General features: G+C 34.4%; 4 protein-coding genes across 4 annotated transcripts; 1 reads left to right on the top strand and 3 right to left on the bottom strand.

The window, feature by feature from the left end:
• Positions 1-7,234: 7,234 nt before the first annotated feature.
• Positions 7,235-26,629, bottom strand: LOC132627321 (exocyst complex component SEC5A-like). The gene is made up of 21 exons (XM_060342592.1): positions 26,027-26,629; positions 24,736-24,887; positions 24,553-24,647; positions 23,292-23,486; positions 23,073-23,200; positions 22,790-22,948; positions 20,679-20,783; positions 20,025-20,099; positions 16,593-16,730; positions 16,316-16,507; positions 15,841-15,984; positions 14,525-14,651; positions 14,242-14,452; positions 10,680-10,795; positions 10,368-10,599; positions 9,862-9,955; positions 8,829-8,906; positions 8,698-8,754; positions 8,396-8,545; positions 7,836-8,051; positions 7,235-7,690 (listed from the first exon to the last, which is right to left on the bottom strand). The coding sequence occupies exons 1-21, from the start codon at positions 26,438-26,440 to the stop codon at positions 7,469-7,471; spliced, it is 3,300 nt and encodes a 1,099-aa protein (XP_060198575.1). The 5' UTR covers positions 26,441-26,629; the 3' UTR covers positions 7,235-7,468.
• A 1,781-nt stretch (positions 26,630-28,410) lies between these two features.
• On the bottom strand, positions 28,411-33,916 carry LOC132627320 (fructose-1,6-bisphosphatase, cytosolic). Its single transcript, XM_060342591.1, has 12 exons — positions 33,493-33,916; positions 31,537-31,588; positions 31,376-31,446; positions 31,232-31,293; positions 31,086-31,152; positions 30,872-30,985; positions 30,633-30,719; positions 29,968-30,038; positions 29,819-29,884; positions 29,070-29,156; positions 28,908-28,983; positions 28,411-28,825 (listed from the first exon to the last, which is right to left on the bottom strand). The coding sequence occupies exons 1-12, from the start codon at positions 33,649-33,651 to the stop codon at positions 28,715-28,717; spliced, it is 1,023 nt and encodes a 340-aa protein (XP_060198574.1). The 5' UTR covers positions 33,652-33,916; the 3' UTR covers positions 28,411-28,714.
• A 9,102-nt stretch (positions 33,917-43,018) lies between these two features.
• Positions 43,019-51,869, top strand: LOC132627319 (uncharacterized). The gene is made up of 7 exons (XM_060342590.1): positions 43,019-44,146; positions 46,787-46,865; positions 47,572-47,723; positions 48,176-48,299; positions 48,747-48,932; positions 50,462-50,533; positions 50,697-51,869. The coding sequence occupies exons 1-7, from the start codon at positions 43,614-43,616 to the stop codon at positions 51,492-51,494; spliced, it is 1,944 nt and encodes a 647-aa protein (XP_060198573.1). The 5' UTR covers positions 43,019-43,613; the 3' UTR covers positions 51,495-51,869.
• Positions 51,870-53,060: 1,191 nt separating this feature from the next.
• Positions 53,061-59,359, bottom strand: LOC132627318 (uncharacterized). The gene is made up of 5 exons (XM_060342589.1): positions 59,129-59,359; positions 58,044-58,117; positions 57,867-57,970; positions 57,678-57,740; positions 53,061-53,645 (listed from the first exon to the last, which is right to left on the bottom strand). Exons 1-5 carry the CDS (start codon positions 59,185-59,187, stop codon positions 53,385-53,387), a joined length of 561 nt encoding a protein of 186 aa, XP_060198572.1. The 5' UTR covers positions 59,188-59,359; the 3' UTR covers positions 53,061-53,384.
• Between the last annotated feature and the right edge of the window lie 12,730 nt (positions 59,360-72,089).

Genomic DNA, 72,089 nt, shown 5'->3' with positions numbered 1-72,089 from the left:
ATCTCACTTAACTTAATAGGTTATCATAGTTTAGTATTATTTAGAATCAACTTAATTTATTTCTGCAATATTATATCTGAATATCATATTAGCCAAATCTTAAGAACATGCTCCGCAGAATTTCAAATATAATGAACTAATCTAAACTAAAGTACACAAATCTTTAGTGATATCCTGATGTATATATCATACTCTTCATGGGATATTACATGAAATTCTGAAGATTATTTTATACTCGGAGGGAGAAATTATATAAAACCTTTTCGTGAGATATCTACCAATTCATGATTTCTCAAAACCTTGCTTTAAAAATGTAATGTAAACTTGAAAGATTTATCACTTCATTATAAATAATTAGGCTTTGTTGGATCATTTCTGCCAGAACTAAGAAGATTATATGGTATAACTTGTTTTAAATTTGGGCACATCAATAGTATAGAAATAGACGATGTTTGAAGAAGGAAGGGTTTTGATGGAATTGGAGTTCAAAGATTAAGTAAATATGGATTAGTGTTGCAACTCCAATTTCTGCCAGGTGCTGCACTTTGGCACTTTAATTTGTCAATTAATTTTTTGGATAAAATTGATATCCAATTCAGTTAAGGGTGTGCACAATATGATATTATCAAATCGATTTTGAAAATTTCAATATCCGATATTTGTTATAGTTTTAAAATTATGTTTTTAAGAAGTTCGGATATCCAATTCACTAGTCACAAAAGAAAGAATCTGAAAGATATAGTAAAGATTGAAGAAGAAAAAATTATGTCAGAGATGTGCTTCTAACATTAAATTGTTTCCTTTTATATAAAGCACTCAACTCATAAAATTTCTCAAAACAAGTCCCAGTTTCTTCTTTTTTCTTTCTAATTTATTTGTTTTTGAGAGGTGGGGACTAGTTGGACGTGTGTTCCCTGCAATGCAAGGATATGATGACAAAGGGATCAATTTTCACGTAATAAAACTTTTATTCCTTTTCTTTATGTAAGTTGTAACACATAAATTCCCATTTAAATTTTCCAATTATAATTCCTGGATTTTTAGGAAAAAAGCAATTAAGTCTTCGATATAAATTCTAAATCATAAAATCATTGGGAATTAATGAAAAGAAGCTCCCTGCCTGCCATTATAGGAAACTGATTCTTAAAAATAAACCAATAGATGTAACGGGTATTTACAATGCAATATTAATGCTTCAGAAGATAAATTTTCTCTCAACCTTCCACAATATCTTTGGGTTAAAATTTATATGTAACGGGTATTTACATTAAATCAATAGACGCATGCATGTTATGCATTTGTATCTAGACTTCTGTCACTTAACCATGAATTAATTCAATTTTTTCACTACATTAAATCATTGAACTATGATAAGTTGAAATTGAGTTGGTATAAATATCGGGTGCACGTAAGTATTTACTATATATTTATACCAATCCTCGTTTTCATCCTATAAGTTTGTCCCAAAATCAGTAAACTATATACGAACATATAAGATCTTTTTTTTTATAATACGAAAAATATCAATAGAATTGCTCTTATAATTTGGGATTAATTTAAGACTCATTACTGATGATATATAGATTTTTTTATATATATATATTGAGTGTGAGAGAGGAATCAGCTTTATTCAGAAAAAGAAAAAAAAATTACAAGTGGGTAACAAGTTTAAAAGGTAAGGCCCATGAAAGTGAAAGTGCACGCCAAAGGTCGCTATTAAAGGGCCCATAAGAGTGGACCTCAAAGAAAAGCACTTAAATAAAAAAGCCCACATTCAGCAATATTTTTTGTGTAAAAATGAAATTTAAGGAGAAAATCTGTTAAATGTTGACTTTCAAATGACAAGCCACAATTGGGAAAAAAAAAAAAAAGGAAAGGAATTTGTGGGCAAATTGGCTAACGTTACTCTCACGTCCACTTTCTTTATATTTATTGGAAAAAAAAAAAAACTTGGTTTTACTCATGTCCTCTTTTATGATGTAAGACCCACAAATGGATAAGATTTTCTATATACTTTATGATTTTTTTTATTTTACTTTCTTTTTTTTCATATATATTTTCTTTTTTTAATAAATATCATAACTACCTCCTATATATGCATTAAAACTTATGATCTAGACAAAGCCAAATTTTGCTAGTGCACGGTTTTCTTACTTATGTGATGAGAAGCTTACTTAGTATTGAAATCGAGTTGGCGAAAAGTACTGAAAGTCGGCCATGCGCCTTTTCTTACTAGTCAATCAAGTAGTACAAGAACTGATAATCAGAAAATTCCACTTCTATTATTACTTATATCTTTATGTCAAAGACCAGAAGCTGGAAACGTCGTTTTTTTTTCTTCATTTTGTCGAAATTTGGGAAGTAATGAAAAACTAAAAAAAAGGGGAGGAGCTTTCTACGAAATTAAAACTAGACCTAAATAATATAAGATTGAGACGCATCTAAGTGAAACAACATGCATGAATAGTGAAAATTCATATAAAGCTAACCGTGATTACTTATTAAGAATTAAGGCGTAGTTATTGACATTCTAGTGCTAAGCTCCACAGCAAAATTCATAAAAACATGAATTATATACTTCGTTTTATTTTTATGTTTCTTAGTTTATTTGAGTACGAAGTTTAAGAAAATACGAAGGTTTTTGAATCTTATATTCTTAAATTTAAGATGTATATAATGTATCTGAATGTCCTTCGAATTTTATATCTTGAAACAAGTCATGTAAAATGTTTGGATTGAAAAGTTACTAAATATAAGAGTGACATTTTCCTTCAAATAGACTGAAAAGCAAGTAAGACACATAAGTCAAGACCTAAAGAATATATATTAGAGGAAATTAAAGTTTAGAATTAGAAAATTCCAAACACGATGTGGAAGAAGCCATGCAGCCAATCTGATTTTCGAGATAGTAACAGGTTCGAATAAAAAATTGTAACAAATAAAAAGTCAAAGTTGAATTCAAAAGTCGAAATCTTACAGTTGTCTAGCTTCAAATAGAATCAAACTTCTAAGATTAGTCATAGTTATTTCAGATCAAGTTGCAGCAGTAAATACTTTGTCCAATATTCTTCTTGCGCAAAAAATGAAATTTTATAATAGGATATTTGCATAATATTTCCGCGTAATTGGTTTTCTAATTATTTATGTGTCCTGAAGTTAAATTAGCAAGGTTGCATCATATTTTTCAGATGAGTTCGGGTCAATATATATAAAATAATATATATATAATCATCAAAAATGAGAATTGGAATTGTACGTTGTTATTCTTTTCATTTATTTAATTCTTCCCATAATTATTTCAAGACAGTGGAGATTTATTTGATAATTCCATCATCCCCTGGAAGAAATAATATTGCAACCAACTGCAATTGTGCTAAGCCCAGCGCCCCACCCCCACCCCCAACCCCCCTTCCCCCCTTCCCCCCCCCCCCCCCAAAAAAAAAAATCATGCTTACAGAAAAAATAAAAAATAAAACATCAAAAATTAAAATCTGCAACTGATTTATAACTATAGCTAAGTGCTAACAGTAAACCACCAAATATCACTTCAGATTGTAGCTAACAGTAGAATCATAGCTTCTTCTTTTTTTTCCTTTTCTTTTTTGGTTTGTACTTTTTTTTCAGTGAAATATCTCAAAATGATCGTTCACACACAACTATTGAGTACTTCTAATTAAAGCCATTTGAGTCAGGAAAAGTAGTAGTAGTTCCAAGTATTTGTTTATTAAACTGTCTCATTATTTCGATTTCAAACTTTAAATATAAAATTTAAGTCTGAAAAATAGGTTTTAGAAGTCTTTGAAGTTTTCTGAGTGAAAACTGCAATTATTTTTTCATGTCCAAGCATAACATCAATTTTCAATACCTTTTCTCGACTTAACTTAAAATAGTACTGACTTTTTTTCTTTCAAATTTTAACCAAATCATGTCCAAACGCTTACTTAGATTAAACTAGTTTTAAGTAAAACTGAATTTAAAACTCAAACAAAAATCCACTTGGTACCCCAAATTGATCCCGCTTGAATTTATTAATGCAACTGGAAACATGAATTGTAGATCTCAAATCAATCTCTTGTCCTTTTTACCAATGTTTCAAGAAATTCATTAAACTATTCACATTTTCTGCTAAAGATTAAAAAGTAATTGAGCAACTACTTGCAATTTAATAAAAATCACATTTAAGTGTTGCAAAGTACCAAAAGGAAGTCCCTGCTCTAAGAAAGTTAACTAAATTATTCTATTAAAACCTTTACTTGTCATTGTTGATTGAACTAATATGAGAAACATGTACGGAGGAATCAGTTTGTAACAATAATAGTATTAAACAGCTGGCTTCGTCTGCATTAATCATATGGATTGACAGTATATAGGTTTTTTTATACCATAAAGTAAAATTGATCTACAACAGAGCTAACTCTTCATAGAAAATTTAGTATAATAAACTGGAAATAAAATGACAATCCATTATAGCTAGTTAACTTATTGATTATTAGTATAATTTTTTTTTACATTATCAGTATCTATAACTTAAATAAAATACATATTCCTAAAGTTGAATAATATGATTGTTGATAGAATATTCAACAACGCTAGAAAAAACTCGAACATGAGTAAATAAACACATCAGATACAAGCAACTAATTTAAGCTTTCATGAAATGTGATTACATATGGTATGTGGAATATATAGTGAAGATTCATATGTCGACCCCAACTAGGTACTTTGTTGATTAGATGTGGGTAGTAGTGGCAGATGAGACCCATTTTGGAACAACCCGCTCACATTTAAACGGGTTGGGTGAATGATGTTCAACCCGTTGTAAAATGGGTTGGGTTACTAGGTAACCCAATAATAATCCAACTATACACTCACCCATGATTTTTTTTTTTCCTGCTCACTATATAGAGTAGGCATTTGGACGTGCAATTTCAAAAATTTTAAATATAAAACTTGACCCATAAGTTTATATTTTGTAAAAAAAAAGACCCATATGCTGGTAGATATTTTTAACAATTACTCCCACCAACCATTTACCAACCTCATTAACTTCTACCAACCGTTATTTATGTTCGTACCATGTAGGAGGATTATATTAAAGAGTGGTTACATTACTATTCATGTTAAATTTTCCTCTTTATTGAACTAAAGTTTGACCAATTGATGTTGTATTTTTTAGAAAGGTCTTCTAGTAGCGTATTAATTTTGTTATGAACTTATGACTTGCTCATTCGGTAAGATTGTATAAGAATTCAGAAAGTTTTGATAGTTTTCACAACTTGTGGTGTTTTTATATCTATAAGAAAAAATACAACTTAAGAAATCTAAATTGCATGTCCAAACATGATTTCATCTCATGGTTTCAAATCATGATTTCAAAACATGTCCAAATGGCTCCATAGTTTGCTTAATTTAAACGATATTTAATTTACTCTAAAATTAAGTTGAAACTTCCTTGAAGTGATGCTATCTTTTATAAACTTACCTAAAAACCTTTTTAGAGCGTATCAAACATTCTTGAAGAACAATATTAGAGTCAACTTGGTTAAGCTTTAAATACGATTAGTGAAAATGGAATTGACAAGTTATTCGGATGAAATTATTGGGAGATCATCAAATATCCATTGGATTATATGCCTTTAAGCTGAATATAAGAAGCTAAATTTTATTAACCTTAATTAACAAAATGGAATTAGTAGTGCAAATGTACAACTCTCTTATCCCATAAGGAAAAGCTTATTTGTTTTTGTAGAGGTCACGAATCCCTAGTCACCATGATTTCCCAGGAAAAATGGCAAGAAGTTAAGGTTGTCAATACATGAAAAGTTACAAAAACTGAAACTTTCATTGTATTTTTGTACAACATGAAATGTATCTTTTTTCCCATAGGGAAGCATGGTAATTTCCAGATTTATCGCATTATCTTATATTTCCTTTTATTCCCTCAGATCTTGTATAAACTATGGGTCTAACCCACACCCAACCGGTTTTTTACCCGTGTAAATATGGATGGGTTGGATTATGACCCGTTTCATAATCCGTTTTCAACCCCGGGTTTTGTCCCTCCTAAAATTTGCTTAGACTTTCAGTTTGATTAATGAGGACCCATTTACAAATTTGCATTATCCGACATTTGTTTCCTCCAATTATGGACCATCACAAGGGAGAAATTGTAGACGAAACAAAGAAATCAACCTTAGATCGATGAGATTGCAATAATGTGTAACAAAACTTCGTGGAATAAACGATAAATCTTCACTTTTATCCTAGGGATATTTAGGTAGTGAATGTTTCTTCCTATTCACAACAATAAGTTTACAGTCAAATGAACACTTTAAAAATAACCTGTTTTCTAGTGAACTGCGAAATTTAGCCTTGAGACCGCAAGTGCAACATCTTTGTCAGATCAAACGGTCCAAACCAGATACGCAATTCCATAATAACCAAATTGAAGTGAAGCACACCAGCCTGAAAGAACTACCACCAAAAATTGTTGTGGAATGTATAGATATACAGAATCCCTCCACCCTTAACCAGATGGCACGAGTTCAAGCCTTAAGTATCGGAAAGATTCGGATAGGGGGCGCTTCCCTCAGTCCCAAGTCCATTCCATCAACAATTAGGATATCAAATCAATCACTATTTCAAGGATTCAGCAAACACCACACAATGAACTCGCAAAAGTCCCGAATCCCTTTTTCATGTTAGATTGAAAAACGATACCTGAAAAGCTGAAAAAAATCGAAGAACTATTTCACAGAAGTTCTTCCTTGGAACAAACGCCACACCACACCACATGAATGAATTCCCAATGCCGATCAGCAGCTCCCCCGTTTTTTACCTCACTTTTTATCCATCACCAAGGTCGCTTCTTATCCTAATCAATAGTCTAGAGCACTGATCCCAGATGACAATCAGCTGAGAAACAGGAGACTCTTAACAACGAATTGAGCAAACTAGCAGGATACAAATACCCATTGGTGTGGTCAGACCAAACGGAAAAATTAGTTGTTTGTAGCTATATAAAAGGTGATACATACATAGACACAGTGGAGATGAATTGAGTTGTCTAGTTGTGCATTCTCAAAGTTCCAGTATTTAGTTGCCAGTTGAGTCCCAAGTTAAGGTGTCTATCCATGTATTATGCCCATATAAAATCTCTCCCCATTGTATACCCTTCAGACATATATATGGTATGGGATCGAAAGTGGAATATTATGACCAAATGCAACATAAATTTTCACTCAACAATATGTGATGAAAATTGCATAAAATCCTTGAAACTGTTCTGATGAAAAACAACTTCATCATTTCTTTCTACATACATGAATGAATTTCAAACGAGGTTGGTGATGGTTTCATTATCAGCAAAAATGATCTCTTCTAACAAAAGAATGTATGAACTGCTAAAATACAACTACTGCACAAGCATTACAATGAAAATATCTCACGGAAAAGAAATGATATTAACTTATCTACGTCTTGGCCTGGAGAAACTCGGGGAACCAACATGTTGTGATCCCCTAAAATTTCTACTAGGAGAATCCAGAGGTCCTCTAAAAGAGGCATGTGCTGCCTTTGCTGATTCTGGAACAGAATCCAGGGGAAGTGATTCCACAAAGCATGCTGTATTGAGTCTAGTCCTCTCAAGTTCAGATTGAAGTAGCTCAGAACTATACTGCTGAGCAAGCGCCTGAAAATTAAGATACAATTGGAATGCAAGTAAGAAAGGTGGAGAGAAACGTCTCAATGACACTGTCTAAACTAGACAATTTGGTGAAAGGCAGCCAGTCAAAGCAGCAAAATTGCAGGGTGGATAGAGGGCAAGTTTTACTCACAATCAGGTCATCTGGTGATACAGTCACCCCTTGATGCCGGTCATCCACAAATGCATCATCACTTCCACGTGTTGGCCGGCGGCTGTGAGTTGGAGTCTCATTAGACTCAGCAACACACTCAGTTGCTTTGTCTAAGAGCACCCCTTGTAATGTTTTCAGTGACTCCCTTGCTTCATGTGTAAAATACGGATTCAATATGGTCTCGAAGTAATCCAGCTGCACATTTAACCCCACAAAGAATCAGAAAAAATTCCAGATTCAACTTTTGGCTCACTACAGAAATAAGTGTGAACATGAAATCAAAATCTACCTACTTGTTTTAAAACCTATTGGCCAAATAAAATAGAACCTAAAGCAACCAAAAGCCCTCAAAAAGTAAATGCAAAACACCAACTTGTATTTTAACCATTATAGCAGAAGTCATCTGACAGCACAAAAGTGTGTCCTAGAAGTGCAAGTTAACTGAACATCGCAAAAGTACAGTGTCCATTTTTGGCCTTAGTATGTTGTTATTAGTTTTCATTATACACTTTATAAGACTCAGTAGACTGCCAATTCACCTCAAGCATAAGTTGGCAAAAGCCATTTGCATCTAATGCTCTAAGATTCTTGTCTTGATTTTCATGGAAAAGACTTAGGAAAGTGTCTATTAGGCCTTCAACAAGAATACCAAGCGTCCTGTCCAGTAGAGGCTTACAACCAGCGAAAACCTGTGAAGAGAAAAATCAGTATTACAAAGAATACCCAAGCAATAAGGAAAATTAAGGATTAACTAGTTCACCAAGAAACTACATTCTTAAAAGGTACAGAAAATATAGTTCTAAAGCAACAATATGCCCATAAGACATTCAGGAAATGCTACCTCCGCGTGTACAGCTACTAGAGTGTGTATCAATTCCACAGCAGCATCTCGCACGCCCTGCAAGACATAGACGGTCATTTAACATTCAAAGGTTAAAACACACTAAGTTAATGGGAAGCGTCTTTTCTCACCTTAACTGCTGGCGCAGCACCCCATTGTACTCCACCATCCAAGAAATAGTTTATAGCCGCTTCTCTAATCAAATTTGTCTGACGAATATACGCCAAAAAATAGAAATTATGGAACCTTTATTTAAGAAATATCAGTATCCTTCAGTTCAATCAATAAAGAATGTACAATAAATATCAAGCGCAAGGCATAAATGTTGCATCTTCCTCTTTTTTGAGGATATATTTACCATCCCCATGCGGGAGCAACTTATATATCATCTAACTACCTGTCTCCCAATTATATATAATTAAATGGGTATGGGTGGGGGTTAATAGCAACTTATTGGCTATTTGGTCATTGGTATGTCCCTTAATGACACCAGAGTTGTCCCCCCCCCCCCCCCCCCCCCCTTTTTTTTTTTTTAATTACTAATTTTTTATCGAGGACAAGTAGGGGAAAACCCGTATTCAAGATATACCATAATAGGATAATACAACAAAATCGGTTTTTAACAAAGTTTAGCCAATTTCTACACATGTCAGTACACGTGTGCTCCCTATTAAAAAAGAGTCCGCAGAACAAAAGGTAAACATCTTATAACCATTCTTAACCTTATCAGAAAAAGAGGACATTTCTTTTTTGAAAAAACACTTTGATAATTAAAATGAGGAATACTATTGAAATGGGATTGGAACTGCTGTAGAAGAAAATTTGGACAATAAACCTTTTGATTCTGAAAAGGCACGTGAACAAGCCATTTATATGAAAGAAGAATGCTTATTACTGTATAACCGATAATATGTGCATTTTGCAACATGTATTGTGCAAATATTACTCATTCAAGAATCTCCAAAGACGTGCCTCAATTTCTCTCCACAAAGTTCCATTTCTCTTCAGATTTTTCCAGGTAAAAGTTGGTATAACAGTTTTATGAAAACGGTAGGCATGAGATGTCTATATGATAGGTGAAGAATGGAAACAATACAACCAGATTGATGGATCTCACACAAAGTAACAGTTCTTGACACACAAGAGACCTGAACTTAGTCATACCTTTGCAAAAGCGTACTGTTCAAGGACCTTCTCTTCAAGCCCAGCAAAAGACATAATCAAATCTCGGATATCACTGTCCTCTTCATCCTTTCCCCTAAATTAGGTATAATAATGACATGATGTTAAACCAATATTTGACAGTTAAACAAAAGTTATCTAATCAAGGGAAGAAGGCCTAGGAAATGGTCAATATAGTCTTTACATTTTTCGTTTTTGATATAAGAACAAGTACTGGGTATGTTGTTGTTGTTGTTGTTGTTGTTGTTGATATAAGAACAAGAATTTTATGCAAAAAGTGCAAACTAGTAATGCCCAGTAACCAACACTTTTATGCAACTCACCTTGAATCTCATTCTGTGTGATGTTAATATAAAAAAATAGATTCCTTAAATCTATCCAGCTTACTTGCTGGATTTTCCAAATTTCTAACATAGTCTGGAGCGAGAAACCGTTGAAGTGCTTTAAACTTAATGTGAACGCTAAAGAGAAAGAGAGTAATTATGTACCTAGACTGCAGCCAAATTTGTTTGTATTTGCAGTACAATTCACGAGCAAGCTCATCTTTACAATATCCAATATTACTTAGAACCATCAGCAGCTGTAGATGCGGATCAACAATACTTCCTGGCAGGGGTTCAGATGATTTTTCTTCTAGTTCAAGATATCCATTTTGAAAGTACGGACTTTCTCTGTTCGATTTATTCAGGTTAAGCTGACCTCCAATTTGCTCCAGATGACCTAATTATCAGGGTAAACAATTTGTATCACTCCAAAGTCTTTCAGCTACTACGATGCTAAGGTATAAGATTCATACTTACCAGCAAAATTCAGCAAACAATTCAAGAAGGCTAGTCTAACAGATTCCTGGATTCCTTGAAGCTGCAAGAATAATTCTTCTGACTTCATGGCCTCATTCCGCAAAGACTCAATCATTCTGAAAATGATAAAAGGACAGCTAATGAAAAATGAAAGAACTGAACAAAAGTTGAACACACTGAAACCCTCGCCAAAAATAACAGACTTATTCTCTGACAGCCTAAAATACACTGTCAACACGGCTTAGGACAAGAAGAGTTCAACTTAGCTTACAAGAATTATTCGACCTTTTGATAGGTTCCCTTGAAACTTTTAACCAATAGGGAGGAGATGTGCTTGAAGTGAAAGGCAATTGACGTCAATAAGCATTTCATGTTACGATTATCTCTTCTTCTTTTTTTCTTTTTTTTTTTTCCAATGGCAATATAAAACATGTTACGATTATCTATTGGTAAGGTAAGGTACAACTCAAATCAGATAAAGGGACCCTTACATGGCATGAACATAGATATGACTGTTAGACACTGAGGAAACACAAAATCCGTATATTATTTTCCATTTGATATTGTTTTTTATGCTATGCACACAATCAATTCCAGAGGTAGACAGCAAAAAAGCAGAAAGTTCCAAACTTCGTCCTCCAATGTCCAGACACTTTGAAAGAAAATGACAGGGATACTTTCTTGGACTGCTCATTGACTCCTTGTGTAATTAAGGAAGCGTAGCTCCCTTACATCTTTGCACCTCCTTATCATATAGTGCTGCTACCATCTATACTTACCAAAAACAGGTCCAGACTGAAACAGGAAATGTGGTGGGACATACAAGCTCCCCATGCAGGTTAACCAGTGTTATCAAAAGCGAAAAGCGCAAAAAAGCTCTAAGGTCAGCTGGGGCTTTAAGCGCAAAGCGCAAATAAAGCATGGGCTTTAATGAAAAAAAGCGCAATGGTACAAATATATATATATATATATATGTGTTTAATCCAAGATTAATTATAATAAGCATGACTAACAAATATATGGACAAAGAAATTGTAAAAATATTACGATAAAGTGAAATATCAATCATCTAGTGTCACCTCCTCAAGCGAGGCTCATTGGCAAGGAAAAGTATGTCTTAGAGTCTTGATGACAACACTGAAGCGCACATAAAGCGAGGTGAAGCGCTCAACATGTTTTGAGCCTCGCTTCAGGGCTTAAGCGCGCTTAAAGCGCGCCTTTGATAACACTGAGGTTAACTAAGGAAAAAATAGGAAAAATGTCAAAGCTGTAACATACATATGTACTGAAAACAAGATGCTTTTCTAGCAGGATATGGTATTAGGCACAATCTTAGAACCTCTTCGAAGGGGTCCACAACCGGAAAAAAAGGGTCCACCAAATGCACAAGATTCAGGCAAAATATATTAGTATGGTTCTCAGTAAAGTGTATTACCATTTATCCACTTATTCAAATACCAGAAATGATTATGCCTTTTCTTTTCTTTTCTTTTCTTTTGGGGGATAAAGGTCTGAAATGGATGAGACATTCACCCACATAAGGATATCCACATCCCAGACAAACTCAAATGAGTCAATAGTCAATACCTAAAGCTAAAAATGTAAGGTTCCACCTGTCCTAACAAACATCGGACTTCATGTCCCTCCAAAAACAACAAAAGAAACAGTATGATGGCAATACTTACTAGAATGTTCCGACTTTGTTGAAGATAAACACTAGTTCAGCTGGTGATTCACAAAACTCCAAGAGATTCAGAAGTTAGATTAAATCATACATAACTCTCTTGAGGAGATAGATTGGAGGTGTTGGAAGAATCAACCTCTTCTTAAGAGCTTGCATTCTTCCTAAAAGGGAAGGACTCTTGGGGCCTCGGGATGCTTTTTTAGACCTCATGATCACAGGCTCATCCATCTGTATTCGATCTTTCTATCATTAAGAGCAGGCAATCACACCTCAACTCTATTCTAAAGGATTAGCAATATCCATCTCCCGCGATTTGTGCCTTCAGATGCTTCCATCTTAGCTTTTTCACATTTCAGTAGGTGACTCCTTTTCTTGCAACATCCATCCTTGCCAGAATTTGAGTAATAGCTAACATGAACACATATACAATCCTTTTCGTTTCTCCTTATACAATACTTTGTTATTCAGGTATATTGTGTTACTCACAAATTCGTATTCCCCTTCCTCATTCCTCAACATATTTCAGAAATTTCCCTTAGCCTCTTCTATTAAGCAAATGTTCCACTTAAATTAAGGGATCTACAGAGAATTTAATTACCATCACATTTGAGAAGACCTAGAAAAATCAAGGCCTTGGTATATCAGCTTAACTAACAATGTAATTTTGAAATATGTTAATGTAATTGTTTTGCAAGAATATTTTAAGGAATATTTTGTTCTCTCACACTCATTTGATGAGCTTTTCAGCTACTAAAAACTCCAAGACTTGGTCATAGCTGGAAACATAAGGTTCAAGGAAATAGCACCTTGTCGCAACTAGCCAGTGAATGGTGTACTGGGACAGAGTGTAGAACCAGTAAATTCTAAAACCTCCTTCAATTTAGTACATAATAAGTGGGTTGCAACCTCTTCTTTCTTTCTTTCTTTCTTTCTTTCTTTCTTTCTTTCTTTCCTTCTTTCTTTTTTTTTTTCCGATGAAGAAAAAAAAATAGATGGACTTAGCGAACATGGTATTATATCAGGTTGGACCAGCAGCTACGACGTAGTAGAGTCCGCTCTGTCAAGATAGACTAACACACAGTCCTCTATGATAGCATGTGGCTAAGTCCATAATTTTTGCCTCCACTTGGATTAAAAGCCCACGTTACTGAGCTCGGCTGGGTTGCGACCTCTATATGGCCGCATCTCTATCTCCTCGAGAGATCCCAGAGAAAGTAGAATTAGTCATCTTCAGCTTAAACTCTTCTTTGTGACATCTATTCTAACTAGCGGAAATTTCCTTTCTATTCAGAAAAGTAAGTTTTATAAATCATTATAACTGTAGCACAGTCTTCCTAAGGTAAGCCAGAGGTACCTTTGGCCAAGATTTAAATTTTGTAAATAAAATAAAAGTGGTATATAAATGTAATGAACCTAGACAGAATTTTGAGCATAGAAATTTGGACTTCACATGCAAAGCCACAAATGACCTTTGGTTAAGTGAGTTTTAAGGGCTTATAGCTTCTAAAGGCAACAAGAGTTTAAAAATTCCTTTATCAAGAGAATCAAGTAATGTTTTACAAAGCCGCTCAAAGGCTAAGATAGGTGCAAATTACCACTTACTTACTCTTGCTTAAGTCACGTACTCATTCTAAAGTCTCGCAACTCTAATCTGAATCACTTCCTGATGTCAAAGCTTATTATCCAATTTTTTGACAAGTAACGTCAAAACAATTTTTTTAAAAATGTAATAATAAATGTCAAAGTATCAATCATGTTACATAATGAGAAAGAACCTAGCTACCGAGGCTATTCAACTTACTGCCATATGTAGGGGGCTAATTAAAAACTCATCTTACGTACAAATATGTACAGCATGTAACAACCTCTACAACTTACGCATTGATCTGATCCATTGCAGATGTGATAATTGAACGGAAAGCCAAAGGTAGGGAAGAAATGGTATATGGAGATCTATTCCTTTGTAAAATAGATACTGGGACCCAGGATTCATCTTTTGATATCTCTTCAAGTGTAGACCGCATCCATGAACAGAGCCTCAATATGTAAACTTTTGACACCTCACATTGAAGTGTTCGCAATGCTGCAACTGTTGTGAAGGAATAAAATCTTTAGATACCTCTCATGTACGATAGTTTAAGAAACTCGTAAACTTAAGTACCAGCAATTGAAGGCGCTGATTCTTTCACTTCAAAAGCTTGACATGCTTTGGTTATCTCCTTTATGGCATCACTCATGTATGGGCCAAGAATATTTGATTCTTCAAGATCCCCAAATGCATTCTGGACCTGTGAGTGTAATTTCCATACTCAGATACATAAGGAAAGAAGCAACACAATCATAAGAGGTTACAACTCTTTCACTCCGGAAACATAGAAATCAATTGCAAAGCCTAGTTGCAAATATTTTTCTTGAATATGCCAAAACGAGATTGATAACAGAAAGACTAACTACAATTTGCTACTAATGTTAAAGAATGTGAAAGCTTAAAAAGGTACGAAGCTACGAAGACAGAACTTAAAAGAAGAGTTTAAGCAGTTGATACAAGCATACATCGTTAGACTGATGACCTGTTTGGATTCAAGGGATATCATGCTGTGGAGATAAGAATTTGCTTCCTCACCTAGAAGTTTCTGTTCTTTTGATTAGATCTATCTTTTTAATAATTAATGATATTAGGATTTTGAGTTGCACGTGAATTTATGTTTTATCAAAAGGAGAAAGGAGAACAGGGATATTTTCAGGAAAGTAATCCACAACATCTCGAATGGCAGGTGGTTATCCTTGCATTTGTGCCTATAACACGATAGAGGTGTACTGCTCGCACTGTGTAGCACTATAGAGGTGTATTGATCACATTGCGTTTCTTTGATTTTCTTACTTTCGACTTTTCATTAGGAAGACTTCCGGTCGAACTTTCTATCCTATCCACCCTATGAGTAATTTCTCCCTCAACACAGCTGTCAGAACTAAACTTAATGTCTCAATCTAATTCGACCATATCTTGGCCACATTACAAAGCACAACAGGTCGACTACAACAAATAATTGTCCACTTCTACGGTACGCAAGGAAAGCCAAATTGATAGGTCCCAGGTCCAATGAGAATTGTAATCATGAAAAGATTTGTCACAGTAATTTTACCATTTAAAGAAAGAAAGAATATGGAGTACAATTGGAGCGGTATTCATGATTAGATTTAATACCGTAATCTTACTGTCTTCAAAGAATAAAACCCCTCCCCGGAAAAGAATAAATAGAACCAAAGAAGTATATGCAGCAGGGCTCAATCCTCATTAGTTGAAAAGCAAAAATTTGGAAGTGAGCGTCGAATTCTTTTCTTTTTTGGTAAGGACAAATATGGAATGGAGACAATTTCTATAACAACCATAAATGGAAGACAACTAAGTCCACAACTACTCGAACTAAACATAACCATCTGTACATTACTCTCCTACCATCAAGATTGGACATTTACCTTGGATTCATAAGCTGATATAGTACTGCGCACCATCCCAGCAACTTCATCAAGAGAATGATTTGCGTACTTCCCATCTCCTGATTTTTCTTCACTTTTATTCGCAGAGGCATTCACATTTGAATCAGAGGATACTTGAGAAGACTACAGAACCAGAAGAAAGGGCCATTAAATCAAAGCAATTAGCAGATGGAAATAAATAACAAACATTGACAGATGAGACTGCATATTTTATACCATGGTCACCATATATGGGGGCAATGCATCTAGTAAAGGACAATAGATTTACAACCCCCAAAAATGACAAGTGCAAGGTGCAAATTTAGCTGCTTCCTTTCCGAAGACTGAACCAAGCAGAAAACATAAAAAAGCTCTCTGGCCTCATTGAATTTGTAAATTATCAGAAAATGTTTTGTTTATATCCATGGTTTTGCACTGGCCTACACAAAGTATACTGGGTAGAAACATTCCTTACCTTGGCGAATTTCCCGCTGAAAACTGCAAGAGCCACTCTCCAAAAGGCAGGTACATGATAGATAATTACAGCAGTTAACCTCCTTATATAACTTCCTCTGAGAGCATCAACCTTTTCACCAGTAAATTCCACTTGTTGTGAATCACCCGTCACATATGAGTTTTCAAGAGAATCAGCGTAATCAGCATCTGACTGATGATCATTTGGGAAAAAATTAGTACATTAGTTTGAAGTCCAGTTAATTATCAACATTTTTACGACAGGCAGTCAAGCTTACGGAATGGTTTAAATCTTGCTGAATTTGCCTCCATTTTGCATCAGATAAAGCTTTTTCACGCATCTCAGTCCGAAAATTTTCCATTCTTGCTTCATGATCCAAAGTGCATTTCTCAAGCAAACCTCGGATTCTGTGGTTCTGTCAAATGGACAACAAAGAGAACATTGCAGAATTACTTCCCATCACAAAATAAGGAAGTATTTACCGTATCATTTACCTCCACTAAGGAAAACAAAGTGCCAAATATCCTATATGCAGAAGAGAGAGGATTTCACAACCAACCATGGGTATTCTGTTTTTATTGGAATATAGCAATCATAACCCAATCTTTTTCTCTCATTGTACATATGCACGTGCAACCCCCACCCCACCCCACCCCCACACACACAAAAAAAAACCGTAAAAAAATCTTTCTAAAATTAATTAAGTTCTCTGTTGATCAAAGTAATGTAAGTGTGACGCTGCAGCATTCACAAAAATAACAAGCATACTACATTAAGAGCCCGTTTGGATTGGCTTATAAGTTGGCTTATAAGCTGTTTTCAGCTTTTTTGAGTGTTTGGCTGGCCAGCTTAAAGTCATTTTATGCTTAAAATAAGCTCAAAAAAATAATTGGACCCATTTGACTTAGTTTATCTAAAGCAGCTTATAAGCTGCAAACAGCTTTAAGCTGTAAGCCAATCCAAACGGGCTCTAATACTCCCTCCTTCCAACTTTATACAGCATTTTGGGGGATGTTCTAAAATATTCGTCTCCATTCCCCACAAAAATTATTCTATACGGCTTCTTTCTTTTCTTTTCTTTTTTTTTAAGAAGGAATTTTCACAACTTTTAAGAACTAAAATTCTCAACTCCGTATACTATTCTAATTTAAACAGTAATGTCAAATAAACTCTTTATCATTGGTTTAATATTTTCGTCCCCTCTCAATAGTCAATACTCCCTCCATTTCAAAAGGACGTCACGGTCTATATTTAGTAGTTCTTTAATTCCAACTTCTCACATGACATGTTTAGGACCACAAGATTCAAAGAACATTTTGGTACATTATACGCATCTTTTAGTTAAGACCAGAAGATTCAAAAGTCTTTCTTAAACTCCGTATCCAAGAAAACTAAGACATAAATTGACACGGAGGGAGTAATACAATATATTTTCAGAATTAGCATCTTAAACTCTGCAACAAGTTCAATTTCGCAAGATAAAATGGGACGGAAAGAGTATATAGTCAAAAATTGAAAACAAGTTAAAGGAGTTACCTCCTTTCTCTTCCTCATTCATTCTAGCATTTTGAGGAAATCCTATTTATCACAACACAGCAACTGATCTATCTCAAACAACAGGTCTCTCTCTTTTACTCATGTTTAATAATCTCTTCCCCAATCTCTCCATTTCCTTGCTGATCCAGAGATACTTTTTAGGTTTCAACTTTTCTCTATGGTCTTCCTTTTTCCAACAACCATGGTGAATGGGCCAGCTTACGCGTGCCTCGATTAATTCCAAGGGGTACGTGCTACCTCCCACAAGCACAAGTGTCAAGCAACTCTATCCACTAAGGCTTGGACATTTTCTCTATGATCTTTCTTCTGACCAGTCATGAGAAACTTAAGACAAGTTGGCTAAGATCTATTAAGACATTGTGACTAATCCAATGTTTCTGGTAGGTGGTAGATTCCATTTCGCTACAATAATGAGTTTTGTTATAATGCCCAACTTTGTTTGAGGGAAAGTAGTGTTGTCTCCTTTTATGTCCTGGGCTAGGTGGTAGATTCCATTTCGCTACAATAATGAGTTTTGTTATAATGCCCAACTTTGTTTGAGGGAAAGTAGTGTTGTCTCCTTTTATGTCCTAGGCAATCCTCACGTCATGAGTTATCTTTTGAAATTGAGTAAGGCTCAAGGTTAATTTTCTTAACATGTTATCAAGCCAAAATGCATCATTATTTTTGGTTTATCCTACATTAGGCTCCCATGTTATGTCGTCCACACTCCAGATATCCAATGGCTTGGAGAAGTGTTAAAGTCTCACATTGGTCGAGGATATCCACTATTGTCTCCTCATGTGGTCTTGGCAATGCTCACCTATTGAACTAACTTATCAGGTGGAGTTAGGTTCAGTCCGTGTTTTTTCACATGGTATCAAAGCCAAACTCATCCTTATTCTTGGTTTACTTAAATGTTAGCCCCGCGTATTATATTTATGCATGCTCCAGATATTCTAGGCCAAGCTGTGGGGGGATGAGTGTTAGGTTAAGAAAACAGATATTGGCCCTAACTAACCCCAAAAGATAACTCATGCGGCAAGGATTCTCCAAGGCTATCTAAGGGGATAACCACCTATTCCATCCCTTCGCATGCCCGAACCTAGACATCTAGAGTGTGCAAAGAACGGGTGTTAGGTTAAGAAAATGAGCATTGGTCCCAACGCAACCCCAAAAGCTAGCTCATGCGTGCGGATTGTCCAAAGACTGGGGACAACCACCTATCCCATCAACCAATATTGGACATCCTAGCACCTCCCCCTCCCCTCACAGCTTGGCCTAGACATCTAGAAAATAGAAAATACAACATGGAGGCCTAACACTGAGCAAACAAAGAATATGGATAGGTCTGACTCTAATACCATGTAAAGAAAATGAACCTTGACCCAACTAGACACCAAGCTAGCTAAGACCATATAAGAAGGCAGCAGTTGGCACCTTCTGCGATTCTAACAATCTCATTTTGCACACCCAAGATTGGACATCTGGAACGTGGATTACATACCATAAAGACAAAACGTCGTATAAACCAAGGACATGGATGGGTTTGGATCTTATACCATCTTAAGAAAATAGACCTTCAGCCTAACTCAATCAAAAACACTTGCTTTTTTTTTTTTTTATAACAGAAAAATCCCGAGGACTAGTGGCACACAGATCAAAATTAGGTAGATAATGAGCCAACACTTTTACCCTTCTCCACTTAAATATCAAGTTTTTACCCGCTGTAGAATTCAAACTCGTGACATTTGCCGAACCCACACATCACAATATTACGACCTTACTAGTAGACTAAAGCCCCGGGGTCCAATGCGAAAAGTTTGCTTATGAGGTAAGAATTGTCCAAAACCACCTAGGGAGACAACTCATATCCTCGATCAATCAACATGGACTCTAATAGGTTCAATCAGAAGTTTAGGAGACATCAAACTGAGAGTTCAATCAACGGATGGAGCATATAAACTCATAGTGGAATTGACGGTTGGTATAAAACAACTCATGAAGTAATTTCAAAAAAAAAAAAAAAAACTCATGAAGTAGTATTGTATCAAGTTAATTTGTCGATCTTTTTTTTTCTATTGTTAGTGTTATTAGGTTTTATGTTTAATTAAAAAAAAAAAAAAACTACGAACAAAAATAGGAACAGTTGATTGGACCTTAGAGTCCTCACCTGTATATTCAGATAGTGCCATACAGGATCTGATTCGGGTTCCAACTCCAACAGAAGTCTCACATTATTTTCAAGCTGCATGAAGCATTAAAAGTCAAATATGAGTAACAAGTATTTATAGGAAAATATTTTAAATTCTGCGCAGAATGATGTGAGTCAGTAAGAAGTATTTACAGTATTTACAGAATGATAGTCATCAAGAAGAACTTATATGACAATATTTTAAAGAAACTCGTATGCGGCAGTTATGCAGAACATATCATCCCATTTATTAATATGTGATCTCCATTTATCCCAAAAATAGGTAGCCCAAATGGATATGAGATAAGTAGTCAAACAGAATGGCTTCAATACTAACCGGTTACCAAAACAGAAGTGGATATCTAATAGAAAGAGGAGGGGAAGCAAAGCCAGTCGAAATGTCCAAGGACAATTCCCAAATCTACATATTGAAAGCTCAGGATACAATTTCACATTTTCAAGCATAGCAGGAGAAGAGTTTTGAGATCTTTAGCCTTTCAACAATCCAAGTGTACACAGTATTAAAGAGCAGTCCTGGTGGACTTTTAGAGAACCAAACAGTCTACAGTAATATCGCACTCACGCACAGGTCATAATCCTTTTGACTTTTTAATGTTGGTAACTATAACTTACATTTGTAAGATCAATCTGAGGATCTTCCATAGACTTGTAAAGCTTGCCTTTAAACTCTTGCATAACTCTTTCAACCTCCTCAAGTACACGCTTCAAAATTCCAACCTGAAGAAAGACAAAGAAATGCAAACAAGTACTCAATTCAGGTCAGAAACTAACCAAAAAAGGTCAAGCATCAGTCAATTATTGACCCAAACATGTCACGGAGCATATAACTATGTCAAATGGCACATGACTACAACTAAATCAAAACTACGCCATGAAAGCGTGGAATGCTGTCAGTTTTAATCAGCTTGACTAATCAGAACACAGTCAGAAGCAGAGGATGTCTAAAGCACCTAAAATCAACAACAACAACAAAAAACATACCCAATGTGATCCCACAGTAGGATCTGGGGAGGGTGGTGCACACGCAGCCTTAGCCCTACCTTGTGAAGGTAGAGAGGCTGTTTCCGATAGACCCTCAGCTCAAGAAAAAGCACCTAAAATACTTTTCCTAATAATTAAATATAAGGTGTCATTAATAAGGCATCAAGGATGCCATCGCACCTGTACATTAAATAAGTCATTAGGAAAAAAGCAAAATCTCTATTGCATAAATAGAAGAAGCTTCTGCAAAGCATTCCCAAACTACAATATATGATAGGATCCGAGCTTAATCAATTACTGGTAGCCCAAAGTACGACGACAATTAAGGGCCTGTTTGGAAAGCCACCTGGTAATTGGAATTGGTGTAATTACTAGGGTAGTAATTACACAACCTAGCAATTGCACAGTAGTGTAATTACGACGACATGTTTGTTGTAATAACGTAATTACAATGTAATTACAAGCGTGGTGTTTGGTTGCACAAGTGTAATTACACAGTTAGTTTAATATGAAAATAAAATTTTTAATTATAAAATATTTAAAAAAAAATCCTTTATAAATGATATTAAATTAATTATTTAATAACACATTGTTTCTTGAAAATATATTAATTAATAATCATATATTTGTAACCAATATTGTAAAAAATAATTGATATATAATTTTTCAAATTAATAATATTTAATTTTAATTAATTATAAAACTTAAAAGAAGACTTTTTTTGTGAGAACATCATGGATTGGATATTTGACAAAAAATATAAATATAATGCCATAACATTATTCAAATGTTTGGCACAAAAAATCCATCAAATGTAAGTGAAAAATTAAACAAAATGCAATGTGAAAGCAAATAATTTAAAATTGATAATATAACCTAAATTCAAAATCCAAAAGAAAAAATTTAACATAATACTCTTATGTCAAATTCCAACATTACATAAGTAAGTTCCAACGTAACTTAAGTAAATAATTCAAGAGCAAGGGAAAATATAAGTCTATAACCTCATTGACAACAAAATTCTACTTTAATAACGTCACTCGTTATATGCCAAGTTTGTTAATAACTCATTCTTTTCAACATTAAGAGGTATAGTTTCAAGAATTAGAATAATAACACGGTTATACTAAATGAATAAAATAAAAAAAATAAAAAAATATGAGCAATTATATGGAACCACAAGAAGTAAAGGTTGGGAATGAGAAGAAAGGAAATGAAAAATAAATAATATAAAAAGAAAAATACATTTTAAAAAATAAAAATAATTAAAAAGTAAAAAATAAAAAAGAAATTAAAATATAGAAATAATAAATAAATTAAAAATCAACATCAATTAAAATAATAGAAATAAAAAATAAAAAGAAATTAAAATAAACAAAAAAGAAACAAACTAAAAAGTAACCCTGTAATTACAGGGTGTAATTACACCCAATTCTCAACCCCCACGAGAATTGAAGAGTGTAATTACACCCTCTCAATTACACTAAATTCCCATCTAACTGTGTAATTACTTGATCAAACAAACAGATCAAACTGTGTAATTACACCCAATTCCAATTACCTGGGTGGCTTTCCAAACAGGCCCTAAACCAACTCACAAGTCCAGGAAATATAAAGGCTAACACAGAGAGACATGCGTACAAATGAACACATTAAACTCTACATACCATTCTCATGTGGAGGATAATGCATACAACACAAAGCATATGTTAAATTTACAGCATTAACTAGATAATCCATACATGAGAAGGAAGAACGATTGACTTTGCTTTCCTGTATTCCCTGACTGCCAGATCATATTCACCAGTACTAATGCTATGACGAATCGTGCTGGGCAAGTTAAATAATGTTCGGAACCTCTGCAGCATTCCTTGAACAGATCTTATCTTCTCAGCTTGAGCCTACACAGTAATGTTACACTCACAGAAGTTTTAAAAAGAAACCAATAAAAGTAAAGAACCAAACTCACAGATTCAAATTTTGATACAAGTATTCACAAAATATAAAGAACTGCACTCTACCTACTTGTCTTTCAAATAGCGGCCCAAAAGCACGATTAGCAATTGAACTGACTCCTTCGACACAATTAAATAAGTGAGAGGTTCCAGAACCTTCAGGGTCTTCCTCAATCCGTCTTAACTTTGATTCAATATCTACAACAAAAACATTGCCGGCACACTAAAACTTCCTATCATAAATGAAGGTAACACCAAAATAGCATGTCCTACCAAACACGTAGCTCACCATCAATTGTTGTTTTGCAGGATACAAAGCAATCAAAATTTTCTTTAACCAACTGTTTTTTCTGCAGGGTACGTCCTTTAAGATCAGTCTTCACAGCAAGAGCACCTGATTCTAACTCTGATGCGCTAGTGTCTTGGTGAATTCGAGAGAGAAACAACTTCGGGTCAAATTTCTCAGAGAAGTAATTCAACCTCTCTGCAAGATTAGACACAAACTTGTCAGAAAACTAGTGCAGAAAAATAGGAAAGGAACAGGTGACACAGACTGAACATTCCATTAAATATAACCAATGAGAGTAGAGACAAATATATGCCCCCGGGGCTTTGATCTAGTGGTAAGAGGCTAAGAGCACAGCGCGCTATGTGTGGGTTAGACGTACGTCACAGGTTTGAACCCCACCATAGACAAAAGCCTAGTATTTAATCAAGGGTAAAGGGACGGGCCCATCATCCACTGAGTTTTGAACCCTGCACCATCTGGCTCTCGGGGATTTCTCGGTTATCTTTCCAATAGATTGAGTTTTAATGCTTTTTCGAAGTGGTGGTTAATTAGACAGCCCATCAGGTGTTTGTTTCCGGGGGGGAGGGGATCTCTCGGTGATTTAAAAAAAAAAAGAGTAGAGAGAAAAATATACTCTAACACATTCTTCTTTTCCCGATAAACATATTGCACTAATTTATGTCTGCACTTTCCCGTGGACACAACCAGACCCCATCATCTATCGCTACTTACAGTGAAAGTTTATCACTATAAACTATAAAATAAAAAACGAGTTGCAACCTGATAACTCTTTTCAAAACATCCTACAATTAGCCTTATAGTGATGGTAGGTTCCCCATGTACCATTACAAATGTTATTCTCGAAAAGTTACCATGTGAGAATTAGGTAACTGATAAACTTAACGTTACATTGTGGACCCTTTCTTTAGTAAATAACAAGACAGAGAAGGTCAATTGTGAGCAATGTCCAAAACAAATTCATACATCAGTGCGTCAAGCAACTAAGGCCGCATATCTGTACTCAATAGTAGGAAAAAGCCCTTTGCTGTAGTCACCATTTACTCTTTAAGCTTGTCTAAGTGGTCAATCTTCATATTTACCCCCGCATCTACACATACACTTGACAGCAATGACTTTGAAGGGGCTCACCAAAATTCTTTCTCCCCTTTTCCCAGGTAGGGCTGACACAAACATGGTCCGAAGAAAATAATGAACAAGGAGAAACAAGGCAGCCTAATAAATTGGTGACAGAAGTAAATACCACGAACTTTGGGATCTAAATGATCCCTGTCGGCTATGGATGGGGAACTTGATAAGTTCTCACTGATTAACCTTAATGTTCTGTTGTCAACTATCCTGTCAATAAGAAAACAGCATCACAATTAGCACAAGCATCAAGAGAAAGCAGTCTGCGAAGCCAGATTTTAAGCAAGAGCATAAGTACCCCAATTTTAGAGGATCGACGCATTCCATGCCACGAGGAAAAGACTGCAAATTATTAAGAGCCTTTTTTGGCACTGCTGTCTTCTCCTGCTCAGGCTTTTGAATGGTTGCAACCACTCTTGCCTCCCTCATCTCACGGACCCTGCGTCTTAGCTGCAAGATTTTCAATATATGAATCTCTTTATTTAAAGCATGTTTAATAATCAATTAACATGCAGAAAGGGAAATACCACTACAGCCTCTGATTTATAACAAATTAACCAATAAAATAAAATACGCATAGCTCCTTATGATTATGTTTCATTAAGTTAAGTAATTTTACATAGAGCTGCATATTGATATGACAAGACCAGAAGAACAAAGACTAATTCCCCTATATGAACAATCCAAGTATATGTGAATTCCTAGCATTATTCGGAAGCAAAGCGAGCAATAATAGAGCAAACAGACATATATAAAAGGAACATCACTATATTTGGTAAGCAACTGTAGTGCAACAGACATGTACAAATAGGTTATCCATTGAAGCAATCTTTTTGATTGTTTGTTTAGATGATTGTTAGATATTGCATAGTATCGTATTGTTATTTAACAAAAACAATGTTTGTTTCAATTGTTACTTAAATTTTTTGTATCCTATCTTCCAATCCATAGTTATGTAACGACAAAAAGTCTCATTTTATGTAACGACCAATTTGGTGTGGTCTTATCATCACTTCATTATTATTTTTTTCTCATTTTGCCTTTGATTATTATTTAATAATCTTATTTTATCTTTCACCCGACATTTTGTATAATAACTTTAATCCGTACCCTATTTTTCTTCTATTATATGGTAAGTTTATTCTTCAAATCACTAATATGCGACATTATGTAACGACAAAAAACTACGTAATCTATCCAAACATTATATTTATCAAAACAATACAATACAATACTATACTATGCAATATGATACGTTATGAAACAATATGTAACAACCACCCAAACAAGCTGTTAAAACAAAGTTACTAATAGGTTAGGCCTTTGCGTCCCTTAGGCAATGCTTCAGTGCAAGCACCAAAGCACTAAAGTATGCACGTTTTTACCAGTTGATATGTTAATTGTTAACGAAGCATCAAGAGTAGTCAGTACTGAAAAGACCCTGGCAATATCTTCAGGAAATCTAGGAGAACTTGCTCAACATATACTATCAACCATCAGTAACAACGATGGTTGCTGAATAAACATCCATCATTTGGCAACAATGAGAAAACAACCATCAGTAATAGTACTAGCAGTAATAGTGTTACCTCAGATTCATCAACACGTTTCCAGGAATCAGGTTCACCGCCATCCCACAATCCTCCATCATCCTCAACTCTACCTACAGCCCGATTATTTCTCGACCCGAACCCGCTTCGATTATCCTTTGACGAAGAATCCTCATCACCAGATGATATACTCAGCATCTCGATTTCCGAGTCATCATCATCTTCAACAGATTTCTTTTGCTCATTATTATTACTGCTCTTCTGCATCGCAGCGGCAATACTAGGGTTTTTTCTAGCACTGCTACCGGTTTTCAAGTTTGGCGGTTGAACGAAGTTGCGAACCGGTTTAGAAGGTTGTTGAACCGGTTTAGAGTAATTGATGTTGCGTTGCGATTGTTCCTGTAATGCGATCTGTAAGAGTTCGTCTTCGTCCTCACTGTCGCTTATTGACATTTTGGAGATTTATATTTATTTATTTATATAGTTTTGAAAGATTATTAATTAAACTACTGGAGTACTATTCTAGGGGAAAATTAAATGGGAAATTTGTTGATATTTTTGGGATCTGTGGGGATTGTGATTGTGATGATTAGTTTAACTTTTTTTTTTTGGTTGGTGATTAATACAAAGAGTGAAATGTACAGGGGAAGTGGGGAAGAAGGAGGGTATAAGGAGAGAGAATCGTGTGTTTTTGTAATATTGTTGGAACTTTTACAACTTTGTTTCTTTGATTGCCACGTCATATTTTAGAAAATTCGGCTCATTCATCTACGCGTGAAATTGCTATACGTGGTGATTTTACTAAGCCCCCGTTTGGCCATAAAAATTATTCACTTTATTTTGAAAAAAAAAATCATTTTTTTCTAGAATCATCATTTAATCATGAAAATTTCGAATACAACTTCAAGTTGTATTCCAGAATATCAAAACTCAAAAAACTTATTTAAAAAAAAAAATCACTTTTTTTCACTTTTTTACAACTATATTTCACCAAAAACTATAATTTTAAAAAATATGGTCAAACACAACTCCAACTCCAAAATTCCAAAAAAAATTGAATATTTTTTATATCTATGGACAAACGGGGCCTAAGTCATAGGCTCACAGGGGAAATTTGCAATCAATAATGTCTCTCATCTTTTCTCTTCTAGTTTTGGATTTAGGAATATTTTTATTTTGATGATAGTATAACGAACGCCTCTCCTAAAAGCTTTGAGTCATATTTTGTCAAAGATTATTTAGAGTAAATAAATTTCATTTAGTTTAAAAGTATCTGAACTCTATCTGAACTCTATTGTTTGGAGGTGATTCAAACATTGGAGGTGGAAGATGCTTAGTACCTGAGCAACTCCACTTGTCTTTCATGAATATTCTTAATTCAACGCAAAGCATAATATTTTTTTTTATGTTCAGAAATTGTTATTTGTATGTTTTAACTGTAGGGATCTTAGTAGCTCAGTTAATCTCAGTTGGTTGGCTACCTGAATTTTCATTCTATTGGTGAGGGTTTGAACCCACGTTGTAATCCCTTCTCCTACCCACTATATAATACAAAAAAAAATATATGTTTTAACTCAGATTTTCCGCCATAATTAGATCACTACAATGAGGTTGAGATACCAAATATATCAAAGCTCGTTTCTTTTCTTTTCTTTTGAGTCTTTCAGTTCAATTGGCATCTACCTTCAAATTTCATGCTCACCACCAAAATAGCAAACCGAACAAGTCCACCACAATATTCTAATTATGGTTTGGTTTTTACTTTTTCAGCCTTCTCCTCCATGTCAAATTTGGGTCGAGGCGCTATTCAATGGTCTATCTTTTAAATGTTTACCGACTTCTAAACTAAATTTTACGTAATTGTTAGCAAAAAGTTAAATTCCAACAGATATCTAGCAAGCCAATCATGTATAATCATTATGTGTATTTGGTTGTTCCTGTTTTCATAAGCTTCATGATTATGCACCACACAAGTGAAGTCTTTGGTGGTCTAGATATTGAACTTTTTATTTGTTTTTTTTATGTTAACCTTCCACCTATAAAGGTTCTAAATGTTTTTATTTTCGAGAGCATAAGGTTTATATTTCTCGACATGTTAGTTTCCACCACTTGATGGCTTAATATTACTCAGTCATACTCATGTTACTTGCCAAAGTAGGTTAAGACGTCGACTTTGGCAGGAGAGATGAAAAAGAATTCTTGTTATATTAAAAGGTGCTCTTTAATCTGAACAAATTTCTAGAATGAATAATGATCCTTGAAAGAGGGAATGAGTACTTATTCCCCTTCTCTGACCTATAAATTTTGTTCAATTGGAGCAGCTAATCTTTTTTTATGACCTTTTAGTTCCATTTTCAAGAATATTCAGAGCAAGCAAACCAGTAATAGATGTTAATCTACCTATGAAAGAAAACAAGGCTATGTAAACCAGAAATCATCCCGCAGGAAAATATTGCTAGAATCTAAAGGGATGATATTACAAAAGAACTTTGGTTTAAAGGGAAATATATGTGAACAATAGTAAGGCATAACTTCTCTATTAAACCTTTATTGGTAATGAGAAGTACATACTTTGAGAAAAAAAAATAGAACAAAGCAGTAATGTGCACGTATTATCGCGTGACAGTAGCTATTGTGAACTATAACCAGCAACTTGCTCTGATTTGAGAAATAAGTTATATTCACCAGCAAGAGTAGTGAAGTGATTACAGGTTATATACCCATCCATCAGTTTTTCTCTTCAGCAGCGTAGAGATTTTTGATCTCCTCAACGTCATCATAACTACCAAGGAATATAGGAGCACGTTCGTGTATCTTCTCTGGAACTAGGTCAAGTGCCTGCATAATAACATTATTACGAGTGTCAAACTATAATTGTAAAACAAAATTTTTTAGAAAGTTATTGCTAAGGAAATCGTACACGCTGCTTCCCCGTAAATGCTTGCCCTCCTGCTTGTTCCAGCAGAAATGACATGGGAAATACTTCATAGAGAACCCTGTTTCATATAATTCATTTGCTAAGCTTTCAGAAAGTTATTCCTGAGGAAATATTTCAGTGACTCCAAAGATGTGCATAACATACCTCAGCTTCCCGTTGGGGCTTTTCTTATCTCCGGGGTACAAGAAGATACCTCCATAGAGTAATGTACGATGAACATCAGCAACCATGCTGCAAATTAGAGTCCAGATTCATCTAAGTTGATTAACAATATGTTCATTCACATTCTATACAGCATTAACGAATCCAAAAACATGGCCAGATCATTTAAAGAAAATTATGCATTTCATAATGCTACAAGCATGACTCTAAGACTCAATATCGCTTTACAATAATCCATTTAACTCTTTGCACATAACGGTCAAGATTGAAGGGATTCGTTTGATAAGAAATCCAAAAAAAATCGCCATTTAACCCTGTCTGCAGATGTAATATGAACCTTTAACATTTGAATATTACAACCAGAGTTGGCTTATAAGAGTCGTCAAGTAATGATTCCTAAAACTCTAGTTATCAGTTAAGTAAAAATGTATAGGATGCTTGATATCCTCAATTCCCCAATGTCCAAAAGAATAATAAATACAGATCCAAAAATCACATGTTTACTCTGTGGAGCTCATCTTCAACAGATTTATACATATGTAGAGTGTTTCAACTTTACAGCAAATTTCAAATTGCGTCATGCATATAACATTGCTGCCTAGTATGTCAAGAAACAGAAAATCCGGCATGATTATAAATGGATTTAGATTATAGGTAGGTGAATTGGATCATACAAGACGCCGCAACAACATAAACTGAGCAATCTAAGCATCTATAGAAATGTCAGTTACCTTCCAATATATCTCAAAGATTTTGGTGAAGAACCATCTGTGGGGTACTTGCAGCTCTGCACATATCTGAAATTAAAATAATGGTAGGACATCATGAACAAGGGAAACAACCTTAGTAGGTATTGCTTTCTAATAAGCGTCTAACGTACTTGGATGTTGGCCCATCCCAGTTCTTGGCATTTCCTTCATTTACTGAGTAGATCTTCCCTTTCTTAGGAATCTGCAAGTAAAAGCAAAACGAAAATCATGTTAACCAGAAATCTGATAGGAAATATGCCAAAGAAGTTGCCCAAAAAAGAAATCAAATAGGAAAAGCGTTGTTGGTATTTGAAGAGGTAAAATTTAAAAAATTCAGATAAGCTCCGCAATCTATAATGCAAAACAATGTGGCGAAAAACTAGATGTTTGACTTGAATCTGAGGTAAACGCAGAGCTCAAAAAGGACACAGTGCACCAGAAATGCTAAAGCAATCTTATGTTAGTACCATTTGTATTACTAACTAACGGCACTGAAAGCTGATTAGGTGTAGTTCAAAAACCATTCAAGTATTCAGCAACCCCAGAGAAGCCAGTAGACTATTTAAAACACATTTAAGATTAACAAAGATTTAAGATATCTTGATAGCATTCCTAAACTTGTCTAAAAATTGATTAGGACATTTTTCCATCCAAATTATGTCCTTTCTGAACAATATCAACTTTAAGTTCTAAGACAATCTTGAGTACTGAAGACATGATCAAGACTTTCAAGATTAAGAGTCAACAAGAAGTTTTATGTTCTTCATAAATCTAAGGAGCTTAGGAACAGTGATACCTTGATGTCAGGATGAGTTAGGATGAACTCGCCAAGAGAGGGATCAAGGGTAAAACCATTAACTCCAGATCCAGTGCTCAAAACTAGCTGCAAATAACGGATCTCGGAAAATATTATTACTTGTATTTCAAACTCATCATTGTCTTAAAAGAATTAAGATCAGAATATTAATTTGATCAAAAGAATTAAGATCAGAATATTAATTTGAGGTATATTAAACTTAAATGTGAGCCCCATACCGTACAAGAACTTCCATACATGCAATAACCAGCAGCTAACATGTTCTTCCCAGGTTGCAAGACATCATCTAGTGTTGGTTCCTGACCGTCTTTGATCATATAAATCCCAAAGATCTAGATAAATGAGATGTATTATTCATTGTGACATGAAAAAGGATATAGTAGTCGCTAGCCAGTAAGAACAATAAAAATATTGCTCAAACTACAACCATACCGTTCCAATCGAAACACCACAATCGATGTTCGAGGACCCATCCAGAGGATCAAAAACTACACAGTATCTGTTGTTAAATTGCATTAACAGATTAGCTCTCAAAACATAATGACAAATGTCAAACTACAGAGAAAGATAGCACGTACTTTCCACGCTTGGCTGGCTCCACAAATGTGGCCTCCTCGTCTTCTTCAGAAACAAGAATGCTCTACATAATTTGACATCTTTTAGATTAATATCACTATGTATTTCGAAGAGTGTAGCAATAAAATGAGTGTCTCTTGTCTTACTGTTCGGCCACTGCTAACCAGAGCCTTGATAAATACTTCATTTGAGAGCACATCCAGTTTCTTTTGATCTTCTCCCTACAATTAGAAATCAATAACACAGTAATTCCAAGGTTGAAACGGATTGAATGCTTTAACACTATAAGGGAAACATCTGAATGAACTTGCCTGAACATTAGTCTCACCAGCAAGTCCAAGGAGTTTGGCCAGACCTGCCTGGAAAGATGTGTCGACATGAAAATACATCAATATAGGAGTAAAGGGGGGAAAAAACAAGGTAGAGTACATGTGCACTAACAAAAACAGATTCATTTTAGTGAAGCTTTCTCTGCCTTCTACAGTTTGGTAACAATGAAAAATTGGTTAGAAACAGCTACTGAGCTCTATACATCAGTTACTGCAGTCAACTTAGTTTCTTGCACTATGACTTCGTTAATCTGTTTTCCCTGCTGAAATTAATACTCCAGAGAGAAGGGAGGAGGAAGATTTGATATTCCTCCACTAAATTGGGTCCTAAAAGACAAATAAATGAACCACAGAAAAGCTTAGGCTTTTCAGAATGAAGTTGATGCATATTTCCAAATTGTGTAACCAGAAATTCCAGTTCAAACAACAGAAACAAGTTAGACTCTTCTCATTTTTGTTTTAATGCCCCAGTGGAGTCAACCTGACGTATGATAATATAGCTGTTCTTGTCAAAGACATCGACTGAACCTGAAAAATCAGGTAACCATGAATGGATGATGATGGACTTTTAGTGCATTTTAATATTAAATAATATGTGTTAAAGTTCATCAATTCAATACATTTATGTTGCTGCATTCATCTGTACGTTGTGGCCATAAAGCTGGCAGAAGTCTTCCTTCTCCTCACGTTTTTGTGCCTTGCCATGCAACTTTTTTTTTCATTGGGCAGCCACAATGAGACAAAATGTTGTCTAAGTTGCTCACGTTTTTGTGGTAAAAAAAATGTGACCACTATACCTTTTCATCCATTATATAAGGATGATATTACTTACCAATTCATATATATAAAAAAAAAAAAAAAGTTACCAATCCTTAACCTGTGAGAGTAGAGAGGAAAATATATATCCTTTGGAGAATTCATAAAAAGTGAGGAAAGTAAAACATGAAAGAGTTTATTAGTTGAAGGAAGGTGTTCTTTTTTTTTTTGTGGAGCTTTGGACTCAACATCTTGTCCAGAGTTTGTTGAGTTATACGACGTGATCGGGCTGTTGTATCCTGGAGGGGACAAGCCAGAAAGATTATTGCTGGACCGGTAAATTTGCTGCAGTGGGCTTGAATCTCCTTAAAGAGAGCGAGATATCCGCGCCTCAGCCAAAGAAATTTTATTTCTTCATTTTTATTTTTTAATTATAATTGTAATCTCATTGCAATATCACCAACAGATGATAACCAAAATTAATCGGGGTAATTCCTTAGATGGTCATTTCAAGTCATGCAAATAACCTACTAAAGTCACCTATATTTTCTTTTATCACCAAAATCATCAAACTGTAGCTTTTTTACTCAAATAAATAAAAGGCACCACAAAAGCCAACGTTGGCATAAACCCATTTTTTAATGATAAGACACATTTAACCCATCCCTTATTCTTACTACCTGAGACCTGAGTCATAAAAAAGAAAAACAAAAGCGCTAATTTTTTATTGATAACTATAATATTTGGACCAATTTGTATACACCTCAACTAACGGTTACATGTTAAGTACTCCCACCAACACGGAATGGGGCCTGATAACTCTGTCCAGCAAAGCTTAAACAAATGGGAAGAAATCACTAGGGCTTTTGCCCTTCCCATTTGAACTTAAAACCTCATAATTCTCCACCCGCTTGATTGATTACTAGGCACCACCTTTTTCAACCAATTGATTGAGAAACATGCAAAAAGCGCCACCGTTTTCAACTACCACCCCAGAACCACACACACATGAAAACAAACACCACATACACTCCGAAAGATAACCACCACCTTTCTCAACAACCATGCCAAAACCACACAAACAGATAAACCTAATCAACCACCCCCAAAAGAACACACATAAAGAAAATGTATTCATACACTACAAATAAGAGGGAGGAAAAAAAAAAAAGAGGTACCTTGTTAACAGCAGTACAGACGAACTTGCATCCAAGAACAATGTGACTGAGCAAAATACTGAAATCACCACGAGATTCAGGGTGCTTAGTCTGTTCATTCAACACAAACCTCGTTATGGTCATCAAATCAGTCCGGTATGTATCCGCCGCATGATCCATCGCTCTTCTTGATTTTCCGGCAACTATATTGATACTAGTATTAGTTATATATTTCTTTCTTGAAATTTGGGCACGTTACTCAATGCTGGTATATAACTTATACGTAACTGAAGGTAAGCGTTAAGTAAAAAAGGAGAAAGAGATGGGGCTATATCTGATCTGATGTCAGAGGAAGTTTAGGATGACACGTGGAAAGCAGAGAGTGATGCATGCAATCAGTGGTTGGCACTAAGATAATGCGATCCAAATTGTCTTTTGGCTAATTTTTGGTTCTGTTCCAAAACTGAATGTTTGTGCTCTTTCTTCTATGCTTTGTTTGTTTCTATCTTCCCTCCGGCTGGTTTGGCTCTTGATCATTATCGACGTCACATATTTCGTGGATTTCAAGGACTTATCCTTATTATTTTACTACTCCCTAGATCAACCAAAAAGGATTAGATAATTATTCAAATTTATTTGTCTTATAAGTAGACTTAATGCTTAGATGGACTCTTAAACTTGACATGTTTTGTAAGATAGGCATATAAATTTATAAGGTGACCAGATAGACACTTAAACTTACTCAAAGTGTATTTTTTAAGTTTTTCAGTTGTTTTGAAAACAAAAACTATATTTTTCAAACACTCACAATTTTCATGGCCAAACAAACCCTAAATATATCACAAAATATTTTTTTTAAAATGCAAAAATAAGGCAAACGCATATACATGAGACTATAAATGTGCACTTAAACTAATAAATACTCGCTAATCGTAATTTTGCAGCTTTCAATTAACTCGGATTTTTTTTTACACTTGAATAATTAAAAAACAATAACTTTAACCAATAAAAATCCTTAAAAAAAGAAATTTCAAATTTCTTAATTTGAAATTTCTTTTTTTAAGGATTTTTATTGGTTAAAGTTATTGTTTTTTAATTATTCAAGTGTAAAAAAAAACCGAGTTAATTGAAAGCTGCAAAATTGCGATTAGCGAGTATTTATTGGTTTAAGTGCACATTTATAGTCTCATGTATATGCGTTTGCCTTATTTTTGCATTTTAAAAAAAATATTTTGTGATATATTTAGGGCTTGTTTGGCCATGAAAATTGTGAGTGTTTGAAAAATATAGTTTTTGTTTTCAAAACAACTGAAAAACTTGAAAAATACACTTTGAGTAAGTTTAAGTGTCTATCTGGTCACCTTATAAGTTTATATACTTATCTTACAAAACATACCAAGTTTAAGGGTCTATCTGGGTATTAAGTCTTACAAATATGTTATTCGAGTCAATTTATGCTCATCTAAGTATTTTTCTAGTTGCACGCTAGTTTAATTTCTATCCCTACAAATATTAGGTAACACAACCAATGAAGGGTTAGGCATGGATATAAAAAGTATTCTCTCTATCTCAATTTATGTGATACAGTTTGAATTGAAAGAGTTAAATTTTTAAATTTAACAGTATATTTGGACATAAAGAGTTTAATTTTTTTAAATAAAGTTTACATATGTAAATTAAATGAAAAGTGTTATAAATCACAATAATTAATAATTTAAAAGTCATATGAAAATCATTATGAAATTATTTGAATCCCTAAATCCGAAAGGTAACACATAAATCGGAATTGAAGGTTACTTACTTTGTCTTTTTAGCCTCTACTAGAATATGCCTCTTAATAATCCATAATTTCACAACTTCATTAGTGGTCCGTATGGAGTATTATTTTAATTAATATTTTATAAGATGTTATTTTTATATAAATCCCCATTTGTTAGAAAGAAACTATTAAACAAAAACCGTACAACTATATTTTTCTTCTAGTAAATATTTTATTGGCCATTGACTATATCAAAAGATAAACCTTTTTTTTTTTGCTACCACGTGTCGACATAGCTAGACTCCAAGAATTAGATATTGCAATACGTTTAAACTACTCTTTTTAATAGCGAGAGAAAAAAGAAGTATTAATAAGTTGAAAACTGTAACATTTTATAAATATTATTAGTATTTGTAAAGATGTTTATGAGTAATTGGTTTTAATGTGTTTAATTCTATGATTTTGAAGTTGTTTTGGCCCAATGTTAGTACTCCCTCTGTCTCAAAATATTTGTGTTTTTTTTTTTTACATGCCCCCTAAAAAATAATAATTAGAAGGTTTTTTTTAAAAAAAACTACTTTAACCTTATTTATGGCTAGCGTGCACAGTTTGCTTACATGCCGCCTTAGGCACATAAAAATAATAATTAGAAGTTTTTTTAAAAAAAAAAACTACTTTAACCTTATTTATGGCTAGCGTACACAGTTTGCTTACATGCCCGCCTTAGGCACATAAAAATAATAATTAGAAGGTTTTTTTAAAAAAAAAAACTACTTTAACCTTATTTATGGCTAGCTATCATCTCTCTACATTAAATGTTCAAATCAATTTATGTGTTAATGAACAAATTTTATACTCATAATACAATGATGAAAGTTGTTAACTATAGTAATTGCATTTTGTAAAACGTGGTGAAGTGTTTAAGATAACAAGGTTTTCCTATTGTTGGTGCTTGCACATGAGTAATAACTCCCCATAATCAAGGAGATTGTAGTATTTAAGAAAAATTCTACCAAGGGAAAAATAGGAAAACAAATTCAATTTTGCCTTGAACTCCAATTTGAGATAACTATTTTTAGTAACCACAATAAATATTGTGATACTAAAGGAGTAGAGTTTAAGAGTTGTATGATGATAAAATATCAAGTGCCTTCTCTAAATTTAGGCATTGACGAATGGAAATGGAGTTAAACATTGCTTCAGAAAGTAGGTATTGATGACAAACTGTGAAATTTAGACAGCTTATGAAAGCTCATCTAAATTGATTTAATCAATTAATTGTACTACAATGTAAAAAGAAAAGAAAAAAAAAAGATCTGGTCAACTGCGATGAATTAGTGGACAATTGCATGAAAATCGTGTTGACATTAACTGCCAGCACCACAATCCCCAAAAGTCAGTAGATACATACCATTAAGGGGACATACAATTAAGCATTCTTTGATTTCTCAAAGATTAGGATAAGTTTCTTATTGCATGGTGATGCAATGCATTGTTGGCCAGATAACGGTGCATGTTTATTTAACGTCCAAGTAAAGCTAAACATACCCTCCATTGAACACGTCCAAGAAAGTAGACTATTCTTTTTCTTCTCTTTGATTTGATGAAGGATTTAGGTAGAAAATTTTGCTTATCTAAATGATCATCTCGCTTTTACAAATATCAATCATAATCTAGCATCGGGGATCTCTTGCATTCATCTTAGAACTTTCGAGAAAAAAGATTGGGGAGGAAAACGCGCATACACTCATTGGCTAAATTCTAAGTGGCGTTTCAATTAAACCCCTAACTTTAGACGCGAAGCATATATTTATGTGAAAAAAATTAGTAAAATTATAATAAATAGTCAATATGAACCCATAACTTTAAAAATATAATGGATTCAATATAAAAAATCTTAAGACTGAACCCATGAAATTTAAAAAATGAATCCGCCTCTGCATACACTTCATGAAAAAAATTATAATTAGATTATATAATCATCATAAAATTGTCGTGTGACAAGAGATTTTTTCAATAATTTAAAGGGCATTTAGAATAGTCTGATCATCATACAAAAAGTGGGTATGTTTTTGTGACTTTTTAAGTCTCGAGATATACGTAGCAGTTCAGCACTAATATAAGACATCCGCTTAGCCCTACTAATCTTAATTACAAGTTGTAGCCAATAAGATATTATATTTGTTAAAAATTAAGACCTAGACCAAGCTCAACTTCTTCATATAAATATCTCTTTGTTGCGCTTTTATCACCACCTAAAATTTTCTGCCATTTTCGCTCATTACCGCTGCCTAGTTCTACCATCCAAACAATTTCACCTTCTCCAAAAATGCAATAGCCTTAATACGTCATCCCCTTCTTACTATAAATCTATAATAACCCACCATAAAAACTAGTACTCACCTTTTCAATTTCAGCCTCAAATTTACAAATTTGGAACCCACTTTCATCACATGTATAAACATTTTCGAAGCACCTCTTCTATATCCTCACTTGTTACAAAAAAAAAAAAAAAAAAAGTTCAATAAAAATATTTTCTGAAGCTCCACTCCATTGAATTTTCCAACCTTATATTAACGCCCTACTCCATCAACATCATTTTAATACACATGATCCTCTTTAGATTTGAGAAAAAATCATTGCAAAACGTTAAAAAAATGATTTATGAGGAACATTTTTAGCTAAAAGGAACAACAATGAGCATGTTTGTGTGAGAGAAAATAAATAGAACGTGTATTTAAGGTATCAATACGATATATACATATATTATACAGTAAATACAACATAGATGTATCAATATAATGTATATCATAATTGTACATTATTAATACAGTGTGTATACATATTATATACACATGTGTCAGTATCCAATACAACATTGACTGTAATCCTTGACACGATCTTTCGTCTGTATAATATGTGTATAATAAATATATAAAAAATGTATAATCAAAGCGTAATGTATATGCACTTATTATACACTAATTACACACTACTAATGAAGGAACACCGAAATTGAAGAAGAATCGACAGACATGACTAAAAATGAAATGTCTCCTCTCGGGCATTGACCATCTTCTTCCACCGTCTTACTCTTCTATTAAAATGTCTTCAAAAGGAAATGTCATGTAATACAAGATTTGAATATGAGGCAATCGACGAAGAACAACAACAACCACCGCTGGATTCCTTCCGGAAAACTTTAATGGGAGAGAAAAAAAATACTTTACATCTCAATTTTAAGTGACGGAAAATGAAAAAGTGACAGAAGAAAAAAAAGGAAGGTGATGGAAAGAAAGGAAGAGTCGCGGGATAGAGAAAATTTGGGGAAAGGCAGCTGAGAGAAGATGGGAACTTGAGATTTTAGGATCAGAATTTTGTCTTTTGTTTGCACGGAGATCTGAATCTGAGTGGCCCAGATCTTAAGCATTTATTCTCATTTTGATTTAAGCACATACTGGGGTCTGAATAAGTCTTAATCATTAAGATCTTGAACTATTAATCTAATTTAAAAGTATTTTTGTGTAGGTAATTTTTACCGGCGCTCTATCACAAATCACCGACCACCACTACTAACCACCTCTGCCATCATAAACACCACCACTATTATTGTCGCTAACCACCGGCGACCACCGCGAACTATCTCCCAATCACATTCACTCGCAACCACCACTGCTACCAACCACTACTGTCAGTCGCGACTATAACTATCACTTCTATCATTATAATTATATTCACTGCCACCACACCGCCATCACTATCAACCACTAACACCACAGAGGCCCATCCCTACTACCAACCACCTCCACCGTTACAACTAGCACCGCTGTCAACTACAACCAAGACATCATCAACCACCACACATTCTTCAGCCACCACTGCCAATACACCGCCAACTACTAATGTCAACCAACTCCGCTATCACAACCACCATTACCATTATCAACCGCCATAGTCGCGACTCCAACACCAACCACCTCCACCATCACTACCATAATTACTAGCCACTAACACCGCCACCACTACAAATCATCTCCACCATTACTAGCAGACATAAATGTTTCATCTCTTTTATCAAATAATGATTTCAAGTTATTATATTCATATTTTTTTTAAATATTTGGTTATTTTTTTATGTGAATTGTATATTTGTTATGCACATTCAGATGTTGAAAAACAATCTTAATCAATCAGTGTTCAGATCTAGCGACAACATACTTAATCATTCAGATGTGTATTCAAATTTAGATGTCTTAATCTTGATGAAAACAATTGAGGCAGCGTTGTTATTCCCTTTTTAAACCGTTTTCCCACATCAGCCAACCCCCCCCCCCCAAAAAAAAAAAAAAAACAATTTACGGTAAAAATCCCTATTTATTCCTTTCTTTAAATTTATTTCAACAATTTCTTCCCCGATTACTCGAATTCCTAGAAGAGTCACAATATAAAAGTGTTACACAACATCATTTTCAGAATGTTGACTCTTAGTTCTCTACTTTTTTTTCTTTCTATAATGAAAACAAAATCTAGTAAAGATTTCCATCTTGAATATTTTTTCACACATGATTTTCTCATCTTCCCTTTTGTTCTCGTTTGGCTTAATTTCTGCCACTGCGTAATTCATTTATTTTTACTTTCTTGTTTGTTATTCATAAATTCAAAGAAGGTGATTGATGTTTTATGTTCACTTTAGTTCGTCAAATTTTTAAACTAATTTCTCCAGTTTGTATTGATTATACAATTTTCTGTTGTAACATCTTTTCAGGCCAGACAAAAAAAGAATTCAAAGTTTGCAAGAATGTTTGGCTTCAAACGTCAATAGAATAAAGAAATTGAAAAGTTAGGACGATATAATCTACCTTTGAATACAAAATCATTCCTCAATGTTGGTTATCTTGACATGTAAGTGGCCCCCTTTTGCTTTCCATTTTAGATATGTAAATTTTGATTTACAAATTTGTGATCTGTCATTTTGTTTAGAAATTATTTGAATTGATTTTGTGACTAGAGTTTTGGTTGAGAAAAAATAAATTAAACCTGAATTTTGTCCGTAGGGTATCGAGATCTAGTGCCCAATGAAGGGTATAGAGATCTCGTGCCCAATAATAAATTCATTTTACGAGTTAAACTCATAATTGTTTGGGCTTTGAAAATGAATATATATATATATATATATATATATATATATATATATATATATATATATATATATATATATATATATATATATCCCAGGAACGCAAAAAGGAAGAGCGCAAATTTTTTTAAAATAAAAATATTCAAAGCTTACTTTAAATTCTTTAATTTGATATTCTTAATCATTTACTTAACAAGTATCATATTTCCTACTGATTTTCTATATCATTATGTCGAATTGAGAACATTTTAAATTTTCTTCAACCCCTTACCCCCTTATTGCTATTTAGTAATTAAACCCAAATTAAGACAATAATTGTAGCTTCATAATCTTCACCATAAGTGAAATAAGAAATGGTTTTGATAATGAAATGGAATATAGCTACTCAACTATAAACTTTCCTATAATTTATGTCGTGGCTATTAAATTATTTATGTTTTACATAATGTTCTTATCGGGCAAATTCAGTAAATTATTGGAATGTAACAGTTAAGATAAATATTTTTGCAAAAGTTCAATTGGAATTTATGACTTAGCGAATTATTGCAGAAAGCATAAAGCTATACACAACCCAAATAAAGACGAATTGTCATCTTTTCTTCGAACACTCCATTACAACACACTGGACAACACTCAATCATAAAGCTATAATATCTCATGTTTGCATCCTCAGATTTTTATCGTACCTTCTACTTTTATCTTTTTTCATGAGCTTTTCAAAATTTACTATCTTTTTCTATTCAAATTAATATTTATTGACTTAATAAGTTATTTCTTAAGGTATATCTCGCGTATTTGTCAAATAACTTAATACAAAATAGTTTTTCCAAGTGTCTGTATAGAATATTACCATAATTCATATCATGGTTATTTATCATGTTTATATTCTCGAATTTTATACAGAAGAGTCATGAAGTACTTTATGTTATTTTACACTACATCTAAGAATAAAATTATGTTGATTTTTATATTTGATAATTTGAGATTTTTAGACTATGTCTTTCATTTTTCTTAAATTATGATATAGGATAGTTTGCAGCATTGACAAATGAAAAATTATTATTATTGTACCAATACTCTTCTCTAAATTGATCAAAACCCGATCGACTTTCTTTCTGTAAATCAGGAAGTTCTCCTTGAGCAATTCAAATTTTTAAGTCTGCAAAAAAGTTTTTTGCCTCAAGTATTAGTAAAGTGTTGCAAACGAACTTAACGCTATTAGTATTTTATTAACTTAAAAATAATGCTTACGGATATAGATACATCATTTATGTTATTTATATGAATATTTCTTGGTTCCAAATTTATGTGCTTGATATATACATCAAAATCAAGGAACTGATATTTTAATATTAAAAAAAAAAAAAAACTTTGAAAAGACAATTATATCAAAGTATAACTAATTAAGGTATGTTAAAAAAATATACAAAAAGATAGATGTCGTCAAAGAGTATTGCTTTCCCCATCACCGTTTGAAGGTCTTAGATATATTTTTTGTCGCTCTTGAAAGGTCTTGGAAGGCCAGTAGGTAGTTGGGCGTTGTCTTGTTTATCCTTCCATATTAGTCGTAGTATTACACTTATAGCTTCTTGTTTTTTCGATTTCTGGTACTGTTTGTTGTTTCTTACACTTCTATTAAGCATATTATTTTGCTGTAGGCACTGTCCCTTTTTCAGAACGCTTTGTCGTGTTATCTTTAGTTCTTCATTTCGGTTATCTCTTTTCCAAATTACTTTGAAATGTTTTTCAATTACGGATATGCATACATACACATAATAAAAGTAGAATTTGAAAAGATCAGTATGAAATGTTCATACATAAATACATGTATATCTATACATAGAGTGGATTTAATTAGTTTGATTCATAGAATGAGAGAATACAAAAAGCTAATAAAAGCTGAGTTTTTAATTACTGGATATAATTTAAATCTAATCTAATAACACTCCATATAAAGAGGGTACATATTAGGTTTCTTAATGGGACATGAAAGAGGATATACGACGACATCCACTGAGGAGTTCGTAATATCAAGTGATGAGTTGGCTATAAAAGGTAGGAAAACTACCGCCAAATACAATTCGGCCATCTAGTTTATAAAATATGTATACGATATATAGATAGTATATGAAGTATACTAAATATATATTATCCTATACATACTTATACATATGATATTCGTACCTTTTTTTCAGAACGCTTTGTCATGTTATCTTTAGTATTTTGCCGTGGCCTCTTCACTTTCGTTTTCTCTTTTACAAATTGCTTTGAAATGTTTTTTTGTTGAGCTGAGGGCCAATCAAGAACAGACTCTCTGCCTCCTAAGATCGGGTAAAGTCTACTTACACACTACCCTAAACAAACCCCACTTGTGAGATTACCTTAACTATGTTGTTGTTGCTGAAGTGTCTTAGAAATATTTAATAATGCTCAATTTTGTATATTTTACTTTTTCTTTATAAAACAAACAAATATTCTTAAATATATTTCGTCTATATGACTAATCAAATTTATTTTTTACGATTTTATTGAGTATGTCAATGTATCCTTCGACCTTCTAGTTTATAAAACATGGTCAAGATATATGCTACCCATACACTTCGGCTGCGTAAAGGTAATGTATAGATATGTTAATAATATGTATAAGAACGTATATTATATGTATAGTATGTGAATATATGTATATTTCAGCATCTGCTCTTAAGAACTTCTCACTGGACGTCGTCGTATAAACTCCTTTTCCCTGTCCTATTAGGAAACCTATCTGTAGTCACTTTAGATGGAAAGTTAAATTGGATTAGATTTAAAAATTATATCTAGTAATTAAAAACCCAGCTTTTATTAGCTTTCTATATTCTCTCATTCTATGAAGCAAATTCATTAAATCCATTCTATGTTCTATGTATATATATACATGTATTTATGTATGAACATTTCATACTGATCTTTTTCAAATTCTACTTTTATGTGTATCTATGTATATCTGTAACTGAAATTCTCATTTGGGTGTGAAAACCCTAAGTTTCAAGTTTGTGAATTTCAAGAAAACCTTAGTCTTTTGCCCAAAGATCCAGTTTTTATTGCTGTTTATGGTGAATTCTTCAAATTCCAAGATCTGGGTATTGTGAATTTTGAGAAAAACTTAAACTTTTGCCCAAAGATTCAATTTTTATTACTGTTTTTGTGGGATTCTTGAAATTTTTGGATCTGGGTGTGTGAAAAAAAAAGTTGTGGGGTGTGATAAAAATGGTAGATCAAGAAGATGAGGAGTTGAAAATGGCGTTAAGGATGAGTATGCAGAAGGAGTCACCTGAGCCAAAGAGGAGTAAACCAGGAGAGGAGGTTTCTGGTGGTGGGGAGGAAGGAGGGGAGTCGCCGGAGGCGAAAAACCGGAGACTTCAGAGGGAATTAATGGCTGCTGCTGCTGAAAAGAGGATGAAGAATGTGGTGGTGAAGAAGAGTGGGGGTGGTGGGGGTGGGAGTGGGAGTGGGAGTGGGAGTGGGAGTGGGAGTGGGGTGGTGGTATGTGAGGATAAAAGTGTGAATTTGGTTAAGGGTGAGGATAAAAGTGTGAATTTGGTTAAGGGTGAGGAGAAAAATGTGAGTTTGGTTAAGGGTGAGGATAAAAATGTGAACTTGGTTAAGGGTGAGGAGAAAAATGTGAGCTTGGTGAAGGGGGAAGAGCTTTTGGTTGCAGAGGCTAATCAGTTGTTTTCAATGATCTTTGGTTGTGAAGTTACCAAAGGTATTCTTGGTCAGTGGACTAATCAGGGCATAAGGTATGGTTATATTGATGCTTTTTTATCCCCATAAATTATGTTAGTGGAGTTAGGATGATGTGTTAGTGATATAATAGCTTGAGGTAGTTTGTTTATTTGAAAATTGCATTTGATCACTTGCTATTGGCAATTGGATTTTTACTTATTCTCCTTGATGACTCGTTTTTACAGTATATTTAGTGTTCTTATGAATGTTATTATCCTGTGTAGATAACCGTTTAACAAATAGTTGTTACGGGCTATGGTATGTTTTTATATTCTTTTCAAAATTTCAAGCTTGTTAGGTGCTTAGGTACTTGTATAAAACAAAAAAGAAATAAGAATATCATTAAAAAACAAGAAAGAACACAAAAAATCGGGATTGATAGAAACTAGTAGTTATAGTAGTAAGACTTGTGATATGGATAATGTTACAATTGTAGATATATAACGTAAATGTCAAGATATTATCCGCTATGGTCCTACTCCTTTTGAGCCGCCTCAAGCCTTTTGGGTTTCACAATTTTGTCACCTTGGGCTCTAACCCAAAAGAAGCCTCAACTTTTGATTCCTGGACTCACCTTTATATGACCACTAAATTTCCCCTCCCACTATGATGTTGGCATTTGCCTAAGGCAAGTTTAACAGTGAACTTCCTATTGAGTTCATGGCCAGCGGTCCTTAGGCTGCTACACTCGTTCTTTGAGGTGCTCAACATTCTCGCTAAGATTTCCCTATCACTGTACTAGGGAAGGTACTGGCGTTGATACCACCTTTAACGGCCTAGGCCCAACTATCAAGGTATTGTCTGCTTTGGCCAATCCTTCTAGGCCATCTCAAGACTGTCGGGTCTTACGGTATTGTCCCCTTGGTCTTTAACCCAAAAGACGCTTCAATATTTGGATTTTGAACTCGCCTTTATATGGCCTCTAACTTTTCGGAGGTACCAGCTTTGATACCACTATGTAACCCCCATGGCATAGGACGACTGACGAGGGTAGGTTGAAGTGAAAGACCGTCATGCTTCTAAGCTGATAAGCTTTTGAAGGAGGAGTGCTCATGACATCTTTAGGTGAATTCTACATTGGAAGGGAGATAAAAATGAAGTGCTATATTAGACATAGTATGGGTTCATATGGTTTGCGCACTTTTTGGCTCGATGACATCGTAGCCCAAGTGACAAAAAAGTGAGGTTTGTTGGGCAAAAGCGGACAATACGTTCCATGAGCTTGGGCCCACAAATATGGTATCATAGTCAAACTCCTGCTGTTCAATGGCGGGGTAAATCTCAGCGATACGCTGAGTCCCTAAGGTTGTTGTATTCACGCCTATGACGCAGGGCGTAGCTAATGAAGGTGGGTCAAAGAGAAGGTTGGCTTCTACCGTACGCAAACCCCATTGGGAAGACCGGAAGAGAGAGAAAAGTCAAGTGCGATATAAGACAGACCACAAGTTCACATAGCACATGCGCTTTTGTGTCCGATGATGGCATAGCCTGAGGGACAAATCTGTGAGGTATGCTTGGGTTTGAATGACATGTAAGACACCATTTTACGAATCCATTTCCTAGTATTAGATTTGTACTTTTCAATGTAAAAGCAACATAGACACGACATGACGCAACTACAGCTTACCGAGGACATGACCTTAGATAGGAGGGTTTGGAGGACCCAAATTAGGGTAGAAGGCTAGTAGATAGTCTCGTTTTCCGTTCTTATTAGTAGTCGCATTATCGCAATATAATTTCTTCTGCTCAGATTTCTGCTATTATCTGTTATTTCCTGTGCTTTGATTATCCTGTGTTATCTGTGTCGCTTGCATTATTTTATTTCATATCGCTTTGACTCTCTTAACCTTATGTGACTTCTTTTTATGCTTTTATTGAGCCGAGGGTCTTTCAGAAACAGCCGTCCTACCTTGGTAGGAGTAAGGTCTGCGTACACTCTACCCTCCCCAGACCCCACGATGTGGGATTTCACTGGGTTGTTGTTGTTGTTGTTGAATGTAAAAGTAACATAATTTTGTTGTGTTCTTGAAAAACACAAGATTTGCTAATTTGCTAATTATATCCTTTTAAATGTGTTTTCCAAATTAAAATGAGATAAAAACTTCCTTGTTCTGTTAAATAGACCATTTTGAAGTGGTTAACCACATCAAACCAAATTATAGCCAAAAGCTCAAGGTTGATTTTGGTTTCAGGTTTAGGCAAGAACTGCAACAGACCATGCACACCCCTTTTGATATTGGGTATTCAATGTTGTTAGAGATGACCCATTTTTTCCTTCAAATAGTGACATCACCGACGCATATCCAAACCCCCTGTCCCTTGAAGCTGTGCCCTTTTGGTGTCCATGGTCACCATCTAATATAACTAATTGAGTGATGCTAAACTTCACTTCTCTTAGAAGAGTTTATATGCGCTACCTAATGCAGTCTGTCGTAGTATGTCCTTTGTGTAGTGTGGATGTAGAGGATGCTGTCATTGCATCTTTCTGAACCTTGGATATGTGCTGGGGGAGAATTCTAGTACTGCTTAGAAATTATATAATTTTGTTACTTGTATTGTTGATTCCCTCAATCTATTCTTTGCCTATTTAGGTTGAACATTGATACGCGGATTCATCTGAGTTGATTTACTGATGTGTCAATTTTTGTTAATAGGTTTAGTCCTGATCCAGATACATCTATGGGTTTAGTGCAGCATGAAGGTGGGCCCTGTGGTGTGCTAGCAGCAATACAGGTAATACTTTGGTTCCCTCTTGTTTCTTTTGGAATAAATTAAAGTTTTATAGATGAAGATGAACTTTTTCCCTGGTTTATTGGAGAACTTTTTCTGCAGGGGAAAGATAGTTTTGAACTTGCTCTTTAATTTTCTTATGTTAATCTCACAGCTACTTTCTACAGCAGATAAGATAGTTCTGGAGTCTGGACTTGTTTTGAATTGTTTATGGTAATCTCACAGCTACTTTCTACAGCAGATAAGATAGTTCTGGAGTCTGGACTTGTTTTGAATTGTTTATGGTAATCTCACAGCTACTTCTAGCGGTCAAGAATGAAATGTGTCCCCGTTGGACAGTAGGTTTAGGTATTGCTAAAAGTTAGAAATTGATACGATTTTACAGCCACATGTATCGAATACAAATGCCAGTGTTAATTTGGAAAAGTTGCAGTGCAAGTATGCATTAATTTCTTGTACATTCATGGGCATCTTCTGTCACTTCCAATAAATAACCAGGTGCCATTTTGTTCTGCTGGATGGCGAAGTATTTGGCCACTTGTGCTTTAGTAATTTATTTGTGCGCTCTATGTGATTGCACACCTTGCTTTCATTTGTACTTGATTATACATTCATCATACTCCCTGTTTGATTTTAGCATTTTTTGGACTGAATTTAAGTTGCACCTAGTTTTCCATCTCTTTTTGACTACGGTGCCATGATTCTGCAGGCTTTTGTTCTCAAGTACCTATTGTTTTTCTCGGATGATTTAAATGTGGCTTCACCTAGCTTGTCTGGCAATGTGGGTTTCAGAAGATTGGCTAATAAAGATTCTTCTGGAGTTGATATTTTTTCATCTCTAAGTGAAGAAAAAAAATCAAGGTGGATGCTCTGTGAATTTTATTCCTGTGTGGGCATAATTTTTTGATTTATAAAGCGGATTACTGAATTTATGCTTCGTTGAGACCCTTTTACATATTTAAGTGCTACAAGTCTCATGCATTAGATATATTGCACATCTATGCACATTCTTTTTATATGTTAATACTTTCTTTAATGAGTTAAAAGAAAAAAAAAAAAGTAATCCCCCATCCCCGCCTCCCCCCCCCAAAAAAAATGAAAAATTATAATGGAGAAACTTTAGCACTAGGAACAACTGCTGACGCTGTTGGTGCTCCTTTCATGGTCTACTGATTGTCAGTTGTCTATTTGAATTATCTCTTCTTGAATTAACTGGTGTATTTTTATGTCAATGCTGCTGGGATAATTTTGATATTACTGGACAAATCCTGAAAAATCTATTCTTCTTTTCCTTTTTTACTGATTCGCGACAGAGCATTGGTCAGAGCCATGGGTGAGATATTGTTTATGTGTGGAAGCAATAGAAGGGTTGTGATAGCATCTTTGAGAACACTTGATGGTAACCTTGAGGGGTCCGAGGGGCGTTCAAGTGATGAGGTAAGCTACTAGATGTCTGCTAGTGTTTTTTTTTTCCCGTTACTACTTTCTGTGTTACTCTTCCTATCCAATTTAATTGTTTGGTGAATCAAACAACTTTTATTTAAGTATAAATTTTTCTTACTTCTAAAAATATATAGTAAGAACATTGTGATATATAATAATTTTTATCTAATTTCTAAATATGTAACTCTTATTTCAATAAAGTTAAGGAATCAATGTTGAGTTCCCTATCGAAGAATAATATTTTTGACCGTTGTACTCAAGATGCTCTCATTCTTTTTGGTACAGGGAATGTATTCTGACTCCATTTTTACATGTTCCTTTTTTCTTTTCCTTTTCGGATAAGAGACATGTGCATGTGAAAGTGCTTGCAGTTTGTAAATCTCTTTATATTAGTGAATGACTAATGCTTGATTTAAATAGCTACTGTGCTTTGTTAAACAGGTCATTTCTAAAGCACTTGAAGGCCTCTCAATTGAATCCGCAGCTAACTTGCAAAAGGTTTTAATCATTAACACATATACTTCGCCGGTAGATGCCCTTCAAAGGCTTGAAGCACTGCTCCCAGTATTTCGAAGTCGTATGGGAGCAATGCTGTTCCTAATATCTGCTTTGCTTTCTCATGGACTGGTAAGCTCTTTTTTATTTGACAAATCTTTGTTTGTGACTGTTCTAAGAAGATTTATCTACCTTTTGAAGGGAAAACTTTTTTGTTACTACTTAATTTATTTCGTCGTGAAAAGATAAGCAGGAGAAATGTCAACTTGCCCAAATAAAAACTTATTCCGGAATCCAATTTGTGACCTAGTTTCTGTTTTGGTTTGTCCACATGCTGACCTCTTCCTTTAATGGAAAACTCTATCTGCTTTGATAAGCCCAAATTAATGTACATTGGTACTAACTTATATCATTTTGAATTTTATGAGATATCTTTATACCTTTTTTCATATTTTCAACCACTATTTGAACATATATCTATGAAATTAAATATAATAACTTATTCAAACTACTATAACATATATCTAATAAATTCAAATATAATAACTCATTCCAACTTTTTCTCATAAATGCCTTGAAAGTCAATGTTCTTCATATCAAATCATTCAAATGGGACAGAGGGGGCTTATATCCATGGTGCCAATTTATCATGTTCCTTTTCTTTTTAAACCGGTGGGAGTGGAACTGGGATACTTACTAAGAACTGGCAAGTGATAGCAGCTAATAGCTTAGTCAACTATCTTTAGGCTGATGAAAGTTTTTCTCCTTCTAGAAATTTGACTTTAATTTTCTCCAAGGATACAAAATCTCAAGGTCAGGTCAGCTTAGAATGGTAAATTGGTATTAGTTGGCTCTTGTATTACCTGACCTTCTTTTGAGCCGAGGGTCTATCGGAAACAACCTCTCTGCCCCGCAAAGGTAGAGGTAAGGTCTGTGTACATCCTACCCTCCCTAGACCCCACTTGTGGGATTACACTGGGTATGTTGTTGTTGTATTATGTATTACCTGATCAGGTTTGAGATTTGACCCTTGTACGCACGTAAGACGATCAATTTCTCAATTAAGTCATCCAAAAGTTATTTATCATGCCTAAGTATGGATAAGGTCCTAAACTGGAAGGCAAGTATCCTCTACACATTTTAGTAAATAAATATCCGCCATCAATCTCCACAATTATTGAAGTACGTAAATTCTGGTGAGTTGCAGATGATTCTAAAATCTAAACTGAACTTACTCTTAACAGAAAAATTGCCATGAAATCACATCTTTACTTGGGCTTAGTGAAATGCCTCATAGTGTAAAATTCTCGTACTTGTCAAAAAATGAGAATGCCTTGTAGTACGATGAAGTGAAAAAGTAGGTACTGTATATTGATTTGAGTTGGTTGCTGTCTCATGTCTATTTGTTTTGCTGCTTTCATCTTTTTGTTACTCCCCCAATCCTAAAACTTAGTTCAGTTTAGGCCCAAGGTCTATTCCTTAACATTGTTGCTGCAGACTAATCACTAAAGCTAAATCCTTCAATATGGTATCATATCCTTGCAGCAGGAATAAATTAATGGCGATCAGATGTTTATATTCAGGAGATTGTAGTGTCTTCATTTCTGGTTTGGTAGCTTGCATACTAGCCGTGCATTTACATGTTCTTTCCCTCTGTGCAGGACAATGTTCAAACTGATAGGGATGATCCTTCTCAACCTCTGGTTACAGCACCTTTTGGACATGCTTCACAGGTATCCAGAGATTGATAAAAGTCTAAGTTTTGGTGAATATATATATTGTATGCTCTTTTCTTTTGTGCCAGTTATAGATTAGGTACTTGTCAGGCTAGGTTATATTGTTTTTTTTTTCTTTTAATATTTTACAAGTGGTTATATTAAATTGTTCCTGGAACAGGAAATTGTAAACCTGTTGCTTTCTGGGGAAGCTGTTGCCAATGTGTTTGATGGGAGGATGGATTTGGGTGGTGGCATGTTTGTGAAGGGTATCTCCACAACGGTTGAAGTTGGATTTCTTACCCTGCTAGAGTACCTAAACTTCTGTAAAGTTGGTCTGCATTTGAAATGCCCGAAATGGCCAATATGGGTTGTTGGCAGTGAATCTCATTACACGGTCTTATTTGCTCTCGATACAAAAGTTCAGGAGGAGAATGAACTTGAAGGCAGGGAAACAAAGATCCGTAGAGCTTTTGATGCACAAGATCAGAGTGGAGGTGGTGGATTCATTAGCGTGGAAGGTTTTCATCAAGTCCTTAGGGAGACTAATGTCAATCTTCCGTCAGACAAGCTTCAAAACCTAACCAGCAGTGGATACATTGTATGGAGCGAATTCTGGCAGGTCTTGTTAGACTTGGAAAAGAATTTGGGTGGGCTGAAAGATCCTAGTGGATTAAGTGGTAAAAAGGTGTTTGATCTTTATCACTTCAATGGGATTGCAAAATCAGTCATGAACGGGAACTCGGGAAATGATTTTCCGGTACAAAGGCCTAGACTCACTAAGTTGAGGGTTTCAGTTCCCCCGAAGTGGACTCCTGAGGAGTTCATGACTGCAGGACCAGCTACAAGTGATAAGGATTCTGTTGGTGAAGTTTCAAAACCAGAACCTTCTCAGCATGCTCCTTTAGTCGACTGCATCCGGACACGCTGGGCCCGATCCACTTGTACTTGGGAAGGTGATCCGCCGAGCATCGTTTGATTGGTTAGTTGATATAGTCTGAACTTGAGGCTGACTTCTGAACAAGGTGAAAGCTTTCTGGGCAGGGAGATTTTTGTCATGGACATAATGCAATACCATTTTGATTTGTGTGATATTGTAACTTTAAGATTCTAGTTTTTGATTTGGAGAGGTCCAGTTCTGAGGGTCAAGAGAGGCAGTACTGTTATTTCAAACTTTGGGGCATTAATTTATTCATCTTATGCTGTTGATTAGGTTTTTCTCCCTTTTTACTCTGAAAGGGAGATAAATAAGCATCAGACTGGTCATTAATTATTGTTGTAATTGTAGAAAGCCTCTCATCTTTGCGGTTGATTAGGGAATTATCTTATGCAGAGAAATATTTTGTCTCAAGTACACGGGGTCTATTTTTTCGTTTAATGGATGAATTCGTTAAACCCCTTTGAATGCTACTATATTATATATTTTTCCTACATGTGGGTGGGTTGGCAAGTTTGCACTTGCACTAGGCAGAATGGATTCTTACGAGGCCACAAAGATAAACTACTACCTGCTACTTCCTTCCAATCCCAATTTTCTAAACCTTTTTCACTTGAACATTACTTTAAGCATATCTGTAGGTTGTACTTGCTAATACGTATTTCTCCATCTATATTCTCTTAGGAAATCTACTGCACGATAAGTGAAACTAAAAGAGTAATCAAAGAAATAAAGAAAAGGAAAATATTGAACTTCCCATTATAAGAGATTTCATTTTGTAAGTGAGGAGGCCCAAATAACATTGCAAGTGTTACAATAGTTGACCATAATGCAGAGTGGAAGAGCCTAACACTGGTCTTGCAAGCCCAGTTTTATCCATCCAGAACAAAGTTCATTTGAACCTAAATTGTGCATATAAGGAAACATCTTTTTGCGCGGATTGCCCTTCTTTTGGGGTGGTTTTTAAATTTTGCCCCTCATATTGCTGGTCTTTAAATTATGCCCCTCATATTGCTGGTCTTTAATTTTTGCCCTTTGCATTGCAACTCTGAGCGTTCACGCAGAAATCATGAGGTTCTGAGTTCGAACCCCCGCTCAAGCATAAATTAAAAAAAAAATTGCAAGACAAGGTTTGGGTCGCGTGTATGCCGGACCCGGCATACACTTGTTAAGGAATTACCAAATTTATGCCGGACCCGGCATACTCATGCCTTATGGGCAGACTTGACATAAGTATGCCGGGTTCGGCATAATTTTGGTAATTCCTTAACAAGTTTATGCCGGTGGAAGCATACTTATGGGCAAACTTTATGCCGGACCCGGCATAAACTTGTGAAGGAATTACCAAAGTTATGCCGGACCCGGCATACTTATGCCAAGTCTGCCCATAAGGCATAAGTATGTCGGGTCCGGTATAACTTTGATAATTCCTTCACAAGTGTATGCAGGTAGGGGCATAGCGAAATTTAAACTCTGCCTTTCGATTTTTTTTTAAAATTTTGACTGTGTGGGGGTTCGAACCTGAAACCCATGGATTTTAGCCGAAGGGCAAAATTTAAAGATTTCAAATATGAGGGGCAAAATTTAAAGACCCCAAAAGAAAGGCAATTCGCAAATATAGGGCTAAAATAGATAAGAATCAAAATCCCCGATAATAAATACCACGAGATCAACGTTAATGTGGAGGCAAACTGAGGTATCTTGACTCTTGAGAAAAACCTTACAAAGACCAAACACATTCTATGAGAAGCTAGAATTTGGTAAGTCTTACACCACACCATCTAAGAACAAAAACGTCCATGACGAATGCTGAAATGCTGCTCCATTAATGGCACTTCTTTGAGTAATCGGGGATGGATAGCTACTTTACAAAATTTTTGCCAGAATATCTCACAGCTGAGAGACAGTCTTGGAAACAAATGTACACAACTTTCAGACCCATAGGCTTCCAAAGGCTTCTTCAAGTGCCCTTTTCCTGCTTATTTCTAAACTCCATCCCCCAGCCCTAGCAGCCCTTTCTACTCTTAGTTTCATCTTTTCATCATCTTCGTACTCTCCCCCTAGCATATCTGGAATTGATCCAACTGGGAGAGGCTGTGTTGGCCGTGGCTGAGCTATTCCTCCGGCTATTGCAGGAGCATAGTGCCCTTGTGTACCAGTACTCGACCCTGCCTCAAGGCCTTGGCCCAAAGCCTGCAGAAATGAAGATAAAAAAAGCGGTTAATAATGATAATATCAGATTATTTACATGATCATTATTTAAGAATTGATTCAATATGACGAAAGCGTAGGATCACAATCCAATAGCATTCCCTCATTTTCGTAGTGATTGCATACACTGTTGTAGAGGAACCATTACTACCCATTGTCCTATTCTACTATTTGTAACCTCACTCTCTCCAATTTCAAATAAAAAGCAAAAAAAGAAAAAGAAACAGTCACTATAGACTCTGCAGTTATGTGGTCGAGATGACATGTAGTTGGTAGAGGATAATTTATCAACTACGACGAAATCAAGCTATCAACTACTCTACCTTGACTAAACTAACTTTAAGCATATGATCATCAACAATTTATAGATTGTGCACATGAAAGGAATAGATTAACGTCTTTAACACGAAGCTACAAGTTTGGTAGATCTCATTTAAGACCATTTTCATACTTAAAGAAAACCATTTGGAATTGTTTCATGAGATACTATTTTATTGTAGACTTGTCAAAATAGAAAAAAAGAAAAAAGATGGAAAAGAAGTACCCTTTTATTCAGCATTATGAGGGCGTTAAATGACTGAGGAGCATTGAATTGTTTCCATAGAAATTCAACACTGAATTTGGGAGAAGCTACTCTTGGAAGTAAAGTGAAAGTGGAAAAGTGCAAAGCCTAAATGAGCATATTCTTTTCAGTCATTGCTCAATGCACAGTTTATAGCAATTAACTGAGTGAATACACCAACAATTTCTAACAGCTTCTAACACAGCATGCTAAGTAGATTTCTGAATATTCTTTAGCTCATTCAGTCAATAGCATCCAGGGGATATGAATGATCTGGAATTTACATGATTGTGTTTAACCAGTTAGGTAGAAAGAATTTAAAGCGAAACATACTACAGAAATTAGTAAGGGAATAAACTCCAACAGTATCTTTTTATGACATAGTATGCCATCAACCATGTTAGCAAGAGAAGATCACAGTGCACTCAGAATCTGTTCAAAGCAGACATATCCATGGCCATCAACTTTATGACTAAGTATATGCAAGATGTTCATGATGTGATCGGTAAGATTTCTGCGACACTATCACTTTATCTTTTTTCCTCGTAAACTTTGTCCAGTCAAAAAATATAAATAAAATTAAAAATTAAAAATCCCTGAACTAGTATTGGCAAATTTTCACAGTAACATTTGATTTCTTCTTTCAAGTTTAAATATCCTCACTTTGTCCAAATGATTTTTAAATGCGAATTTAGTTAGAGGTACTATCAAAGAAGGTGAATAGAAGCATGAGAAGCCTGCATATTGCAGTAGTGATTACAAGTTTATTCCAGGAATTGAACACCCGGGAAAGGAAAGAGGATAATGTTGCCTACACTGGAAAAGACGACAACCACCGGGAGCAGACCAATATAGCCCAGGTTGAGTGTTACTTGTATAAGAGATAAGATTGGAAACAAACATCTTTGAAAGAGGGATATAACATCACGTTTTCCCACCGCATGGCTAATGTCACAAGACAGGTTACTATCTCATATGAGATAAATGAGAGAATTATCTAGGTTCATTCAATTTGTGGATGGTAATGACAGCCATATTTGCTTTAGATTGGAGTATGATGTGGTAATTCTTTCTTTCCCTTTTTGTTTTGGGGATAAGTGGTTGTACGGTGCCATCATTGAATCTTAAAAGAAGAGATTCCCATCTTATGTTAGATCATAATGGACAAAGAAGCCGTGACAGCAAATATGAACCTAGATACGGCTGCCATTACTAACCACGAAGAGTGAGAATATAAATTGTGTAAGACCACCCCTCTTTGCGTTTTTTGGCTGATTTGGAGAGAATATGAATTTTTGAAGATAACGGAAACTCTTAGCAGAGAGTTTGATCTCTCTATACTTCAGGTGTAAAAGGGATGTCATATTGTTTCTTATAAGGTAAATAATATTATTAAAAATGGAAAAGTTCCGTATACAAGAGGAATCCCATAAAATAGAGAATATACAACAAAACATGATTCTCTACGAAGACACCGATCATCTATACAAGTTGTAATCTCAAGGGTGCACCAAAAAGTAATTAAAGACAAAAGGCTATTCCAAAAATGCACTAAGTCATTTCTTTTGGATAATGGTAACATGTACGATATCATTTTCAATCCCCTCAAAAGCTCTCCTTTATCTCCCTCCAAATGACCCACATAAGAGCTAATAGAGCAACCTCCTATGCCCTTTGTCCTCTACTCCTACGTCTACAAGCGTAGCTATGCCGCACATCTCTAACAGTACCTGGCATCACCACTGTACGCCAAAACAATTCAAGATCATCCTCCACAAACCTGACGCCACCTTACAATGCACCAAAATATGGTCAACTTCTTCGCCTGAACATTTACACATATAGCACAAACTAACATAAGTAATATTTCTCTTCCTCAGATTCTTAGCTATCAGAATAGCTTTCTCGCTGCCAATTATGCAAAAAACACACCTTCCTATGCACCCTAGGAATCCAAATCGATGAATGTAGGAAGTTCGTCTCCACTCTCACCAACAAACTTTGGTAAAGAGATTTGACTTGGAACAAACCATTACTCCTTAGCGCCCATCTCCATCAGTTATCATTAGAGTGAGACCTGATTTGCCTGTAAAGTAACTCGATTAACCTTTCAAACTGCCCCATCTCCCAGTCTTGTAGATTTCTCCTAAACGTGAAACTTTTTTTTTTTTTTTGAAATGGTAAAGTTTTATTTATAGAAAGTACCAAGGTGGTACAAGAAGTACAAAAACAAAGGAGAGCGGATCAAAACAAAGATCCCACATCTACTGTCTTCCCCCTAGAAAATCCAAAAACTCTATATACTCATTTGTGCTACCAATAAGACTACCCTTACACCATAAGAAAAGATTCTGTAAAAGTTTGTTCTTAATTTTTTTTTTTTTTGACAAGGTAACAGACACATTTGTTCTTAATTCTAGAAAAATGATCTCTTTGTCCTTCAAAACAAGCTCTATTCGTCTCCAGCCATAAGATCCAGAATATGCATAAAGGACGTGAAACATTACTCCCCACTCATGCTCTACAAATCTGATAGACTATCAACTCCCTCTGGTTCGAAACTCTTCACACAATAGGAAATCATTGGTAACAAAGAGATGGTTTAAGTTTGTGGAGTTTTGCCATAAATCCACACATTGTAAAGACACACCAACTTTGTGTAACATTAATTATATATCCACTCATAATTTATTTAACGAAAGAAGTCTCTCTTATGCATACGAAAGTTAGAAGTTCAGTGCACTTGGTTACTGGGATTTGTGCTTATGCACCATGGCCTAGATGTTTGCCATTCTTATGCTTGTGACAGACTTGGCCTTGCTATGGTTAATACACCAGTATGACAAGGATGCATATGTCAGGCTTTAACCAAGGTGATGAAGGAAGGGCAAATGTGGTAAAAGAAACTCAAGCAAGATAGTAGTTATCTCTGTTTTGAGTCCAAGAATAGATGCTTTTTTTTTATGAAGTCAAAGAATAGATCCTTTACTCTGTGGTTTGAGGGAACAGGTGATTCCACAATTTTAGTCAAACTAAAATCATACAACTTTGGCTTTTAGCTCATATTTTTTTCAGTTTATACTAGGCCAGTAATTATCAATGTACTCTATAAAAGTCATGCATCATCCTGGTTCATTACACAAAATGCGGGACAAAAGTGCAGCGCTTATTTAAAACAGTTTTTCTGATTGCTATATAAGCTCCCTATTCAGTTACTTCTGATTTTCTGTATAACGAGTGAAACTGAAAAAGGAAGAAAAGTTAGAGAAAGTTGTTCTAAACTATATCTGATTCCCCTTGGAAATGATCCTTAAAGCTTATTCATCAACATGAAATAAAGAAAAATGCAGAACCTCAAGACACGCTTATGCTGCTGCTAATTACTATGAAAAGTTTCTTAATATTAATAAAAGAACATAAATCTTAAGAGCGAGAATCGTTAGTCAACTCACATCCCCATCGGACTGTGTAGGCTGTCCCTTGCTGGCTGCCAAGGCTGCTGCATATTCTTCAGCCTAGTTCACCACAGAGCACTATTAAAGATCAGTTTGCAAAATACTAATACTTCGCATGCAGCAGTTACTACAAGCTCATTTCCATTAGAAAACAAGTATTGTAATCAGAACACCTTAAGGACGAACCTTACGTGCTTGAGCAACCATGATTTGTTCTGCATTTTCTCTCTGGTATTGTGCAATTCTTGCCTCAATAGCAGGAACATCTATTCCTTCAATTAAATTGAATACTGCAAAAAACAGTCTTCTGTTAGGCAAAATTTTAAGACTTTCAACTTCAGAAAATCAGTGAATAAGGCTTACTCATATCCTCAACTTCCTCTAAATAATCGTTGTATTCACGCAATGATGGAAAATTCTCCTCTCTTTTATTATAGCTGCAAAATTACATCGAAGTATATGAGAGTTTATAGACTAAAGAGAAAAACTAAAACGAAAATAAAGAGTGCACCAAAACAGAACTAAAATGGGTCTACACATCTGTCAATATTACTGTGTAGAAGTTTCACAAGTTCAGAAAATTCAAATACATTTTACTAATCCACCAAACTAAAGTTTCACTTATTAGGCAATACTGTCTTTCACTACTATCTCTTGTTCTTCGCTTATACTGTTTTATTGTAGTTATTGTTTTTTTTTCCTATTTGACCTGCTTTGTTATTGCTTTTTTCTGAGCCGAGGGTCTATCGGAAACAACTTCTCTACCTCCCAAGGTAAGGGTAAGGTCTGCGTACGCCCTACCCTCCCCAGACCCCACTTGTAGAATTACACTAGGCATGTCGTCATTGATTTTATTTCACTACAACACATATAATTTACAAGTCAACCTAATACTTCAAACCCCATAATACCTTGTCAAATTATGTCACATAAAATGGATCAGACTGAGCAGCAATTAAAATGAAAATTCACCTCGTTGCCTAAGCATGTCATACTTAATTTCACTCATAATGACTCCCTTAAATCCCCCCCCCCCCCCCCCCCCCCCCCAAAAAAAAAAAAAAAAAAAAAGTTCTCAACTCAACAAACATTATAAATAAATAGGTATTAATGATTAATTTACACTGTTGTAATACAGTGAAAAAGAAGCCCAATAAACAGAATAGGTAAAACAGAGGTGACTACAAAACTAAAGTTTCAATTATTGTTTACTACAACAAATATAGTTTACAAGTCAAGCTAATACTTAATTTCACTCAAAATCACACACTCCCATTATTTACACACAAACCTACATTTCTCTATATACCCACAAATTTAGCAAACCACAAAATTAAAAAAAGGTTCTCAGCTCTACAAACTTTATAAACAAATATTAATCCACTGGTTAATGATTTAAAGTGTTACAATAGAGTAAAAAAGACGTAGTACATAGATTAGTTACATACATGTTGGCAATACGTTTTCTGATGGCCATCTCTTTTGAAAATGCTGATGCCACCACCATTGCTATAACCCAACTCTATATTATTTTGTTCTTGTCTTCTAATCGACTCAATTAATTGGCTAATTATATGGAATTTACATCATTAGCCACATATCACTCAGACAATAATAAAGAGCGGTGATGCGGCTCCCGGCCAAACCAAATAAGTGTTTTGGCGGACTGAAACGACACCGTATTAGTCTCAAATGAAGGAAATTGGTTTAAGTGAGGAGGGGACCATATTAGAATTACTGGAACTTGTGGGTATTTTTAACAAGTATACCCAACAAAAGTGGGACCCTTAGTTCAGAAAACACTCTCCTCTCATGCATAGGGCTGTTCACGGTTTTGGTTAAAATCAAAACCAAACTGAAAATTTAACCCAACCGAATAAAAAAGTCGATATTTGGTTTGGTTTGATTTTAAATTTTAAAAATCGATAATATTTGGTTTGGTTATGGTTTTATTAAAAAATAACCGAATAAATAACCGAACCAAACCGATAAATTATATACATAAATTTTATAATTATTTACATGTATAATATTAGTTTTTCATAAATAATTATAAATATTTTATACGTTTTAATCATTAATTTAATTTTTGATCTACTTATTTCACATGATTGTTTAAGACTCATGTTTTTAAGAATATGTCTAAGCCCATGTCTTTAAGTCTTTTAACTCTTTAAGTGTTAAGTGTAAACCTACTAACAGAAGCTTACGTTAGAGTCTAATGTCTTTAACTTAAATTTTTAGCCTTTTTTTGTTAGCCATTTGATTTTAGGTTGTTTTTTTTTTCTTTTTTTTTTTTGAATTTATACCTTTCTTTTTTCTTGTCTGAATGAGTCCTAAACTTCTAATATTTTTCATATGAAAAGGACAAAGGTTGTAGATTTGGAGGTTCCTATAGAAGACACTTTAGTAACATCAGTATTTGCTGCAACTCAAGCACATGGTAATGCCCTAATACTTTTTCCATGGGTAATCCTCCTAAAAAGTAGAAAAGAATAACTCCTTGTAGTCGAAACCCTAGCCTTGGGGATAATGATAGAAAAACATCTGAAGTTTGGGATCATTACACAAAGTTTTTTTTAATAAAATGGGAGAATTGAGGGCAAAATGCATGTACTGCCCCAAAGTTTGGGATTATTACACAAAGTTTTTTTTTATTTCATATATTTTCATTTTAATTTAGGTAGTCTTTGTGTTTAATTAATGTGTATGTTTATAACAACAACTAAAAGCTCCTATGCTCTACTTTATTTCAAGGTATGTGTATTAAGAGGACAAAAATGGTGCAGCCACTGCTAAGTTAGTTTTTAGCTCTATATGTAATAGTTTAACAACTTTGGGTAACGTGAGTACTACACTATCACTAATAGTGAAAATATTTCTATGATGTATGTTCCACCTTAAACTATAAATAAAAGTTATCATTTGAACAACAAAAAAAAAAAAGACATGTCTTTCAACTTTTTAATTTTTTACTGATAAGTCTCATGGCTGCTAGTCGTAAACCGAAAAATTGAACCAAACCGAACCAAACCGACAATAACCAAACTGGTGGTTATTATTTTATTTGGTTTGTTTATGGTTTTAGACGTTTAAAAACTGACTAAATTGATTTGATTATGCTTTTAATCAATAGCCGGCCCAAACCGAACCATGAACACCCCTACTCATGCATGCTCGTTTTCCCTCGTTTGGCAACCTCTGTGATTCTCGCCGATTTTAAGAGCTCAAAACTTTATAGTCGAAGTTTCTCTCGTATCGTCGTTCCAACCATGATATAATCTGGAATTTGGGCTCATGGAACTTTAGTAAATACGACAAGGAAGTAAAAACTAAGAGCTAATATTTGGGCTAAAACTATTTTATTTCTTCAAAGATGATTACAATAGCTGAAATAATCTTATTTATATATCTAGAATATATTAGAAAGCTAAAATGAACCACTAACCTAAGCCACATGTAAATTTTGCTAAAATTAACTAATACAACATGGTGATAAATGACTATTGTCATGATTCAAATTTGACATGCATCTAAATTGCAGACAAGGCACCAATGAGTCACTATCTCGCTAAGCGAAACCATTAGACTAAACGTTGTTGATAACAATGAAATAAGCACAATAACAATAATACTAAAGAAGTTTCGTAGATAGACAGAGTGGAAATAGAAATAAATGGTACAAATACATCAACACATGTACCCAAAATACTCAAAGTCATGGAGCGAACAGTAAAGTACTAGTACATCCGTCTTGTCATAGTCCGATCACATTGAAATACTTAGTGTAAAGATAAAAAATTTAAAACCTCCACGAACCGGTTGTGGCTCGCCTGAAAATTTCATGCAAGAAAAATGTGTTTTTACGTTATTCTCATATTGATTTATTCAGGTGTAGAATGGATTCAGGTTAGGCCTATACTGATGGAACGGCAGGGAGTTACACAACTGACGTAAAGAGTAGGAGACGAAAATTGATATAACAAAAGTTATTTGTCATGGCCTTCACGCTCTTCTATAAATTGCTTTTGAGAATTCAACCATGAAGTTATCCATGACAATAGTACCACTAGAATCTAATTTTTAAGAAGTAACCGTTTCGTGAAATTAGTAATTGTTTGCTTTGAAATGCTACGTTTTAATAATAAATATGTGATTTTTAAAAAGTTCTTTTTAATTGGCACGAGATGCACTTGTGATGTACAAGATGCACATGCGACCCATCTTGTCAAATCTTCTCCGAGGCGCAATGCAATTTTATAATGATTTGTATTTTTAAATTTAACATACAAAATATATTTTATACATATATATATTTAATTGATTCGTTCAATATGTTTTTGATATTTCTTTATAAAATAAAAAACCTACCTAATTATGCGACACTGTTATAAATTTATGTAAACAATACGGTTTCATTAAAAAGAACCTAAAAATCTATTTGTTTGAGTTCGGTCCAATCGATTTTCAAAATAGTTTTGACACCCATATATACATATAGACTGGAATGAATAAAAATGAGTATTAGAAAGAATATAAAAAGGTGATATGCTAAGAATATCCATATCATGATTCCCTAGCATAGAGCACCAATAACCAAAAAGACGAAGATCCAAGATTTCATGACACAAAGAAGCCACAAAATCACTGGGTTCATGACTAATGTCATGAATAAAGACGTGGTCATCTCCAAAAATGCCCCAGTAGTGTGGTTCCTTCGGGGTAGGATGCTCCGGTTCAATCGATAGGTCCACATAGCAATGAATATAGACCTATTAGTGGAATGGCAAATGATATGACAATATCGAAATTCTGTCCGCTCAGAATATAGATATGATCTCCTCTAGAAAGGAAGAGACCTAACAAACAAACCTAGAAATGTAGAAAAAAGTTATATATGATAATTCAGATAATAAAAAAAATGATCTCCTTAAGGGAAATCTAACCAAGAAAAGAAATGAAAAACTACATGGCCTAGGAACATGCCTACACATGTGGAAATTAGTGTCTCCGTTGGCCAAAGAAAGAGTCAGCCGAATAAGTAAATCTGGAGACTCTAGTCCGAATGACATTGGCAATGAGCGGCGCGAGAATGGAGGCATGGTAGAAATATCCCATGGATTGAAGCAACATAGTCCAAATGAATAATATGGAGTCTAAACCTACAACTCGCTATAGAATTTGGGACACTATGTTAACCACTAAATGTGGTGAACGTGACAATCTCTTGCATTTCATCTTGCACTCTCTCTCTATCAAGCCTACTAAGTCCCACAACTCTCCTTCCACTCCATTTATGCGTATCATCCCGAGGGCCATTTTTGCCTCGTCCGTTAGACCTTTCTTAATGAGAATCCTCGGGGTCTCAATAAGAAAGATATACAATGGAATGAGTGAGAAGGCCAAAAGTCCACAACAGGCAAATGACCAACGCCATCTAGATCGGAGGTCACAGACTACTACCATGTTGATGGAGTTGGTTATGGTGCTATTATGGTGCTTCCACATAGCACCATACAATTGAAAATAAGTGACATTCATGTTGCGCATCTCCTACATTTATCTCGACGCATATGAATGTAATCACCTGTAAAATTGTAAATTTTGCAATTATGATATGCAATGTAAGAGAATTATTTTTTTTTTATTTTTTTTTTATATCAATTTCAACAAGAAACTAAGAAAAAAATGTATATATGAAAAATTAAAGAGATATGCACTAACCTAATTTAGGAACGCCACCCCTATTGATGGAAAAGTTTTACTATGTGTGAGTATGTCATGTCATAGTTGTGTGAGGGTGTCTATTAATTGACAAGTGCACAGTCAGTCCCACATTTTTGCTCTTTTCGCTAGTGACCTTTCCTTTTCTCTTCACCGGCCATGCTACCACATTGGAAAATTTATTTTTCTTCCTTTTTTTTTTGGTATATATTCAATTCAAAGTTGCTACATTCTACACCCGAGAAATTCAAAATTTTAAGTGTCATCAAAGTAGACCCTAAATAGGGCTGCGCAAAAATCGGTTTAACCGATAAAATTGAACGAAAAAAATATTATTGATTTACCGATATAGAGTTATTGAGTTAATGATTTTCATACGATTTTGTAATTTTTTTATTGGACTACCAATTCGATTTTGATTTTTACAGTTTTATTAACGGATAATCGGTAACCCAATAAGAACATAAGGTCTTATTAAATTTATCTTTTTAAGTATATTTCAGTGATATAACTTTGTGAAAGATGCGAGAGGCCAAACCAGTTATGTTTGAAAACTTTGTTGGTCCAGTTTATCGGTTAAACCGATTTTTGCACAGCTCTAGATTCAGGGTCTACTTGTGTAAATATCTTGATTTTGCTAATAAAGCACCAACAACTTCATGCTATGTGGTTTTGAATTAAAAAAAAACTTTTTGAAGTATCCTAAATTTCATCTTTAGTTATCAGTATTTTAATTTAAAACATTTTTTTTCAAGGCCAAATATTTTCTTTTAAGGTAGTTCGGAGTTTAACTGAATTATTAAGAAGAAATTGAAAAATTGGATAACGATATGGAAGAATATCTTAAAGAAATTTTGATCTATGTATAATAGAATTGATTTTAGAATTAATGAAAAACAGCAAATGAGAAGAGAGGAAAAGGGTTTAAAAATTAATGAAAAACAGAAAATGAGAAAAAAAAGAGGAAAAGAGGAGAGAGAAATTGAAGAGGACGAAAAAGAAGGAGAATGAGGGGATAAAGTGGTGGGTCCCGCATTATAATTCAATTAAATAGTCCCTCACACACCATGTCATACATATGCCTCTCCATTGTAAATTTTTTTCTATCGATGATACAATATTATTTGAGAACCAAACCATGAGGGCGCTTCCAACTAGGGAAAGTATAGATTCAATAATAAGTACAGGCTTCCAGTTCCCAAGATGGGATAAGTGCATAGAAAACCTATACTGATGGAATGATAGAGAGTTGCACAATAAACGTAAAGAGCAGGAACTGAAAGTTGATATAAGAACAAAACTATTTCTCATTGAATTTACTGCCTCTTTTGTAAATTGCTTTTGAGATCGATCATGAAGTCATCCATGGTAATAGTATCACTTGAATCTAACCTTTAAGGAGTAAGCGTTTGGTGAAATTAGTAATTGTTTGCTTTGAAATGTTGTGTTTTAATAATAAATATGTATTTTTAAAAAAATTCTTTTTAATTGGCACGAGATGCACGTGTGATGCACATATAACGCACAAAATGCATGCGCGACCCATCTTGTCAAATCCTCTCTGAGGCGCAATGTAATTTTACAATGATTTGTGTTTTTAAATTTATTATACAAAATATATTTTATACATATTTATTTGATTCGGTCAGTATATTTTTGGTATTTCTTTATAAAATGAAAAACCTACCTAATTATTTGACACAATTATAAATTTATGTAAACAACACGGTTTCATTAAAAAGAACCTAAAAATCCATTCGTTTAGGTTGGGTAGTCGATTTTCAAAGCAATTTTGACACCCATATATATAGACATGAATGAACAAAAATGAGTATTATAAAAGATATAAAAAGGGTGATATGCTAAGAATATCCATATCAAGATTTTCAAGCATAGAGCACCGGCAGCCAAAAAGGCGAAGATCCAAGATTTCATGACACAAAGAAACCACAAAATCACTGGGTTCATGACTAGTGTCATGAATAAAGACGTGGTCATCTCCAAAGATGCCCCAGTAGTGTGATTCCTTTGGGGGTAAGATGCTCCAGTCCAATTGATAGGTCCACTTAAAAATGAATACAAACTTATTAGTGGAATGACAAATGATATGGAAATATCGGGATTCTGTCAGCAAAGATGATAGATAGGATCTCCTCTAGAAAGGAAGACACCTAGCAAACAAACCTAGAAATGTACAAAAAAGTTATACTCCCTCTGTCTCAAAAAGATTATCTTACTTTTTTTATTGGGTTATCCTAAAAAGATTGACACATTTCTATATTTAGAAACAATTTAACTTTATGAGATGATTTACAGCCACACAAATATCTAAGGCTTATTTTGCACTACACATTTCACCTTTATTTCTTAAATTTCGTGCCAAGTCAAAATAAGGCAATTTTTTTGGATATGTTAATTTAGATAATAAAAAAATGAAATCTTTAAGAGAAATCTAACCAAGAAAAGAGATGAAAAAATGTCTGGGCTAGCAACTGCCTACACATGTGGAAACCAGTGTCCTCCGTCGGCTGAAAAAGGTGTAAGTCGAATAAGTAATTCCGATAACTCTAGTTCGAACGACTCTAGCAATGAGCGACGCAAGAAAGGAGGCATGGTAGGAATATCCTATGGATTGAAGCAACATAGGCCTGAGGAATAACATGGAGTCTAAACCTACGACTCGCTGTAGAATTTGGGACGCTATATTAACCACTAAATGTAGTGAACGTGACAATCTCTTGCATTTCACCTTGCCTTCTTTCTCTATCAAGCCTGCTAAGTCCCGCAACTTTGCTTTCACTCCATTTATGCGTATCCTCCCGAAGGACACTTTTGCCTCGGCCGTTTGCCCTTTCTTAATGAGAATCCTCAGGACTCACTAACAAAGATAGACAATGGAATGAGTGGGAAGGCCAAAAGTCCACAACAGGCAAAAGGACCAATGCCATCCAGATCGGAGGTCACGGGCTGCTGCCATGTTGATGGCGTTGGTTATGGTGCTTCCACATAGTATCATAAAATTGAAAAATAAGTGAGATCCGTGCTGCGCATCTCCTACATTCATCTTGAAACATATGAATGTAATCACCTATAAAATTATAAATTTTTCAAGTATGATATGTAGTGTAAGAGAATTAAATTTTTTAAATTTTATATTAATTTCAACAAGATATTGAGAAAACAAATGTATAAATGAAAAATTAAAAAGAAAAACACTAACCTGATTTAGGAACGCCACCCCTGCTGATGCTACAATATTACTTGAGAACCAAACCATGAGGGCGCTTCCAACTAGGGAAAGTATAGATCCAATAATAAGTACAAGCTTTCGGCCCCCAAGATTGGATAAGTGCATAGGCAACCTATACTGATGGAATGACAAAGAGTTGCACAATCGACGTAAAGAGCAGGAACTAAAAGTTGATTTAAGAACAAAAACTATTGCCTTCACTGCCTCTTTTATAAATTGCTTTGGAGAATTTGACCATGAAGTCATCCATGACAACAATATCACTTGAATTATAATTTTAAAGAAGTAAACGTTTAGTCAATTTAGTAATTGTTTGTTTTGAAATGTTGTGTGTTTAATAATACATGTGAGGATTTTTTTTATTTATTGACATGAGATGCACGTGTGAGGCATCTTGTAAAATCCTCTATGAGTCCTAAGGTAGTTTTTTTAATGATTTGTATTTTTAAATTAAACACATAGAATATATTTTATACATGTATATTTATTCGGTTTAGTCAGTATTTTTTCCACTTTTTTTTTATATATATAAAATAAGAAATATAGCTAATTATTCGATACAATTTCAAGTTCAAATAAAAACATACCGTTTCATTAAAAAAAAACCTAAAAATCGATTCAGATTTGAGGTTAAAGCTGAACAATAATTTTAGTTTGCACATTATGATAAACACTCTACTGATTTATTATAGTACAACCTAACAATAGTTTTCTACTAATTTATATATATATATATATATATATATATATATATATTTTTTTTTTTATTGGTCGAAAGTAAAAGTTTTCTATTCAACCAACTGGAAGTATTTACACCCCTGCTCACAGGACTCTTGAGATAGGATCTACAAAATTAGAATCTGGGAAATATAAACTAACTACTGCTTATCTAACCTAGCAAAGATAATTATCTAGTTGGGCTAGAATCGGCAACCAATGACTCTTTTTTGGTCCTATGATGTGAACCATTAGAACTATTTCCTTAACTCTTTCCTCTTTGCTTCTCCTCTTCTATTGAAATCTTCTAGCATTCCTCTCAATCGAAATGTGGTAAACAACAACAACAAATACAACCTCAGTGATGTTCCAGACAGGATCTCTGCCTTTAACTCTTTGAGCTATCTATGACATTTCAGCATCCTATTGTTGAATTGATCTAGTCTGATGCAGCCAACTTAACATTTTCTGCCAAATAAATTGAGAATAGGGACATTGAAAAAACTAGTGATCATGTGTTTCCACCCTATCCTCTTCACGAAGAACACATTCTTGTTCAACTTGCATTCCCCATGTAAGTAGCTTGTCCACAGTTGTCAGTCTCCTTTGAATTGCCATCCACCATATGAATTGATGTCTAGGAAGCATACCAGATAGCAGTGTTAATGATTTCTAGGGAACTTTAGGCCAGACAGGTACAACTGCTTTGTATGCTTCTTGATAATGTATTTGTCTCCACTTGTGTAATTATCTATAGCTGTTAGCCCAGTAGTATTATTATACCTTGCATCAAATTTTTTCCGACTAACCAGTTTGCCTGCTGGGGTGTATCCATTGTTTGCAAATCATTCCTGTTGATTTATATGCTGTGAATCCAAAGTACCCAAAGCTTATCCTTTTTCTTTGCAACAATCCAAAGCAACTTGCCTAGTGCAGCTTTGTTTCATAGTACTGAGTTAATGATGTTCAACCCTCCAGTGGACTTCAATTGGCATAATATATCCCAAGCAACGGGTGCCCTTTTGCTGTTTTGCTTAGTGCCATGCCATAGGAACTGTCTACATACACTGGTGATCAACTTATTGACCTTCTTTGGAAGCAAGAAAACATGTGCCCAGTATGTCTATACTTCAAATAGAACACTTTTAATGAGTTGTAGTCTACCTGAGTATTATAAGAATCTGGAGGTCCAATACCTGATTTTAGCAACAATCTTTTCCACAAAGAGCATACATTGACTAACATTCAGCTTTCCAGAGGATAACGGGACCCCTAGATATTTAAATGGTAGACTGTTCTCAGAGCATTAAAGTTCCTCCACCAGCTGATCTTTAAATTCTCTTGTTACCCCAGCTATGTAGAGAGAGCTCATTTCCATGTTTGCCTTCAGGCCAGAACCAACTGAAAAGTGTTCAAAAGCTAAAAATAAATAAATTTTATTTTAATTTAAAAAGTGACATTGTAAAGTATAAAAATGATATTAGTGACTAAACAATATGTTAACAACATGAAATTGGTGACACTTAATGTAATGTTGATTTAAAATAATGTTAATTACGTAAGTAATAACAATAATATATTAATGAAAAGGTTGTGATGACTTATTATTAATGTAATAATGGTTTAAAATAATGTTAATTAATACTTAAGTAATAACAACAATATATTAATGAAAAGGTTGTGATGACTTATTATTGATTATAGAATAACTTTAGTCTGCCCATTATAAAAAATAGTCTACTGATTTATTATTAAGTACAATCTAACAATAACTTTTACTTTAAAAAATAATAGTTTACTAAGAAATGTGATATTCTAAAGTATACAACTGAAATTAGTGACTAAACAATATGTTAACAACATGGAATTAGTGACTTTACGTAATGATGATTTAAAATAATGATAATTGATGAATAATGTTGACAATATGTATGAAAAGGTTGTGATGACTTGTTATTGATTATTTAATAACTTTAGTCTGCATTATAAACAATCTACTGATTTATTGTAAACTACTACAACCTAATAGTGTTTTTTAATAAAAAAATGTGACAATCTGATATGCCGTGTAATTTGGCACATTTGATGCTTTTTAACGGCGAGTTTCACTTGTTTTGAAGCAAATTTGTGTTTTTGATGTGTTTTTGACATGTTGCAGGTATTTATTGTGTTAATGGCGAAAGTCGGGGAAATTTGTGAAAAGAGATTAAAAAGAAGTGCAAAAATAAAAGTGACTGAAGCTGTGAAATTCACGGAGCAAAAGACGGACCGTATATCATTTACGGCCCGTCAATTCCACCGTAGATAGTAACAGAAAGCTGCTAACTTGAAAGGAAATTCACGACAGAAAGTACGGAGACCGTATATTATTTATGGTCCGTAGATCCTATCGTAGATCAGCAACAGGAAGTCTCAAACTTGGAGAAGAATGTACGGTCTGGATCTACAGACCGTAAAATATTTACAGTCCGTCAAAGTGGAGCGTAGAACTAGACGTCAAGATGGGATTTTATGGTTAGAGTTGAAGATTTTACGGACCGTATAATATTTACGGTCCGTATATTGATCCGACGGGGGCAATTTTGTCACAATATTTTCCACGACTTGACCATTATAAATACCTAATGTAGGGTTCTTGTAGGGCATTCTTGGTCAGATATTATTACTTTCCTTTCTTAGCATTGAATACTTCATTGTTTTTGGAGCTTTTTGGTGAATAAGACAATTACTTGTCATCTTCTTTAATCAATAGCAAGCATTATGACTTCTTTAATATTCTGTTCTTCGTTCTTCAATATGAGTAGCTAAATTTAATAATAAGGTTGTGAACCCAATGATGAGTGTTATATGATTGGATAATTGAGATTGATATATGCATAATGGATTGTTAGGGTTTACTTCTTCTTTATTCTTCAATGTTAGTTGATGGTTGCAAACATTAACTTAAGCCATAAACCTTGCTTTATTTGGAAAAATAAGTTAGGGTTTGGCAAGAACAAGTAACAAGAAGTCGGAGCGCTAATCCTCGTTTAATAAATTCACTTAGGAATAAGAGGATTTTACTTGGCACATATTAACCGTTCTTCATACGAACTCTTTTATATTTGAGAAAATCATAAAGAGAAATACTTCTTAACTATTGGAAATATTAGGGAGTCAATTAGAGGTTAAGTGCATTCGTATAACAATTCATTAGAATTATATCAAGATCAATACCCATAGCATTACACTTCATCTAAGGGGGACACAACCTTGGTTTCTTTTTAATCCAATTAATTACAACCAAAGCAAAAATAGTTAGTAAACAAAATAATCTTTTACAAACTCACCGGAATAAGAAAGAAGACCGCAAGTAAGTACTCAACTACCTTAGTAATCTTTCACACCCTACTCCCTGTGGGATTCGACCCTAACTTAGTTGGGTTACTATATTTGATAACATCCGTTTTACGCCATTTAGTAGGTGTAATTTGAGCGTATCACAATCTAAAGTATAAAACTGAAACTAGTGACCGAACAATATTTTAACAACATGAAATTGGTGATTTAATTAATGATGATAATCAATGAGTAATGTTAACCATATGTTAATGAAAATGTTGTGATGACTTGTTAATAATTATAACTACATATTAACTACTTGAAATTGGTGACATAAATGTATGTGAACAACATGAAATGTTCTTAACTATATTATAATTGGTGACTAAACTACGTGGTAACAACATGAAACATGCTTCATAATTATATATTACACACTCTATAATCAGGGACGGACCTACATGGCGGGGTGGGGGGGGGGCATGTGTCCCCTTTAACTTCGAGAAAAACTCTGTATATATGTGTATATACCTTGAAAAATTACCATATATTTTAAGAGGACCTCTCAAAAATATCTGTTGAAGTGGGTCAGTTGATAAGCATGTCCCTTAGCTCCTTGTGCAAAAGCGTGCGACCCAAGTTCGAGTCCGGACTACAACATTTTTTTAAGATGACAGTTAAAAAAAAAAAGGAACAAAACGTGTTGCTGACAGGTTTCGAACAAGGAACCTAATGTGTATAACTTGATACCAAACCACCAGGCCAGCGAGCGAGTTCTAAACAATTATGTCATTTCATTTATATATGTTTTACATCGGTTTTACGAGTGTTTACCAAAATTTTCAAATGATGCGATGTTGCAGAAAATTGTGATTAGAGACGGACCCAGGATTTGAAGTCGATGCTTTGACTAACACGCATCTTTTATTGATGGTGCCCCCGTCGTCTTAAAATCCTGGATCCGCCTCTGTCTATAATATCCAAGGATTATAGTGTACGGACTTGTAAAGTTGAGAATGATAATAAAAGGATTGTAATATTTCAATAAGAATAGTGTTTATATTAATATGTCGTCAACATATTGTTTAAGCACCATTTAATGTCAACATGATAAGTTCAAGAAGAAAAATGAGTATTTATTGGTTTTTCTGGGGGTTTGGTATTTGGAATTTAGAAGATGATCACGGACAATGCAGCTGATTTAGTATAAATTATAGGCTGCTTTTGCTAATCATAGCCATTTTCAAGGACATAGAGCCTTTTTGACGCTTTTCACATAAAAGGTCCCTCTTCACTTAAATCATATAAGTACGTCAATTAGAGAGTTGTTTAGTCAAGATACAATATAAATCTATTATTGGCCTTAAAATTTGAACTTAAATCTGAAATGAAAAATT

This window comes from Lycium barbarum, chromosome 2 (assembly GCF_019175385.1).
Source record: "Lycium barbarum isolate Lr01 chromosome 2, ASM1917538v2, whole genome shotgun sequence".
NCBI lineage: Eukaryota > Viridiplantae > Streptophyta > Magnoliopsida > Solanales > Solanaceae > Lycium > Lycium barbarum.
This window is presented reverse-complemented; position numbering and strand designations above follow the sequence as displayed.

Coding starts and splice junctions, on each gene's coding strand:
- LOC132627319 (XM_060342590.1), top strand. CDS start 43,614: ATGGTAGATCAAGAAGATGAGGAGTTGAAAATGGCGTTAAGGATGAGT. Junction 47,724..48,175: donor AGTGAAGAAAAAAAATCAAG/GTGGATGCTCTG, acceptor GATTCGCGACAG/AGCATTGGTCAGAGCCATGG. Junction 48,933..50,461: donor CTTTGCTTTCTCATGGACTG/GTAAGCTCTTTT, acceptor CCCTCTGTGCAG/GACAATGTTCAAACTGATAG.
- LOC132627321 (XM_060342592.1), bottom strand. CDS start 26,440: ATGTCAATAAGCGACAGTGAGGACGAAGACGAACTCTTACAGATCGCA. Junction 16,508..16,592: donor AGCAAGATTTAAACCATTCC/GTAAGCTTGACT, acceptor AATGATCATCAG/TCAGATGCTGATTACGCTGA. Junction 10,796..14,241: donor GCAATGGATCAGATCAATGC/GTAAGTTGTAGA, acceptor TATCATTTTCAG/AATGATTGAGTCTTTGCGGA.
- LOC132627318 (XM_060342589.1), bottom strand. CDS start 59,187: ATGGTGGTGGCATCAGCATTTTCAAAAGAGATGGCCATCAGAAAACGT. Junction 57,741..57,866: donor TGGTTGCTCAAGCACGTAAG/GTTCGTCCTTAA, acceptor GTGGTGAACTAG/GCTGAAGAATATGCAGCAGC. Junction 53,646..57,677: donor CTACACAGTCCGATGGGGAT/GTGAGTTGACTA, acceptor TCATTTCTGCAG/GCTTTGGGCCAAGGCCTTGA.
- LOC132627320 (XM_060342591.1), bottom strand. CDS start 33,651: ATGGATCATGCGGCGGATACATACCGGACTGATTTGATGACCATAACG. Junction 31,153..31,231: donor GAGCCAGCCAAGCGTGGAAA/GTACGTGCTATC, acceptor ATTTAACAACAG/ATACTGTGTAGTTTTTGATC. Junction 28,826..28,907: donor CATTTACGGGGAAGCAGCGT/GTACGATTTCCT, acceptor GTTATTATGCAG/GCACTTGACCTAGTTCCAGA.